This window comes from Erythrolamprus reginae, chromosome 7 (genome assembly GCF_031021105.1).
Source record: "Erythrolamprus reginae isolate rEryReg1 chromosome 7, rEryReg1.hap1, whole genome shotgun sequence".
Lineage (NCBI taxonomy): Eukaryota > Metazoa > Chordata > Lepidosauria > Squamata > Dipsadidae > Erythrolamprus > Erythrolamprus reginae.
This window is the reverse complement of record NC_091956.1, coordinates 18,496,180-18,568,268: the sequence shown is the minus strand read 5'-3', so window position 1 is coordinate 18,568,268 and position 72,089 is coordinate 18,496,180.

The window sequence follows — 72,089 nt, the reverse complement described above, 5'->3', positions numbered from 1 at the left end:
TGATCATAGTCATCATAATACATTCATTGTGAAACAACACAACACAATACATAACACATTCCTAAGACATAACACTTAGCAATAGTCATATGATACTAAATAACATAAATCAATGAACATAAATCATACTAGGAAACTAAATAAAACAATATAAACCCTAAAGATACAAGCAACAAAGTTATAGCCATAAATAGAAAAGGAGACAGGAAGTTATAGGAAGGATGAGAATAATAATAGTAATTTAGCCTTAGTAAATCATTTGACAGTGTTGTGGGAATTAGTTGGCTAGCAGAGTGATGGCATTTGGGGAAAAAAAGTCCTTGTGTCTAGTTGTGTGCTATAAAAACTGTCCTTGTGTCTCCTGCCGCACGAATCCCAGTGACCGGTTAGGTCCCACAGAGTCGGCCTTCTTCGGGTCCCGTCGACTAAACAATGTCGTCTGGCAGGACCCAGGGGAAGAGCCTTCTCTGTGGGGGCCCCGACCCTCTGGAACCAGCTGCCCCCTGAGATTAGGATTGCCCCCGCCCTCCCTGCCTTTCGTAAACTCCTTAAGACCCACCTTTGCCATCAGGCATGGGGGAACTAAAACATCTCCCCCTTGCCCATGTTGTTTTGCTTGACTGTGTGCCTGTTTTTTATATATATTGGGATTGTTTTATGAAATTACTAATTTTAAATTGTAATTAGATTGGTTGGCATTGGATTTGTTATTATGTACTGTTTTTTATTATTGTTGTGAGCCGCCCCGAGTTTGCGGAGAGGGGCGGCATATAAATCCAATAAATCTAATCTAATCTAATCTAGTTGTGTGCTATAGTGTCATTTTGAGGGTAGAAGTTGAAACAATTTATGTCCAGGATGTGATGTGTCTGTAGATTATTTGCAATGAGTGTCAGATAAATGATATCTGCCTAAACTTTGCATTATTCTATAATGTTGGCTTTTAAAAAATATATTTCATTCAAAGCAAACTGCAACGCACTGTCAAATTGGTGGGTTGACTTGCTCTATATTTGAGATCCTAGCTTACATAAAAGAATGTCAGAATGCTTGGGGCAAAGCTAGACTTTGCTTGTGACTGTTTTCTAGTGGCCAAAATGGATGAATATTATGTTTTGCAATAGCAGGGAAAATTGCATGTAACCACTGGTATGAATGAGTAATTAAAGCCATTATCCGTGGCTTCTTTTAGTGATAATCATGCCATCCAGACGTTGGCAAATTGGAATGTCAGTGGAAAAGGATATAAATTAATAAAAAGGGATGAGGATTGGGGGGGGGGGGGAGATGTCTTACTGAAACCAAGAGACAAAGGAAAGATTTAATAAATAGGAATGAAGAAAATCTGATATTGTAGAGTGGAGTTAATAACTACATGCATGGCAGTGAATATGTAGATTTAATTCTGAATGACAACTTTAAATGCATGTCAGAAACTATCAACTCATATAATTTAGGTTGTTATGATTGTTTGTTAAAGTAGGTTTCCATCAGCTGTTGACACTTAACGGTTGATGTTCCAGTAAATAGGGGGAAAAAAGGAGTGAATTTGGAGAAAAAAATGTGTAACGGTCAAAATGAATAGCTGAAAAGGATACATATATAGGGACTAATGGGCTGCTGCCCCCACAGAAGGGGAGGGACCAAGTGGGGGTAATACATTTATGAACTATTTATTGAATACATAATAGTTTTTTTATTGTCCCTCCATCTCTAGTACTTTAGTATGAGCCTTAATTACTTTTAAAATAGGAAATAATTAAATGGTATGTTTTTACCCATAAACTCTTTAATCTTTTTAATCATTATCTAGAACTGAACTTTTATAGCAATTAAAGAAAATTGAGCTACTTGCCTAACCTGTTATCATACCGAACCTTGTGGGTTTGATACAAAACCTTCAAATGTTACTGTGCTCCTCAACAAATAATGCTGTCTATCATTTGTCCTTTTTGTGACTTAATCAACTGAAACATAGAAACAGAAACATAGAAACATAGAAGTCTGACGGCAGAAAAAGACCTCATGGTCCATCTAGTCTGCCCTTATACTATTTTCTGTATTTTATCTTAGGATGGATATATGTTTATCCCAGGCATGTTTAAATTCAGTTACTGTTGATTTATCTACCACGTCTGCTGGAAGTTTGTTCCGAGGATCTACTACTCTTTCAGTAAAATAATATTTTCTCATGTTGCTTTTGATCTTTCCCCCAACTAACTTCAGATTGTGTCCCCTTGTTCTTGTGTTCACTTTCCTATTAAAAATACTTCCCTCCTGGACCTTATTTAACCCTTTAATATATTTAAATGTTTCGATCATGTCCCCCCTTTTCCTTCTGTCCTCCAGACTATACAGATTGAGTTCATTAAGTCTTTCCTGATACGTTTTATGCTTAAGACCTTCCACCATTCTTGTAGCCCTTCTTTGGACCCCTTCAATTTTGTCAATATCTTTTTGTAGGTGAGGTCTCCAGAACTGAACACAGTACTCCAAATGTGGTCTCACCAGCATTCTATATAGCGGGATCATAATCTCCCTCTTCCTGCTTGTTATACCTCTAGCTATGCAGCCAAGCATCCTACTTGCTTTCCCTACCACCTGACTGCACTGTTCACCCATTTTGAGACTGTCAGAAATCACTACCCCTAAATTCTTTTCTTCTGAAGTTTTTGCTAACACAGAACTGCCAATACAATACTCAGATTGAGGATTCCTTTTCCTCAAGTGCATTATTTTACATTTGGAAACATTAAACTGCAGTTTCCATTGCTTTGACCATTTATCTAGTAAAGCTAAATCATTTACCATATTACAGACGCCTCCAGGAATATCAAAAAAAGAGTCCACGCATCTATTTGAAAACTCATCTTGGTCAGTAAGGCACTAATACCCAGTCACATGACAGTTAAGCGACCCCCCCGGTCACATGGCCAGCAAGCCACTCCTACCCAGTCACATGACTATCAAGCCACACCCACAAAATAAGCCACACCCACAGTGTGGCAGTAAAAATTTGGGCAGCCCATCATTGATATATAGGTATGCAATCCTTCCAAAAAATTATAGTTCTGTGCAATGAATCCCCATTCATTCCCTCTTCATTTATTACTTTTTCCTCATCTATTTGTTGATTTTTCACAGTTGCTTTTCCCAAATTAAAGGAAGAAAGGTGGGGAAGAACAAAATCCAGTTTCTTCTCTGCTCCAAATAGGAAACACAAGAGGTTATGACCGTAGCTTTAAAATTTAATTAGAACTGTTGCTCAAATCCAGCCAAGTTTATATAGAGGCAAATCCCATTGATTTTAGTTGGGCTTATGTCAAAATTAGCCTGCTTAAGAAAGGAACATAATATAGCCTTGGTGACTAAAACGAACGGTTCAATTTGTCTGTCATGTTGCTCTCAAAGGTGGATAGCTAAATGCTTGTGAGGAAAAAAAATCTAAATATCATAGGAATTTACTCCCATATAAGAGGAAGAGGAGGAGGAAAAATTCACCCACAAATAAATTGACATCATAAGAATCCCTTGTAGGAACATATAATTTTTTTATCTAGCCCAACATTCCATGCTGAGTTCAGAAAAAGATAAGATTTTTAACAAATGCTTCCCCAAATTCTTCTCCATGGGTATTCAGTATTCTTTTTGCTTCAGATTCTAGATGTAATAGAAAAATGACATGATCAATAGGCCATGATAGCCACATTTTTAATAATTTAATTCTATGGATAGGGCAGAGTCTCGTTGTGATTCTTGTACATTTTCTGCTATTCAGTCTCAATTTCCCCCCTCTCTCTGCCTCTCCCTCCCTCCCTCTCTCTTTCTCTCAATAGAATAGAATAGAATTATATTATTATTATTATTATTATTATTATTATTATTATTATTATTATTATTATTATTATTATTATTATTATTTAGATTTGTATGCCTCCTCTCTCCGAGGACTCACAACAGTAATAAAAAACAGTATAACAATGGAACAAATCTAATAATAAAAATTACATAACCCCCTCCCCAACAATTAAAAACCATATAAAACCGCCGGCGACCTTACCAGCCGGCGCGGAGTTGCGGCGTGGTCGGGGGAAGGAGGCCGCCATGTTGGAGGTGGAGCCGGCGGCCCCACGTCATCCCCGGGGGCCGCAGTGACGTCATTGGTGTGCGCTGGGCACACATTGGCTGGGCGAGAGTGAGGCAGCCCTATAAAAGGGGCTGCCTCGTGGCGCAATTTCTCTCGCCCGGCATTGTGAGACACCCGCCCACCCTCCCTCTGTTACAGGGTGCATATGATGGGTCGCCCTTGGTGGGGCCGAGTAGGAATTTTTTGCAGCCACAGTAAATTGGCCGAGCTGTGGTTGTTTTTTCGCCTGCTCCACTCTGTGCGTGGGAGTGTGGTTAGGGGGTGGACTCACTGACTAGTGCCCCCCCCTCAAGGTCACTGGGGGGGGGACGGCCGATAGGGGGCGGAAATGGGCATAAGCAGCAACTGTGTGATCTCCTTAGGGGCACCTCTACTGAGGTGTGGGGGGGATCTCCTTCTCGGATTACAGGGCTCGACCGGCCTGGGTTCGGTGAGGGGGGTCGCTCCTGTGGCTCGCTGCATGGAGATTATCAGAGACCAGTGGCGAGCCATCCCACACGCCGTGGGGGCGTGGCAAGAGGCAGGGGGCAGGTGTAATTTTACCATGACCCTGCACCCAGGCATGGAGCTTTCGCCCCAGAAGTTGCTCAGTTGAGTTTGGTTGGAAAGTTAACTCCGCCCCCATTTGATTTATGCACCACTGCAGGTCACGTGGGCTTATTTGGTTAAATAGTTAATTCAAGTTGGTTTTAATAAAAGTGACCCTATTTATACCCATTCCTTGTGTCCGACTGTTACTCCGACTGCGCCGCAACACATACATACCAAACATAAAATATAAGAAAGCCTGGGGGAGATGTCTTAGTTCTCCCATAGAATAGAATAGAATAGAATAGAATAGAATAGAATCCTTCATTAGCCAAATGTGATTGAAGACACAAGGAATTTGTCTTTGGTGCATATGTTCTCAGTGTACATAAGAGAAAAGATACATTTGCCAAGAATCATGAGGCACAACCAGTGGTGGGCTCCTATGGGTACGGTCATTTGACCCCATGGACAAAATTTTGATTCCACCCCCTTTTTTCCCCTCTTCTGGGCTCTGTGTAAATGGGGTTGAATGTGTATAATTTTAGAAGAGCTGTGCGTGCGTATGTGTACATACACTTTATATAGTAGATAATCCCGATGGGGGAGAATGCAGTGGTGTAGCAAAAATGGAGCTCCACCCTAGAACACTCAATTTGTCCTGAAAGATGTTGAGACAAAATGCATCAGCCATGCCCACGGTGTGGTAGTAAAAATTTTGGTAGCCCATCACTGGGCACAACACTTAATGATTGTCCATGGGGTCAAATAAGGGAGAGAGAGAGAGAGAGAGAGAGAGGGAGGGAGGGAGGGAGAGAGAGAGAGAGAGAGATATCTTTCTGAACTATTTAGCCTAAAATAGGTCTAGTGCATGGGTGGCGAATCTATGGCAAAAGTATCACAAGTGGCATGCGGAGCCATATCTGAAGGCACGCAAGGCATTGCCTTATGTCAGTTCCAGTGCATATTTATGTGGTGGCCAGCTGATATTCGGCTTTCTTTTCGGCCATTTTTCACCTTCCCCAGGGTCCAGGAAAGCCTCCTGAAGCCTGGGGACAATGAAAAATGGCACAACAGTAAGACTATATTTGAAGGTTGATGAAAAACAGATGAAAAATGGGCCAGTTTTTGCAAAAAAAACCCAGGCACACAATGGGTTTTGGAGGCCTACCACATGCTCCTGGAGGCTGGGGAGGACAACCTTTTTTTTCCTTACTTACATCTTCGAGATGTTGGTGCATCTTATACACCTCTGCATCTTATACTCTGAAAAATACAGTACAGTGGTACCTCTGCCTAAGAACACCTCTACTTACGAACTTTTCTAGATAAGAACCGAGTGTTCAAGATTTTTTTGCTTCTTCTCAAGAACCATTTTCCACTTACAAACCTGAGCCTCCGAAACTGTAACCGAAAAAGGTGGGGAGATGCCTCTGTGGTGCCTCTAGGAATCTCCTGGGAGGAAACAGGGCTGGAAAAGGTGTGGAGAAGCCTCCATGGGGCCTTTCTAGGAATCTCCTGGGAGGAAACAGGGCCTCCACCTTCCCTGTGGTTTCCCCAATCACACACATTATTTGCTTTTACATTGATTCCTGTGGGAAAAAATTGCTTCTTCTTACAAACTTTTCTACTTTCAAAACCTGGTCACGGAATGAATCAAGTTCGTAAGTAGAGATACCCCTGTAGTTCCTTCTAGCAAGTAGAGGTTAAACCCTGCAGCAGGTGATGGATGACAGTTGCCTCCGAATCCTGTCAAAAGTGAAGAAAATATTTGCTTTCTGAATTGCTAATCTGGAAGAAGAGAACTCATTTCCTTAATCATTAAAAAGGTGATTTAAGGTTAACTTTCTGGTGTGCTGATTTTGTTGCAATGCATTAAATTTAATTATTGGCTTTGCAACTCAGTAAGTAAAGCATCCGTCTGTAAACAGTTTTGTTGCTTAGAATAGTAATTATAAAAAAAGAACATCAAAGTTCATTAACCCAGGAAGGCAGCTGGGCATCAGCTTTTACAATGAAAACAAAAGTGTGGGGGGGAATAAAGCATTTACAAGAGTAGCTTGCAGTTGACAAAGAAAGTCCTGGAAAGCTCAACAAGCTTCTTGATTTTTTTTGTATTTCCAGGATGGATTCACTGGCTTTCCAGTAGATCAGGATGAGTAGCAGAGAACGCTATAAACATCTTCAATCATGCTGATGCACTCGTGAGGTCATTCTGAGACTCCAATAAAAAACATAGCTTTGTTCTGCTGCAGTTATGGACTAGAGAAAATGTAGCACACATGCAGTTTGTTCAAATCTATATTTAATTTATTAACCAGTACTAATAAACTAGCTTAGTAATGTTCACACAGAAATAACAAAAAAGCAACAACAACAACAACAGCTGTTAATTAGATGGCATTAACAACTGGCATAACCGGTCAATGACTACTTCACCTTCAACCACAACAACACAAGAGCATGCAACAGATTCAAACTTAATATTAACTGCTCCAAACTTGACTGTAAAAAATATGACTTTAACAATCGAGTCGTCGAAGCGTGGAACTCATTACCGGACTCTATAGTGTCTATTCCCAACCCCCAACATTTCTCCCTTAGACTCTCCATGATTGACCTCTCCAGGTTCCTAAGAGGCCAGTAAGGGGCGTACATAAGTGCACTGATGTGCCTAACGTCCCCTGTCCAATTACCTTTCCTTTTCTCATATATCCTATATATTCTCTCCCTCTCATCCACTCCTCTTCTTTTTTACTTACTATCCCTATCTATACTACTTAATGTCTATTTCATTCCATATGTATTGTATATTGGACAAAGAATAAATAAATAAATAAAATAAATAAGTCCATAAAGTCAGAAAGCAAAGATAAGTATAGTAGTACCTCTACTTACGAACCTTTCTAGATAAGAACTGGATGTTAAAGATTTTTTTGCCTCAAGAACCATTTTCTGCTTACAAACCCAAGCCTCCAAAACTGCAACCGGAAGAGGTAGGGCGAAGCCTCCATGGGGCCTCTCTAGGAATTTCCTGGGAGGAAATAGGGCTGGAAAGGTTAGGGAGAAGCCTCCATGGGGCCTCACTAGGAATCTCCTGGGAGGAAACAGGGCTCCACCCTCCCTGCGGTTTCCCCAATTGCATGCATTATTTGGTTTTACATTGATTACTATGGGGAAAATTGTTTCTTCTTACAAACTGTTTTACTTAAGAACCTGGTCACGGAACAAATTAAGTTCTTAAGTACAGGTACCACTGTAATTAGTTCTGGGTATCGCAGGAAGTTTATGGAGGTTGGCAAGATGCCTGGAATCAGTCCATAGAAGCCAAAACAGATAAGTCGAGCAGAGGTTTTCAAAACAAGAGGCACAGGAACAAACAATCTATCAAATGAGTTGTTTCCTGCAGGGGTTTTTTCTGTCTTTGCCATTCCTTAAGTAGGCTTGGGGAGTGGCCAATTATCCCCAACCCTACTCCCGAGGAGACCTTCTCCTGAGTAACCATTCTTGCCTTTTTGCAGTTCTGCATACTCATGCATTAAGAAGAGGCTCCTCCTCTTCTTCCTCAACACTACTGTGAGGTGCTGGAAGTTCCAAAGGTGAACCTCTTCCTCTGGCACCGAGTACTCACCAGCCTCCTCATTGTCCGACTCAGTTGCACAGGCTAATCGCGCATCATCTCATCAGCCTCATCTCAGATGGGATCTGCTACCAGCTGCTTGGGCTGCTGGCGGGTCACAACAGGCTTATCTGCTAAAACAGGGGTGTCAAATTCACAACAACCTGTTGTCATCATGTTATGTATTGTGACTGTCCCCTCTTTTGCAAAACCAGGCATGGATGTGCCCAGTGATGGACTGCCAAAATTTTTATTGCCACACTGTGGGCATGGCTTATTTTGTGGGTGTGGCTTCATGGTCATGTGACTGGGTAGGAGTGGCTTGCCGGCCATGTGACCAGGTGGGAGTGGCTTGACAATCATGTGACTGGGGATGGATTAAAGGTCATGTGACTGGGTGGGAGTGGCTTGCCGGCCATGTGACCAGGTGGGAGTGGCTTGACAATCATGTGACTGGGGATGGATTAAAGGTCATGTGACTGGGTGGGAGTGGCTTGCCAACCAAGATAAGTTTTCAAAGAGGTGCTTGGACTCTTTTTCAGTCGATTGAGTCATGTTATTTGAATAGCCACAAAAAGGACAAAGGATAGACAGCATTATTTGCTGAAGAGCACAGTAACATTTAAAAATTTTGTACTGAACCCACAAGGTTCCGTTTGATAACAGATTAGCTCAATTTTCTTTAATTGCTATAAAAGTTCAGTTCTAGATAATGATTAAAAATAAGAGATAATTAAATAGTATGCGTTTACCCATAAACGCTTTAATCATTTTAATCATTATCTAGAACTGAACTTTTATAGCAATTAAAGAATTTTTTTTAGTTTTATTGTCCTTCCTACTCTAGTACCTTAGTATGACCCTTAATTACTTTAAAAATAAGAGATAATTAAATAGTATGCTTTTACCCATAAACGTTTTAATCATTTGAAAGTAAGGATCATACTAAGGTACTAGAGTTGGAAGGACAATAAAAACTATTAAGTATTCAATAAATAGTGCATAAATCTACTACCCCCACTGCATCCCCCCCATGGGGGCAGCAGCCCATTATTGGGTGTGAGGCATCTAGTCCATGGGCCACAAACTTTATATCCCTGTGCTAAAAGAAATTTTGAGAATGGCTCTTCTTATGCACCATAGCTGGGAACAGAGAATGTTTCCTATAAAGACCCCATTGGAATGAGACATGAATATCACCAGAGGGATCTAGGAGAATTCACTCCAAATGACTTGTCCTGGCTAAGTCACTGTGGGATGATTCAACGTAAGATAAATCAATGTAGGATCATTCAAGAGAGGGACTAGTGAATTGCATCAAGTGTTTAGCATTGAACTCCTGATGTTTCAAAGTCCTCAAGGATGGAATGAGACACAATTCTACTTCTCTGTCTCTTGAGTTATCCCACTGTTGAATTGTCCCATGGCCAGTTATCCTATGGAGAGTTAGCTATGGAGAGTTTTCTTGTGGTGAGTTGGCCATGGCTAGTTAGATGGGGCATGTTGTCCCACTCCATTGACATAGTCTTGAGGTTCCCTCACTTATTTATAAAGGATGTGTATACACATGTGAATGGGTGTAGCTATATGTCTACATCTCTACATAAATATATGCATGGATATATTTTTCCTACCCTTCTAGTGCATACAGCCTATTACATGATTATTTTATAATATCTTTAAAAAGAAAGGACCATTTTGATCTTTCTCACGATCAAGATGGTCTGCGGAAATAATTTTAAGTGTCAGGATGAAGATAGCCACTACAAATCCTTGGTCATCCTTCAAGATGACAGCATCAAGCACGCCAATGTCAAGAAGAAGGTCAAATGGCAATGCATCATGAGAGTGAAGAAGATCTTGACGTCCAAACTCGGTGGAGGAAATGCCATCACCATATTCGGTGATTGATGTGGATCTGAGAGTCTGGACTGTAGCTGAATGATTGGAAGGCGCTAGCAATCCGTCTCTTTTTCTGTTTCTGTTTCTTTATAACCATGATGGTGAACCTCCAGCACACATGCCTGAAGTGGCACATGGAGCCATGTCACCTGGTACATGTGGCATCGCCTGGTCCTTTTCCTGTGTGCACAACAATGAGCTGGCCTTCCTGTATACGGCAGTGCCAGAAACTGGAAGAGCTGGTCTTCTTTTTTATGGTGAGAGCATGTGTGCTGGCTAGCTGATCATCACATATACATGAGCACCAGTAACTGGAAGACTAGCTGGTTGGTGCGCATGTGTGCAGCAGGCAGGGGTTCTACTTACCAACTGCTACTGCTGCACTCTCTGGGTGTGTCTGGCGGGCACACACACATCCCTTGGCATTAGATTTGGCTTGTGTGCAGGCGTATCAAGTGAAATCTTGCACAAGGATGTGTGAGATTTCACTAATTTTCGGTGATTTCTTTGCTTCCATGCATGCGCAGAAGCAAAACGATGCTGAAAATTGCCGAAATCTCACGTGCGAGAGCATCCTCGCACGAGATTTCATTTGCTGTGTGTTCTGCCTGACTGGCTCAGCAATGTGTAAATGTCCAATGAAAAGAAATCAAACACACACGTGCTTTGCTAAGCAGCAAACTTATATTAGATAAACAAAAATAGCTGACTCAAAAAACAGTACTTAATGTCCGAAAAACAATGCAAGGCTTTCTTCAGCTGCATACAAAAAAAACCACAGGGAAAAACAAACAAAGACAACCTGGAATGAACAAAGACGTTTCAGGAGTCCTTTTGAATGTTTGGAAGCGACCAGCAAGTCCCAGAGTTTTCACCTCCCACTTGTCTGACAATGCTGGGTTGAAAACTCCCATGGCACAGAAACTTCGAAGCAGGAACCACAAAACAACACAGATAAACAGCCACAGTTTGCCTTGGCCCCTGTTCTGTTTTTTATCCCTTTAGCCCTCATTAAGGGAACCACACCCAGCCCAGGTGCTCCTGTCATTACTTATAATACCTCTTAAAGCGATCCCTTCTTTGCATAGCTCTTCGGTTACGTAAATCAATATATTGCTCTGCCAACGAACTGAGTGAGGACAAACTGTCCGAGGGACTGCAGGCCAAATCCCCTGGGCTGTCTGATGTATCCTCCTGGCTTTCTGCCACATCTTCCTGGCTGTCTGCTACATCTTCCTGGCTGTCTGCCACATCTTCCTGGCTGTCTGCTACATCTTCCTGGCTCTCTGCCACATCTTCCTGGCTGTCTGCTACATCTTCCTGGCTGTCTGCCACATCTTCCTGGCTGTCTGCCACATCTTCCTGGCTCTCTGCCACATCTTCCTGGCTCTCTGCCACATCTTCCTGGCTGTCTGCCACATCTTCCTGGCTGGCAGCCAGGCTTTCACATTCACTTTGTACCGCGTCTCTCCCATCTGTGGGAGCAACGGCTGGCCCAGGCCCAAACACAACACTGTGGATGCACAGAAACCAAATTTCATGCAAGTATGCACGTGCATGCATCAGGGGCACAGAGATTCATGAACACCTACATTTCCGCTACCAGACCCCCAATCCTAGCCGTACTGGCTGCAACCCATTATTGGTGTGCACTGGAAGGTCATTTTCTGGTGAGCACATGCTCCCTGGGCAGTTCCTCTTCCAGGTTTCGGCCCAGATGAGCATGCACACTTCCTTTTTGGCACTCAGTGCTGAAACGGTTCGCCATTACTGCTCTATAATCTCTGTGCCAGTCTCCATATCCTTATCTGTATGCATGTCTGTATCCATGTTTATATCCATCTCCATCTATAGCAGGGGTGTCAAACTCAAGCACCCTGGGCAAATTCTGGCCTGTGGGGTGCTTAAATCTGGCATTGCAGAGCCGGCTTGGAAATAGCAAAGGACCACTCTGCAGTGCCTCTGGCAGCCAAAACAAGGTGTGGGGGAGCTGCACATGCTCCCCCCACCCAAATGGTCTATTTTTGGCCTGGATGGCCTCCTACAGCACTTTGCCAGCCAAAATGGGCAGCAGAGACCATACTCAATCCCCACATCCTGTTTTGGCTGGCAAAATGCAGCAGAAGGTGCCCAGGTCAAAATGGGCTGCAGAGTGCAGCCCCTGCACTCTGTTATTGTCAGCAGGGTGCCACAGGAGGCTGTCTAAGTCAATAACAGGCCCCTACACCTTGTTTTGGCTGCCAGAGGCACCTCATTATTTATTTGTTTGTTTGTTTGTTTGTTTGTTTGTTTGTTTGTTTGTTTGTTTGTTTATTCGTTTATTCATTTATTCATTTATTCATTTATTCATTTATTCATTTATTCATTTATTCATTCATTCATTCATTCATTCATTCATTTATTGGATTTCTATGCTGCCCCTCTCTGTAGACTCGGGGCGGCTAACAACAACAATAAAAAAAGCATGTAAAACAACTAAAAAACCCTTATTGTAAAACTAATCATACATAAAAGCAAACATACCATGCATAAATTGTAAAGGCCTAGGCGGAAAGAGTATCTCAGTTCCCCCATGCCTGACGGCAGAGGTGGGTTTTAAGAAGCTTACAAAAGGTGAGGAGGGTGGGGGCAATTCTAATCTCCGGGGGGAGTTGGTTCCAGAGGGCCAGGGCCGCCACAGAGAAGGCTCTTCCCCTGGGCCCCGCCAAATGACATTGTTCAGTTGATGGGACCCAGAGAAGGCCCACTCTGTGGGACCTAACTGGTTGCTGGGATTATAGCAACAGGATGCTGTTTCAGGGAGCACAGAGTCTGTTCCGTCACCCCCAGCCCCTTCCCAGCCAGCCCACAGAGGAGCACTACTATGGTGACTCAGCTCTCCAATAAATCCAGTTTAACACTCCTGATCTAGATCCTTCTTTCTTTAGCTGCACAATGATGTAATTTCTTTTACTTGTAAGCAGGGGTAGGCTGCTGTCCAGATTGGGGAATGCAGTGGGGTAGCAAAAATGGAGCTCCACCCCAGGGCCCCCAATTTGCACTGAAAGAAAATGCAGGGTATCTACAGAGGAATCACTGAGTCTGTCATCTGCACCTCTATAACTGTCTGGTTTGGTGCTGCAACCCAACAGGACCGACACAGACTTCAGAGGATAATCAGAACTGCAGAAAAAACAATTTCTGCCAACCTGCCTTCCATTGGGGACCTGTATACTGCACGAGTCAAAAAGAGGGCGGGGAAAATATTTACTGACCCCTCGCATCCTGGACACAAATTGTTTCAACTCCTACCCTCAAAACGTCGCTACAGAGCACTGCACACCAAGACAACTAGACACAAGAACAGTTTTTTTCCGAACGCCATCACTCTACTAAACAAATAATTCCCTCAACACTGTAAGACTTTCTACTAAATCTGCACTTCTAATCTACTAGTTTTTCTCATCATTCCTATCACCCATTTCCTCCCGTGTTGACTGTATGACTGTAACTTGTTGTTTTATCCTAAGATTTTTATTAATATTGCTTCTTCATTGCTTATTTGACCCCTATGACAATCATTAACTGTTGTACCACATGATTCTTGACAGATGTATATTTTATTTTATGTACGCTGAGAGCATATGCACCAAGACAAATTCCTTGTGTGTTCAATCACATTTGGCCAATAAAAATTCTATTCTATTCTGTTCTATAAGCCACGCCCACAGTGTGGTAGTAAAATTTTTGGTAGCCCTTCACTTCTTAAGTGTATACGGAGAGGGGCGGCATACAAATCTAATAAATAATAATAATAATAATAATAATAATAATAATAATAATAATAATTATAAGGCCCCTTTTCTTACTCCCCCCACCCCGAGATATGACAAAGATGGAGCCAGAGCATTACATCAGGAATAAGGTGCTTACCGAAAGCTAATCGCCTTCTTTGGCTTGCCATTTTGCAGGTGTCTAGTGCAATTCTTGTCAAAGCACTCGGGGAAATGTGCTTACCTGAGTAGAGATCCAATCGGGCGCTCTTTCCAACGAAATTGCTTTTCCTCCCTTCCTTTTTCACCTGGGGAAAGGCTGGTGTAGGACACAGCTTATTCTTACAGGCACCAAGCGATTTCTGGACAATAACTGTAATTAGCATTGCCTTTCCTTTGACCTGATTAAACTGGGACAATGGTGGCACCACTCTTTCATTTCCTTAGACAGGTGAGCTAGCACAATATCTGTTGGCAGCAGAGTTAATTATAATGTACCTCAATGCATTTCCTTCTAGAGGAGCTATTTAAAGGAATTAAAGGCAAAAAAATAAACTAAAATAGGACTGCAGTGAAAGCTGTCGGGGTCATTCTCAACCTTGTTAACAAGCATATCTGCCATCTCAAAAATGTGTTAACATATCCCGATTCCTCTCTCTCCCCCCCTTCTCTGCCACTTTCTCCTCCCTTACTCAGATCCTAGGAGACATACATATCACACTGGCCAATACTTGCAAACATCCGTACAGCTGTTTTACAACACATCTTCTCTTGATGAATGTGAAAAAAAGATCCAGAAACTGATGGCAATGCTCATCAGAGATGTGCTAAATTAATGGGGTTGGGATGCACAAATCATTGAAACGGCAAACAACGCCTTTTGATCTATTTCCTCCCCTCCTTCTCCCTCTCCCCTCCAACCTTTTGAATCAAAAAAACTGACACCAAAGTTCCAAAATTAATCCTGAACTAGATGGGTGTTTGCGACTATAAAACAGCCACGTTTAGGTAATTAATGTCAATGAAAAATCTCTATGTATGCATTACATCTTATCTTTTTTTGGATAGTCTTATTTTATAACAAAACAAAAACAAAATGAGAGTTGTTTTAAAATTAACAACATCCAAGGGTGTTCGGGTTTCTTCCCATGTAGGATTCAGAAATTTCTGCCGACGTTTAGATGAGGTCCCATTCATCAACTTCAGGCTGGTGTTTCTGTCCTTGTTCTAGGGCGAACACAGTGAGACCTGAGCTGCCTTCCCTCTATAAATACTGGTGTATTAATAATAACAATAATCAAAACTTTGATTTTAAGTTTTACCAATTAGATAACCACACTCAATGTGGAGTGCCCCCCCTCTGGCCCATGTTTGTTTGTTTGTTTGTTTGTTTGTTTGTTTGTTTGTTTGTTTGTTTGTTTGTTTGTTTGTTTGTTTGTTTGTTTGTTTGTTTGTTTGTTTATTTATTTATTTATTTATTTATTTATTTATTTATTTATTTATTTATTTATTTATTTATTTACTTACTTACTTACTTACTTACTTACTTACTTACTTACTTACTTACTTACTTACTTATTTATTTATTTATTTATTTATTTATTGGATTTGTATGCCGCCCCTCTCCAGAGACTCGGGGCGGCTAACAGTAACAATAAAACAGTGTACAATAGTAATTTGGTATTGATGATTAAAAATCTATTAAGGGTTTTAAGTTGTTTATGAAAGGCAAGGAGGGCGGGGGCAGTTCTAATCTCTGGGGGGAGTTGGTTCCAGAGGGCCGGGGCCACCACAGAGAAGGCTCTTCCCCTGGGTCCCACCAGGCGACATTGCTTAGTTGACGGGACCTGGAGAAGATCCACTCTGTGGGACCTAACTGGTCGCTGGGATTCGTGCAGCAGAAGGCAGTCCCTGAGATAATCTGGTTCGGTGCCATGAAGGGCTTTATAGGTCATAACCAACACTTTGAATTGTGACCGGAAACTGATCGGCAACCAATGCAGACTGCGGAGTGTTGGTGTAACATGGGCATATTTGGGAAAGCCCATCATTGCTCTCACAGCTGCATTCTGCACGATCTGAAGTTTCCGAACATTTTTCAAAGGTAGCCCCATACAAAGAGCGTTACAGTAGTCAAGCCTCGAGGTGATGAGGGCATGAGTGACCGTGAGCAGTGACTCCCGGTCCAAGTAGGGTCGCAACTGGTGCACAAGGCGAACCTGGGCAAACGCCCGCCCCCCCCGCCACAGCTGAAAGATGTTTCTCTAATGTGAGCTGTGGATCGAGGAGGACGCCCAAGTTGCGAACCTTCTCTGAGGGGGCCAGTGATTCTCCCCCCAGGGTAATGGACGGACAGATGGAGTTGTCCTTGGGAGGTAAGATCCACAGCCACTCCATCTTGTCTTGGTTGAGCTTGAGCTTGTTGACACTCATCCAGGCCCTAACATCCTCCAGGCACCGGCCCATCACTTCCACTGCTTCGTTGGCTTCAAAGAGGCTTGCCAGGCCCAAAACGGTGTTCTGTATTCTATATTTGCCCAAAAGGAAGGTAAAGTTGAGGTTAAGGTGACCCTAAAGAAAGTTATATTCTAACAAATCACTCCTGCTAAATTATTGAAGCCAGGCATGGAGGTAGGGGTGGAGGAATGCTTTAGTTTTCATTTCAGGTAATTGGATAAAGGGTTATTTTTCATTTTGCTCACATGTGCTGATGAATAATAAAAGAAGGCTAAAGAATAATAATTGTATAAATGGTATGCTTTTTCCCCCTTCCCTAACTTGAGAATCCAATGAGAAGCATAGCTGAGTAAATGTTGAATTCATCCCTTATTAGAAAGGGATTTTTGGTCTGGGTTTTTTTGGTGGATTTGTCATTAACCCAGAGGAGACTTTGAAAGATACTGTAGTAGGAAAAAGAAAGGAATTTGACCTAAGATAGAAAATCAAGTGGATGGCTCTTGGCCAGCTATTACTGTCCATTTCAGCTTAATTAAAAATAAACTCGTATATACAGTGCAAGTATTAAAAACAACTGTAAACTTACCAATAGTAGAAACAGAGAAACATAGAAGACTGACGGCAGAAAAAGACCTCATGGTCCATCTAGTCTGCCCTTATACTATTTCCTGTATTTTATCTTACAATGGATATATGTTTATCCCAGGCAAGTTTAAATTCAGTTACTGTGGATTTACCAACCACGTCTGCTGGAAATTTGTTCCAAGGATCTACTACTCTTTCAATAAAATAATATTTTCTCACGTTGCTTTTGATCTTTCCCCCAACTAACTTCAGATTGTGTCCCCTTGTACTTGGGTTCACTTTCCTATTAAAAACACTTCCCTCCTGAACCTTATTTAACCCTTTAACATATTTAAATGTTTCGATCATGTCCCCCCTTTTCCTTCTGTCCTCCAGACTATACAGATTGAGTTCATGAAGTCTTTCCTGATACGTTTTATGCTTAAGACCTTCCACCATTCTTGTAGCCTGTCTTTGGACCCGTTCCAAAGTAGAGTTTGAAGGGACCTTGGAGGTCTTCTAATCCAACCCCCTGCTCATGCAGGAGACCCTATAACATTTCAGACAAATTAGCTGCCCAGTCTCTTCTTAACCCTAACCTCCATTATTTAATAAATAAAGGGAACACTTCAAAAACACGGTATAATTCCAAGTAAATCAAACTTCTGTGAAATCAAACTGTCCACTTAGGAAGCAACACTGATTGGCAATCAATTTCATTTTGTTGTCAGCACATTCACATTTGTACAGAACAAAGTATTCAATGAGAATATTTCATTCATTCAGATCTAGGATGTGTTATTTGAGAGTTCCCTTTATTTTTTTGAGCAGTAAATATTTTAGCCTCTAGTCCCCTAATCGTCTTTGTTGCTCTTCTCTGCACCCTTTCTAGAGCCTCCACATCTTTTGTACACCATGGCAACCAAAACTGGATGCAGTATTCCATGTGTGACCTTACCAAGGCTTTATAAAGTGGTATTAACACTTCACATGATCTTGATTCTATCCAGTGATGGGCTGCCAACATTTTCACTGCCACACTGTGGGCATAGTTTTTTTGTGGGACTGTTTTGGTGGTCATTTGACCGGATAGGAATTGCTTGCCGGCCATGTGACCAGGTGGGAGTGACTTGACAATCATGTGATTGGGGTGGCTTAAAGAACATGTGCTGTCCCCAGAGACAGAGATAGTTGGACTGTATTTAGGCATGTTTCTTTAAAATATTGCATTAGGGGAAATGTAGTGAATATGTAGTGAAATTGTACTCTGGGTAATGTAGTTTTACATGTAACCACATCTGTGTATTCCTATTGGCTCTGTGTATTCCTATTGGATGAGGGGTAATTGGAGAGAGTATATCAGCGGGTCTTTTGTCTTTTGTATTCACTCAATAAGCCAGCCAGCATGTAGATGCTACACCCAGAGCCGGGGTCAATTCAACCTCTTTTTACCTGCACAATGGGAAACATTATACTGCAGAAGAATTGCATCATAACTGTGAGTTATTGTGAGAACGCCTGCAATAAAATGATCTGTGATATCTTGTGCTGAATTATCTGACTGGGAAAAGTTGATCTTGTACCAGAACAGGACATGTGACTGGGTTGGAGTGGCTTACTGACCAAAACAAGTTTTCAAATAGGTGCTTGGACTCTTTTTCAATTGATTAAATCACATTATTCAAATAGCCGCAAAAGGGACAAATGATAGACAACGTTATTTGTTGAGGAGCATTTTAAAGTTTTCTACTGAACCCACGAGGTTCAGTATGATAACAGATTAGCTCAATTTTCTTTAATTGCTATAAAAGTTCAGTTCTAGATAATGATTAAAATGATTAAAGCGTTTATGGGTAAAAACATACTATTTAATTATTTCCTATTTTAAAAGTAATTAAGGATCATGCTAAGGTACTAGAGAAGGGAGGACAATAAAAAAACTATTAAGTATTCAATAAATAGTGCATAAACTTACTACCCCCACTTCCCTCCCCCCCCCGCCCATGGGGACAGCAGAGTTGGGTGGGTGGGTGGGTGGGTGGGTGGGTGGGTGGATGGATGGATGGATGGATGGATACATAGATCGATAGATAGATAGATAGATAGATAGATAGATAGATAGATAGATAGATAGATAGATAGATAGATAGATAGATAGATAGATAGATAGATAGATAGATAGATAGAGATGGAATTCAAATTATGGTTGAACAAAGAATAGGACAATAATACATGGTGTTCCTTTGGCTGTTTAATGAATTCATAAGAAATGAAAAAAAATTGTGGTCATTTGGGGGGGAATGTGGACAGCGTGTGCCTTTAATGCAAGCAGTGCAATTTTTGTTGGCTGAGGAATTTAATGAGTTGCGGGGAATGTCACATATATTGTGCAATAAGGAGTATGCATCTGAAAAAGAATGGATCAATGGTCAAGATAATTGCGTCTGATAGAGGAAATGAGCTGAGTGATTCCAACTTATATATAAATGGTGAAAAATAGGACTGAGTGGAGGAATGTGTGCATTTTGGTTCAATGTTTGCTAAAGGCAGGAAGATGGATAGGAAGCGCTTAAGGTTTACAAATATTGGTAGAAAGGTAGGAGTATGTGATCTGTGCAAAGGAGTCAGTACTTTGCAAGAAACAAAAATAGTTCTAGGCATCTGCATAATTTGCTATGAATGCTGCATTATCAGAAGACGCTTTAAAGAAAGTGAAATGCAATTTGAAAGTGATATTTTAAAAAATATATAGAAGGGATGACATGCCTTTTTATCAGATAAATCATGCCAGCTCAGGAATTCTCGGTGTTGAAGTCCACATGTCATAGAATAGAATAGAATAGAATAGAATAGAATAGAATAGAATTTTTATTGGCCAAGTGTGATTGGACACACAAGGAATTTGTCTTGGTGCATATGCTCTCAGCGTACATAAAATAAAATATATATTTGTCAAGAATCATGTGGTACAACACTTAATGATTGTCATAGGTGTCAAATAAGCAATGGAGAAGCAATATTAATAAAAATCTTAGGATATAAGCAACAAGTTACAGTCATACAGTCAACATGGGAGGAAATGGGTGAAAGGAATGATGAGAAAAACTAGTAGAATAGAAATGCAGATTTAGTAGAAAGTCTGACAGTGTTGAGGGAATTGTTTAGTAGAGTGATGGCGTTTGGAAAAAAAACTGTTCTTGTGTCTAGTTGTCTTGGTGTGCAGTGCTCTGTAGCAATGTTTTGAGGGTAGAAGTTGAAACAATTTGTGTCCAGGATGTGAGGGGTCAGTAAATATTTTCCCCGCCCTCTTTTTCACTCATGCAGTATACAGGTCCTCAATGGAAGGCAGGTTGGCAGCAATTGTTTTTTCTGCAGTTCTGATTATCCTCTGAAGTTTGTGTCGGTCCTGTTGGGTTGCAGCACCAAACCAGACAGTTATAGAGGTGCAGATGACAGACTCAATGATCATTGGTCTATACCAGCCAACTTTGCCTGGTATAGACCAATGCATATCTTTCTCTCTCTCTCTCTCTCTCCACACTCTCTTTCCACCAACATGGCTATTCAAGCAGACCACTTGGCATATTTTTCCAATATTTTGTTATTTCTGTATCTGGTTATCTGTTCTGAATAATTCTTCAAAATAATTACTTGCTAGGCTGCCTTTTTTACTTTTGGTTTGGTAACCTTGAAAATGTTGTTGCTTAGGTCTTCTCAATTGCTGGCAAATAGATGGGGAAGAAATGGAGGTAGTGACAGATTTTATTTTCCTGGGCTGCAAGATCACCGCAGATAAGGATTGCAGCCAAGAAATTAAAAGATGTTTGCTCCTGGGGAGGAAAGCTATAACAAATCGAGACAGCATACTAAAAAGCAAAGACATCACCCTGCCAACAAAAGTGTGTATAGTCAAGGCTGTGGTTTTCCCAGTTGCAATGGATGGATGTGAAAGTTGGACCATAAGAAAGGCTGAGGGCCAAAGATTTGAGGCCTTTGAACTATGGTGCTGAAGAAATAGCGCCGGCGGACTTACCCGCCGGCAGCGTTTGCGGGAGGGCCGGGAAGACACCGGAACCCTGGCGGCCGCCATCTTGGTGCTCGGGCGAAGTCTCGCAAGGCGAGACTTCGCCCGAGAGTCAGGCCAACAGGCCTGACTGCTGATTGGTCCGGGCGGGGCTTGCCGGCCCTATTTAAGGGCGTGTAGGCCCGGGCTCAGCCTTTTTGCCCGGACCATTTGCCCCGAGCAGACACCCACCCGCCCTCCCTATTTTGCAGTGTGCTATTGTGGGTCGCCCCTAGGGGGGCCGAATGGGAATTTTTTGCGGCTTTGCCTTTTGCAGGGCCGTTTTTTCGCCCATTCCACACTGCGGAGATGGATGTGCGGTTAGGGGGTGCTTGCACCTGTTTAGGTTAATTGGCTTACCTTTGGTCATTTGGGTAGGCAGGTTAGGGGCGGAAAACTGGGTGGTGGTTTAGCAACTGCGCATTCTCCCTTGGGCATCTTTGGGGATGATTGACAGGTTCTCTCCAAGCTTGTGGTGGAAGCGACCTGAGCAGTTGGGGGGAACCTGTCTATGGGTCCCGCACCTTTAAGTCCCCTGTTAGGGGTTAGCCGGATGGACCCCCCTCATGCAAGTGCATGGCATGGTCTCAGGTGAGGGAGGGGTCCCTCACCTGGACTAGCATCGAGCTACGCCCATAAGTTGCCCAGGAAGTTTATCTGATGTCATTTTCCGCCCCGGAAGCATTTGTTTGACCCTGCAGGTCCATTGTTGGGTCATAGTTAAGCATGTTAATTTATGTTAATTTATGCTAATTTAATTAAATAAATTATGCTAATTTATTATTAATAAAATGACCCAGTTTTAAATCCAGCTCTTGTGTCCGTGTCGTTACTCCGTCTCTCCTGCAAACTCCTTTGAGTCCCTTGGACTGCAAGGCGATCAAACTGGTCAATCCTAGAGGAGATCAACCCTGACTGCTCTTTAGAAGGCCAGATCCCTGAAGATGGAACTCAAATACTTTAGCCACCTAATGAGAAAGAAGGACTCACTGGAGAAGAACTTAATGCTGGGAATGATTGAGGGCAAAAGAAAAAAAAGAGATGGTAGAGAATGAAGTGGCTAGATGAAGTCACTGAAGCAGTCGGCGTGAGCTTAAATGGACTCCAGAAGATGGTAGAGGGCAGGAAGGCCAGGAGGAACATTGTCCATGGGGTCATGATCCATTGGGCATGACTTTGCAACTAACAACAATTCAAATGAAATAAACACAGTAATGAAGCTTTTGCTCATTACAAACAAAGCTTCAAATCTCCTGCCCCAAAGTTCTTTGTGCATCCCAAATTTCAAATGGTTATGGCTTGATTTACAAATGTTTTATCCATCCACCTTTTAAATTTGGTGTGGTGGGATCTGCCATCATCTGTGAACTGCTTTCGGGGGGAAAAAACACACGCCTGCTTTGGAGAAAAACCCCCCCCCCCCCACGCCTATTCAATTAAAATTCAGTGGGTCCAAATGTAGCATAGCTAGATAATTGACCAGGATCAGTTACATCAGGAGTGTCAAACTCCTGTCATTATGGCAGTGTCATGTGACTATCGTAGCTTGTTTTCCCATTTGCTAAACTGAGCATGGCTGTTGTGGTTAGCTCTGGCCCAGCTCCTGCCCCAAGGACTGTGGATGTGGGGGAGACATCCACATGCTGCAGGCCTGTTTTGCCCCCGGTGGAATCTGATGATGAAGGCTCCTCTGACCAAGAAGACATGAGTGACAGGGAGGAGGAGAGTGGGGCAGACAACTCAGAAGGAGATCAATTATCTAGCTCCTCCTTGGATTCAGAACAAGAGTTAATGATACAGCCACGCATGCAGAGAGCGATGCATAGGCAACAACAACTGAGATTATTATCAAAGAAAATGAGGCCACCTGTGTTTGGGTGGGGCTGTGGTAATTAGTGAGGCTGCTATAAATAGCAGCTTGTGGGTTTGGCCATTGTGGAGGATTATCTGATCGTTGTGTTTCGTGACTGCTTTACTGACTTTGACTTTTGTTTGCTGATTTTTCCCCGCTTTGAAACTAAACCAGGGCAAAGTGTGTTTCACTTTGTGATAGAAGAAGGACTGTGAATTGCCTCACAGCTGCAAGCTAAGTATCACAGAACTGATAAGGGACTTGTACAAATTACCAGTTTGTTTGGAGACAAGTGCTCTTTGCTATACCAAAAGAGGGCTTGGTTTAAGTGGATTTTCATTATAAAGAACATTGTTTTGACTTTTCAAACGTGTGTGTGTCTGAAATTTGTACCTGTGAATTTGTGGGAGGAGTCTACCAGAGATCCCGACAGAACAATGGCCAGCATGTGTTGCATCCAGCTGGTAGGCCACTAGTTTGACAGCCCTGAGTTTGAGAAAATATGGTATTTCTTTGGTTTAATAACTAATATGCTTATATGAAGAACTTGTATGCATATTGGTACTCTAGTATTTGAAAGGCTTCCTTCATACCTGCCTGGAAGAGTGTCTATTGTCCAGGATAACCAACATAAGTAAAATAAGAGATATCTTTTATTTTTTTTGGTGTGTGTTAAAAGTTTTTCTTTTATTATTCTCCACTCATACAAACATGAAACACATATAATTACACCTGCTAGATTAATAGATGCACAACTGTGGGAAACTGATAAAACACCAACAACATTAAATTTAATTAATAAAGTACAAAAAGTGGCTGAAATGAGCAAATTAAGTTTAGAACTCCATGACAAAGACAATACTGAATATTATAAAATATGGGACAAGTGGTATGAATGGTTGAAGCAAAAGAAATATCTAAAAACATAAAGTTCATGCGTGTGTATTTGTGTGTTCATGTGTGTGTACATGTTTTTTTTGCTGAATTTGAAAATTAAGGGAGACTAGGATAGATCTATTTCGGCCTTATTTTGGCCTCATCAGCTAGCCATACCCACTGGGACTTGAACCTGCAACCTTTGCCTTGTAAGGCAGAGAATTATCCTCTAGGCTACAGTAACCAATCCCTTCAGCTCTGCACCAGGGAAGGGTTTGTGTCGAATCACCCTGGTGTATTGAAGGAACATCACAGCTCCTTATTTGCCTCTCGGCCCAACCTAGGGCCATTTCCAAGGCAGTTAATTTTATTGATAGCCGACAGTTCTATCTGTATGTGTAATGTATATATATATTACAATCCTATCAGTAAGAATGGATTAGAAAAATAATTGATTGCTGTTAAATTCACGTTCTACTCGTACAAAATGGAAAAATAGTTACAAGGATGATAATATTTCTCTTTAATTAATAACAAAAAGTAAAGGGAAGATACATAATGCCACTTAAAGGCTGTGTAATAATGACAGTCAACAGTTTAGTAGACTGTTTCTCTCTCCTCTTTTTCTTTCTCTTCTTGTTCCCCCTTTCTTTTCTCCTTCTTCCACTCTTTTTTCTTTCATCTCTCTTTGTGTTCAATTCCTTCCTTCATCTTTCCTTTTCCTCTCTGTTTTACTTGTGTTTGTGTTTGACTATATTGCTTGTTTGTTTTTTATATGTAAATAACTAATAAAGCTATTTTTTTAAAAAAATGAACAAACATGCAATATCATATACCTTCAATCTTCAATGCAGTTCAATAATTCATATTTGTTTACATTTGGTATTCAACATCCATTAAGAAAAGGTATTTTCTTAAGGACAACTCTCAGATTCTGAAACACACACACACACACACACACACACACACACACACACACACTATAAATTACTTATTCTTTCTTTGTTTGTTTTTGGTTTTTATTTTACATTGCTGTGTACATTAATCTTCAATTCATCTATAAAGATTTCATATTTAGTCATTCAAACATTGACAGTTCAAATTCACATTTTATCTATTTTTTCTAACTTCCAGCCATTCAGATAATTTACTCCATAATAAGTAGTATTTGGTTCTTTCTTTTTTCTTTATTTTCTTCATTAATATGTCCATTTTGGCACAATCCAATATTTTTCTAATTATGTCCTCATCTTTCGGTATTTCCTCATTTTTTCCAGAACTGTGCATATATTATTATTGTTGCTGTAATGATATGTATAATCAAATAGTGAAAATCCTTTTATATTTTTTTATCAGTTATGCTCAGTAAGAGTAATTCAGGTTTCCTACCTATATATTCTTTTATTATCTCTTTTAGCCATGATCTAATTTTGTTCCAGTACTTTTTTGCCTTGAAACAGGTCCACCATGGATGGTAATAAGTTCCATTTTCCTTCTTACATTTCCAGCATATTGGAAATTAATTTGAGAACATTTTAGCAATTCTTACAGGTGGTGGATGTCGCCTATAGTACATCTTGTATTGGTTTTCCTTGAATGCCACTGACATTGTTAATTTCCAATTAATTGACCAGATTTTTCCCAATTTCTCCAAATCTATAGTGTGTCCAATGTTTTTGCCCAACTAATCATCATGTCCTTAACTATGAATTTTAATTTTGAATTTTTTCTTCAAAATTAAATGACTTCAGTTACAAAAGTTCAAGCAGTCTATACTGGATCCTCATTTCTTCATGCCTGCTGAGACATTGCAATTAAACTGTGAGATATTTCACCACAACTATCAGGTGTCTTCCTTTCGTTGTGGAATATACAATTCCACCTTTCCCCAGAAATGTTTATTAGCAAGTTGTTCACATTAGGTTGCTGGGGTTTTTAATTGTTGCTGTTGTTGTTTGTTTGTTTGTTTGCTGTTACGTTTTATTTTTAAAAAACATGAGGCGATAGTTTGTTCCCCTCAGGGGAAAATATGCTTTTGTTGAATATGATCTTTCTGAGGAAAAGAATCTGGTTTTCTTCATTTTTATTGTGTAGCTGTTAATCCATTTCAAAAAGTATTATGCTAATTATAACAGTTCGTTGCTCGCTCGGCATTTGAATTGCTCATTTCTAAAGGGTTTTTTTTCTCTCCCCTTCTCTAAATTGTAATCTGTTAATTACTTGTTTAATGGAGTGTGTAATTACCTACTTTAAGTTAGGAAACTGTTTCCATTTCAAAGTGAGAAACCCATTCCTGAAATGAAAGCATGTAAATGCAGTTCCTTCCAGATATAGTCTAAAACGCTTTCATTCTATAATGGCTTCAGTCGCTTAGAAAATAAATTGGCGCCTACCATCTCTATTACATAGAGCAGGACTGTTTATTAGAAAATGTGGAAAGGGTTTTATGTCAAGAGAAGACGCCTTCTCAACTCAATAACCTTAATTTAGCTAGAAAACCAAATTTGGCGCATACTTTAATCTTCCTTTCACTGGAAAATTTTCTATGGAATACTTCATTTCAACAAGTACAAAGCCATGTGTATGTCTGCTTGTGTGTGTGTGTAAACATATATATATATATATATATATATATATATATATATATATATATATATATATATATATATATATTTGTTTTCGTATATATATACACACACTCACAATCACACACATGCATAGAGGACTAGAACTTATAGTCTCCTGGTTCCTAGTTCAGCCCCATATTTACATGTATGCATGCATGTATTATGTTTGTAAATTTGGTGTAATGGTTAAGGTGCTAGATTAGAAACCAGGTGACTGTGAGTCCTAGTCCTGTCTTAGTCCTGTTTTATCAAAGGTAGCTGGTGATCTTCCCTCCCCCCTCTCTCCCCACTTTATCCTTCTCTCCCCTCCCTCTCTCCTTCTCTCCCCCATTTCTCCCTCCCTCTCTTTGTCCTTCTCCCTCTCTCTCTTCCTCCCACTCTCCCTCCTCTCTTTCTCTCTCCCTCTCTTTCTCTCCCCCTTCTCTCTCTCCCCCTTCTCTCTCTCCCTCTTTCCCTCTTTCTCCCTATACCCCCTCTCTCTTCCTCCCACTTTCCCTCCTCCCTTTCTCTCTCCCTCTCTTTCTCTCTCCCTTCTCTCGCTCCCTCCTTCCCTCTTTCTCCCTATACCCCTCTCTCTCTTCCTCCCACTTTCCCTTCTCCCTTTCTCTCTCCCTCTCTTCCTCTCTTTCTCTCTCCCTTCTCTCTCTCCCTCCTTCCCTCTTTCTCCCTATACCCCTCTCTCTCTTCCTCCCACTGTCCCTCCTCCCTTTCTCTCTCCCTCTCTCCCTCTCTTTCTCTCTCCCTTCTCTCTCTCCCTCCTTCTGTCTTTCTCCCTATACCCCCCCTCTCTTTTTCCCACTTTCCCTCCTCCCTCTCCCTCTCTCCATCTTTTTCTCTCTCTCTCTCCACCTAACATATCTTACCTGGAATGTTTTGGAGAAAATAGAAGGACATAATAATATTATGTTTGTTTGTTTAATTCAACTTCTATACCGTCCAATCCCAAAGGTTTGCCATTGAATTACTTATGCAGTATTAAAAATGGAATAAATATCTCTTAATAAAGACATATATTAAGTGTAATCCATTGCACTTAATGGGCTGGAAGCACAGTTCCTCCTACTTCCCATCCTATGTAAGCTGGATGGCAACCATCATTGCATAAGGCATACCAATTCATCCAAAAACCATTTTCACAGGAGCACTCTGAATTCCTGTTTTGGATGTTAAAACCAAATTATGAAATTTCAAGTCCCTATAAGAATAAAAAAGCCATCAATTTCAGCTGTGTGATCCTGTGAACATAGGATTGTCCTGAAGAGAGAAACCACACACACAAGAAATTGGCATTGGTTTAACAGAATAATATTATCGATCTGTATTAGAAAACTTAACAGGTTACAATCAATCAATCATTTATTTATTTATTTGTTTGTTTGTTTGTTTGTTTGTTTATTTATATTTATTTATTTATTTGATTTGATTTGATTTGATTTGATTTGATTTGATTTGTATGCTGCCCCTTTCCGTGGACTCGGGGCAGCTCACAACACAATAAAACAAATCATAACAAATCTAATAATGTACAATTTAAAATTTAAAATAGTTTTTAAAAAAACCATTTTTAAGCAGACATACCTACAAACATACCATACATAAATTATATAGGCCCGGGGGAGATGTTTCAATTCCCGCATGCCTGACAACAAAGGTGGGTTTTGAGAAGTTTACGAAAGGCAAGGAGGGTAGGGGCAGTTCTAATCTCTGGGGGGAGCTGGTTCCAGAGAGTCGGGGCCACCACAGAGAAGGCTCTTCCCCTGGGGCCCGCCAAGTTCTAAACTTCCCGTTTAGTTGACGGGACCCGGAGAAGGCCGACTCTGTGGGACCTAATCGGTCGCTGGGATTCGTGCAGCAGAAGGGCTGCCAATGAAGGGCTACCAAATCTTTTACTACCGTACTGTGGGCATGGCTTATGCATTTTCTTTCAACTTCTTTCAGTGCAAATTAGGTGATCTGGTGTGGAGCTCCATTTTCGCTACCCCACTGTGTTTCCCCCTGTCCTGGCAGCAGCCCACCCCTGGTTACAATACAGTCAAATTCAACCTTCTGCTCAGTGCAGGAATACAAATTTAAACAACTTTGAATGATGGTTAGTTTACCCATGTTGGAACATCTCTAGGTTAGGGAAGCTTAGCATTTCTTGTGTCAGAAAGGGTGGATTGTTTTTCCTCTCTAAAATTCAATTATTTGAACTGATTGACAGCAGGACCCCAGAATTTCAGGTAAGGATTTTATAAACTCTGAGCTTTTTTTGCCACGAAAAATATATCCGGCATTATAGAGTTACAACCTTTTACCTCCAACAGCTCAGCTAGTGAATAATACATTGAAAATGAGGCCTGTTGATGTGATCTGGCTCCCTCATTAAATCTCATGTACTTAGAAAATATGAATCTAGTCTGATTCTGGAGGTTCCAGAGTTCACCATAATTCTGTTCTTAGAAGGAAGACATTTTAAAGTTTTGTTCCAGTTAAATATTAGAGGTTGTGTCTTCTTTGGAAGTATATCTAGAAGATTATCATCTGGTGAATAATTAGTTCATTCGTATACAGGATAAGGGAATATTTTACTAGTTTACAGCAGACACTACCTGTGCAGAATATTGATGAGTGGTTTGTATTTACTTATTGCAGTTTTATGCTGACAAATCAAGAAGGTATTATGGGTGGCAAAACCTATCCAGTGGGATTAAATGTCCCAATAGTGTTACAATTAAAACATCCACAGCAAATACATTAAGATGTAATTAAGTATTATATGATCTTGATGACCAGGAATGAGTAATCTCTGGGTTGTCTCATTTGCCTCATGAAGCGTTGTACCTCATGATTCTTGACAAATGTATATTTTCTTTTATGTACACTGAGAGCCTACGCAACTGTTCTGTCGGGCTCTCTGATAGGAGCCTCCTGAAAATTCAAGGATACAAATTTCAGACACACACACGTTTGAAAATTCAAAACATTGTTCTTTATCACAAAAGTCAAAGTAAACTAAGCACTCTTTTTGTATTGCAAAGAGCACTCTTTCCAAAACAACCAGATAGTCTGTACAATTTCCCTTAAGCAGTCATTAAGTACTTCACACCCCTTCTTCTTCCAATGAAGGGAGACACACACACACACTGCTCTGCTTTGGTTTCAAAGGCGTGAAAAAGCAACAAAGTCCAGTACACAAGATTCCTGACGAAACTGCAACAGATATTCTTCCACAATGGTCAAACCCGGCTGCTGCTATTTATAGCAGCAGCCCTAATTACTGGAGCCCCACCCAAACACAGGTGACCTTCCTTATTTCCTGTAATATGTTCTTACTTGGTCTCTTCTATGCATAATTCTGCGCTTGCATGGGTCCAACATGTCATCATCTGAAGCTATAGAAGATAAGGAAGATTGACTGCCTTGGCTGTGTGCCAAGTCCTCCTCTGCCGAGTCACTCCCACCTTCTTCTTTGTCCGAGGAAACTAAACTCTGAACTGATTCTGTTGGCAATAACACAGGCCTGTGACATGTTGAATTTTCCCCTGCATCCACCTACACATTCCCTGGGGCAGGAGCTGGGCCAGAGCCAACCACAACACGCACCAATGGCAAATTCCTTGTATGTCCAATCACACTTGGCCAATGAAGAATTCTATTCTATTCTATTGTGTATCACTTGCTGTTTCCAGTTTGTGTCCTACTGTAAAATCTCCATTACCTCCCCACTCCAGGGGAATGATACTGCAAAATCCCCATTCCCTCTCCACTTCTGGGGGAAAGATATTGCAAAATCTCCATTCCCACCCCACTCTGGGGGCAGACAGAGGTAATATTTGTCAGTTCTCCAACCTACACAAAATTTCCACTCCCAGTTCTCCAGTCTACTCAAAATTTCTGCTACCGGTTCTCCAGTAACTGTCAGAGCCTACTGGATTTCACCCCTGCTCCAAGGTCTCTTCCAGTCTATGATTCTTCTATTTTAAAGTCTCTTCCATAGATATGGTTATGACCTATAAAGCCCTTCATGGCATCGGACCAGAATATCTCCGGGACCGCCTTCTGCCGCACGAATCCCAGCGACCGATTAGGTCCCACAGAGTGGGCCTTCTCTGGGTCCTGTCCACTAAACAATGTCGTCTGGCGGGTCCCAGGGGAAGAGCCTTCTCTGTGGTGGCCCCAACTCTCTGGAACCAGCTCCTCCCCAGAGATTAGAACTGCTCCCACCCTCCTTGCCTTCCGTAAACTCCTTAAAACTCACCTCTGCCATCAGGCATGGGGGAATTGAGGCATTCCCCCCTCCCCCGGGCCTATACAATTTATGTATGGTATGTCTGTATGTATGTCTGGTTTAATAATGGTTTTTTTTAAAATTTATTAGATTTGTTGTGAATTGTTCTATTGTATGTTGTGAGCCACCCCGAGTCTATGGAGAGGGGCGGCATACAAATCTAATAAATAAATAAATAAATAAATAAATAAATAAATAAATAAATAAATGAATGAATGAATGAATGAATAAATAAATAAATAAATAAATAAATAAATAAATAAATAAATAAATATGTTATTTCCTGTTTGTCCTCTTGACCTATATTAATCAGGTCTGATTCTGCTTCTATTCTCAAGACCAGCCAAGTTTGGTTAATGTGCACTTTTGTTTCTACAACTTATTTCTGATATGCTAATATTCGTTAATTCATTCCAATTCTCTATCAGAAATAATTGGCCGTTCTCCCTAGTCAGATTTGCTATGACTGAGGGTGTATGTCAATATTGATCACTGTTCCAGTTGCATCTATCAACTTGCTAGGAACTGTTCATTTGCCTGGGCCCTTCTGTATCTTTTGTATTCCATTCTGAGGATTATTATTTTTTTCCATTCCCACTTTGCAACATAATCATAATTAATCCTCTGCTAATGCCAATATAAGAATTCTTTGGCAAGGAAAAAAAAATGTGTGCTATGAAATAAAATGTGTCAGAGATGAACATAATTTTAAAACAACCACACATTGCCTGGATAATAGAAATGGATTTACTGAGGTCTAATATGTAACCTGCCTTTGAAAACATTCCAGGAAATTCATTAGATGTCAAGCAAAATTGGCTAACCCCCCCCCCCCCCCCCGGTAAACTATAGTCTACCATAGTGTTGAGCATTAAGATATTCAATAGTACCAGCACTTCTCCTAAAATTAATTGTCTGTACTGGCTTAATGGGGCAGAGGAAAAGTTCGTTTGGATGACATACAACATTAACATTGCACTATATTATATCACTGGGGGTTTTTTTTTATAAAAAAGGTATACTAAAGGGAATATATAAAGATATTGCTCAGAAGGGACAGAATGAGAGTTTGGACAAAGTAGCAAGACATTGGAAGTTAAACAACTGTGTAATCTAATCATCTAGGACAGGGGTGTCAAACTCGATTTCATTGAGGACTGCATCAGGGTTGTGTTTGACCTCGGAGGGCCAGGGTAGCTGTAGCCAGCGGCCGATAAGGTCCCACAGAGTTGGCCTTCTCCGGGTCCCGGCGACCAAACAATGTCTTTTGGCGGGTCCCAGGAGAAGAGCCTTCTCTGTGGCGGTCCCGGCCCTCTGGAATCAACTCCCCCTGGAGATTAGAATGGCCCTCACCCTCCTTGTCTTTTGCAAGTTACTCAAGACCCACCTATATTACCAGGCATGGGGGAATTAAGACATCTTCCCCAGGCTTTCTTATATTTTATGTTTGGTATTTATGTGCTGTATGGTTTTTAAATTGTTGGGTTTTTTTAATATAATTTTATTATTAGATTTGTTCCATTGTTATACTGTTTTTATTACTGTTGTGAGCCGCCCCGAGTCTTCGGAGACGGGCGGCATACAAATCTAATAAATTGAATTGAATTGATATCACTCATGTCAGGGGTACTTGTACTGGCCTGAGCAATCTTCCAGCGAAAATGGGCTCCCGAGCTCTGTTTAGAGCTGCGATGGCCTCTTGCAACCCACTTCAGCTTTTTATTTTATTTTATTTTTTCATGATTTATACTTATTTTATTTTTTTATTTTTTTTATTTATTCAATTTTTATGCCACCCTTCTCTTTAGACTCAGAGCGGCTTATAACATGTTAGAAATAGCACTTGTTAACAGAGCCAGCATATTGCCCTTCACTATCCGGGTCCTCATTTTACCCACCTCGGAAGGATGGAAGGCTGAGTCAACCTTGAGCCGGTGATGAGATTTGAACCGCTGACTTACAGATCTAGCAGTCAGCTGTAGTGGCCTGCAGTACTGCACTCTACCTGCTGCACCACCTTTGCCCCATCCCATCCAATCCCATTCAATTCCCCATAATACATTAAAAAAAAACACATAACATATGAACCGTTGATAGCACGTCCCCATTATTATTCATTGAGAAGTAAATTCCACCCTATTCAATGGAGTCTCCCTCTAATATATCAACAAGATAGTTTTATAATTTTTATTTTTTTTAAATTTATTTATTTTGTCCAATACACAATGAGGGTTTTAGTGGGTATATATCTATATGCACATAGTAAAATACATGATGAAGGTTATAGAGGAGATACTCATAGTAAAATATATCTAAGAAATAATAGAAAAGAAGGTATAGTAATAGAACATATCAATGAAAGAATAGAAGAAGAGATATAGGAATAGAAGAAAGGTATAGGAGATATAGGAGAGCAATAGGACAAGGGACAGAAGGCACTCTAGTGCACTTGTACTCGCCCCTTACTGACCTCTTAGGAATCTGGATAGGTCAACCGTAGATAATCTAAGGGTAAAGTGTTGGGGGTTTGGGGATGACACTATGGAGTCCGGTAATGAGTTACACGCTTCAACAACTCGGTTACTGAAGTCATATTTTTTACAGTCAAGTTTGGAGCGGTTAATACTAAGTTTAAATCTGTTGTGTGCTCTTGTGTTGTTGTGGTTGAAGCTGAAGTAGTTGCCGACAGGCAGGACATTGCAGCATATTATCTTGTGGGCAATACTTAGATCGTGTTTAAGGCATCTTAGTTCTAAACTTTCTAGGCCCAGGATTGAAAGTCTAGTCTCGTAGGGTATTCTATTTTGCTATAGGAGGCCTTCTTGGGTAAATGAGGAAAACACTCTATCGTAACTCAGTCAAGCTACATTAGAATTCAGATCCTTTACACATGAGAGCAGATGGGATGTAATCAATATTAAAAACATGCTTGGACAGGCTGGGGGAAGCAAAAGGGAAAAAATCAATGTATAAGGTGGATGGACAGTAGGAACAAGATTGCAGAATGCTCTTGAAATATCTATAGATTCTCACCATGGGCTCATTGGTAGAGAAGACATACAGTTCTCAAAGGTCCAAGCTGATTCAAAAGCCCCCTAACTGACTAACTTCATGGGATGGTACCTATTGTTTCCACAGAATGAAGAGTTAGTTTTTTTAATCCTGTTCAGTAATGCAAGGAAAATGGGGACACGATTACTCAAGATGCGTACACAGAATTTCAATAAGACAGGAGGAATAAAAAAAGTATAATTAACTGAATTCTCTCTTGCCCTCTATTTGGTACGGGGAAAAAGAAAAGAAAATAGTCAATGAATTATTCACTATTGTTTTCACATCTTTCTTTTTATGTCTTAAACATTACATGGCATTCACTTCATTTCTGTAATTGGACACATGGTAGTGTACGGTGGATTGTATTTAATTCGGAGGATGTTTTCTTTGTTAACAACTTCATACTGACACACACAGGGTAAAGAACTAATTGGGGGCGACAAAATTATAAAAAAAAAAACCTGAGAGTTCAGTAGGAGCATATAAAAAATTTGTTTAGCAATTGGGATGTCCTTATGTAGCAGTTAATTAAATATTCTTGAGTTGTCTGATAACTTGCAAATATGTAATCAATGAATTTGATTTAACATTTTTAAATTTTAAATTTAAATATGCACCAAAGATAAATTCCTTCTGTGTCTAATCACACGTGGTCAATAAAGAATCCTACCCTACCCTACCCTACCCTACCCTACCCTACCCTACCCTACCCTACCCTACTCTACCCCATCCCATCCTGTTCAATTCTAAATGAATTTGTCATATTTACAGTTATGGGAGATCCAAAGATAATTCATTATCTCATTTTTGTTTCTTTTCAGAATTTTGTAGCACAAAATATAGGACCCAAGCCATGTAAATAAATGGAAATCAGCACACACAAAAACAAAAACAAAAAACCCAACCCCCCCAATAATGTATTTTCTTAGGGGAGGGGACATAGTTACAAGAAGTATGTTATATGAATATGAAGTTTCTACGTACTGTTTCTATATAAAGTTTGCTGTCAGGCACAAAAAAATAAGGACCAATCGTAAAGTTGCAGCATAGATGGTGTATTCAAGTCTATACACAAGAATATGATCAACTGTAGTTCAACACTAAATTGGTGCTAGAAAATGTCAATAGAATTTGGGGGTGGGTGGGTAGGGATTGGACCTGGAGCTCTTATGGGAACGTAGCAATTCTAAATTGATGGCAAGCTGAATTCCACCCCTCCAGTTCTGCCTGCTTTTCTCCTGCAATTGCATTCAAATTTAACTTGTGCCTGGTGAAACCAAAATTAACAGAGTTACCCTTCCAAAGTATACGTTTCCAGTTATTGAAACTAAAGCAGCAATTGATTCAAAATGCATTTTTTCTAAAGTCATGAGAAAGGATTAATTTATAAAGTGGGAGGCCTCGTACTGTATAATTGCTTTGGCCTCTTTGAAAGCCTCCTGAATACTAGTGTCACAAGTCAGCCAATACCTCTGGATGCCATGAAAAATTGCTCATGCCATCAACTCAGTGAAGAAGCTACTGTATGTTGGAAAAACTGGTATGATCTTGTAGTTAGGATGTAGAGATGGAAAACTGAACTACCCTCATCACAAAGTTAACTGGATGATACTTTGCTAGCCATTATGATTGACAGCTTCATGGCTATGTGGCTTAGGACCAGGCTATCTATGGGACCATCTCCGGCCATATACCTCCCAGAGACCAGTTAGATCACACAGGGTATAGTAATAATAATAATAATTTATTAGATTTGTATGCTGCCCCCTCTCCAAAGACTTGGGGCGGCTCACAACAGTAATAAAAACAGTATAACAATGGAACAAATCTAATAATAAAAATTATATAAAAAACCCCAACTGTTAAAAACCATACAACACATACATACCAAACATAAAATATAAGAAAGCCTGGGGGAGATGTCTTAGTTCCCCCATGCCTGGCAATATAGGTGGGTCTTGAGTAACTTGCGAAAGACAAGGAGGGTGGTGGCTGTTCTAATCTGCGGGGGAGTTGATTCCAGAGGGCTGGGGCCGCCACAGAGAAGGCTCTTCTCCTGGGGCCCGCCATACGACATTGTTTGGTCGCCGGGACCCGGAGAAGGCCAACTCTGTGGGACCTTATCGGCCGCTGGGATTCGTGCGTTTCCTCTTTATTCCAATTTTGGGCAATGCATATCCTTGCTGTCACACCAAAATGCATATCCTTGCTGTCACGTACTGTGCAATTGGCCTGATGCATTGAATTTACTTAAGGCATTTATTATTTATCTATTTAAATGTTTAAGCAGATACATGCATGCATTTATACATACATACATACATATTCTGTCATCCAGAGCCATTCTTCTAGACAAAAAATATTTGAGTAACCTCATGTTAGTAACTGAGGCATAAAACAATACCTTTCCTCCGCCTCAACAATGGTGAAATTAGGTAGCTATTTTGAGCATTCAACATTCCCTCTGCTTGCCAAAGACAAAAAGAAGCAAATAGATTGGTAACCTTCCAGCTATTCCAGATGTCACAGCCGAGGAGCCGTGTCCATAGCTATCCACCGAGAAATAAGACAGCTTTTGCTGACAGTTTAGGAAGCGCTTTGAATGAACTCAGCGCCTTCCATGCCAAGGTTTTCGTTAAAGGCTTGAAATACAAAACATTTGGCCACTGGATTATATTTTCCACAATGGCAGTAGGAGGAATGCTTGGTCCAAGTTATCAAAGGAAAGATCTTTAAATATATTTCAGGAAGTTCAAGGGCATAGTGTAGGACAATTATTTATTTATTTATTTATTTATTTATTTATTTATTTATTTATTTATTTATTCATTCATTCATTCATTCACTCATCCATTCATCCATTCATCCATCCATCCATCCATCCATCCATCCATCCATCCATCCATCCATCCATCCATCTATCTATCTATTTTGTCTAATACACAATGAGGGTTTCTAGTGGGTATATATCTATATACCCATAGTAAAATACATGATGAAGGTTATAGAGGAGATACTCATATTAAAATATATCTAAGAAATAATAGAAAAGAAGATATAGTAATAGAACATATCAATGAAAAAATAGAAGAGGAGATATAGGAATAGAAGAAAAGTATAGGAGATATAGGAGAGCAATAGGATAGAGGATGGAAGGCACTCTAGTGCACTTATACTTGCCCCTTATTGACCTCTTAGGAATCTGAATAGGTCAACTGTAAATAATCTAAGGGTAAAGTATTGGGGGATGACACTATGGAATCCGGTAATGAGTTCCACGCTTCGACAACTCGGTTACTGAAGTCATATTTTTTACAGTCAAGTTTGGAGCGGTTAATATTAAGTTTAAATCTGTCGTGTGCTCTTGTGTTGTTGTGGTTGAAGCTGAAGTAGTCGCTGACAGGCAGGACATTGCAGCATATGATCTTGTAGGCTATACTTAGATCTTGTTTAAGGCATCTTAGTTTTAAACTTTCTAGGCCCAGGATTGAAAGTCTAGTCTCGTAGGGTATTCTGTTTCGAGTGGAGGAGTGAAGGGCTCTACTGGTGAAGTATCTTTGGACATTTTCAAGGGTGTTGATGCCTGAGATGCGATATGAGATGACTAAAATGAGTCTAAGGGTGGGGTCAAATCAGGGGTGGGCTGCTAGTCAGAATGCTAAATTGGGGCTGGCGCAATTTTATTTATTTATTTGTTTGTTTGTTTGTTTGTTTGTTTGTTTATTCGATTTTTATGCCGCCCTTCTCCTTAGACTCAGGGTGGCTTACAACATGTTAGCAATAGCACTTTTTAACAGAGCCAGCATATTGCCCCCACAATCCGTGTCCTCATTTTACCCACCTCGGAAGGATGGAAGGCTGAGTCAACCTTGAGCCGGTGATGAGATTTGAACCACTGACCTACAAATCTAGTCAGCTTCAGTGGCCTGAGTACAGCACTATACCTGCTGCGCCACCCCGGCTCTTTTTTGCTTCTGCACCTGTGTAGATAGCAAAATTGTGCACGGAGCCATAGGTGCTCCCATTTTTCAGCATGCGCGGAAGCAAAAAAAACCTTGACAAAACATGGGCGCACCTGTGGCTCCCTGCATGACTTTTCTACCTACTACTCAAGAGATGTATGTGAATAGCTTATTAAGTGAAGTTAAAACAACAGTACAGTGGTTCCTCTGCTTGAGAACTTAATTTGTTTCATGACCACTTTCTTAAGTAGAGAAGTTTGTAAGTAGAAGCAATTTTTCCCATAGGAATCAATGTAAAAGCAAATAATGCATGCAAACCCATTAGGAAAGAAATAAAAGCTCGGAATTTGGGTGGGAGGAGGAGGAGGAAGAAGAGGAGGAGGACAGTCACTGCCCAGAGTGAAGGGAGCGTTTCTTTTCTCTGGGTGCTGGCAGAGGTTTATTTCCTCTCCAAGCGCCTAGAGAAAGGAAAATGCTTTGTTCACTCTGGACTGCCAAAGCCTCCTTAAGCACCACCAAAAGGCTCCTCTGGCAGTCCGGAAAAGCCCAAGGTGGCTGGGATTAAAGGAGGAATGGCAGGAAACTGATCAGGCCTTCATGAGATACCCTTTCCCCCTAGGCCTTTACAATTTTATGCATGGTATGTCTGTATGTATGGGTTTTTTTAATTATAATGGGTTTTAATTGTTTTTAGTATTGGATTATTGTTATACGCTGTCTTATTATTGCTGTTAACTGCCCCGAGTCTCAGGAGAGGGGCGGCATACAAATCCAATAAATGAATGAATGAATGAATGAACGAACGAACGAACGAACGAACGAACGAACGAACGAACGAACGAACGAACGAACAAACAAACAAACAAACAAACAAACAAACAAACAAACAAATTTCCTGGGAAATTTTTCTGGGCTCGGGTTCTTTGGCAGAAAATGGTTCTTAAGTAGAGGCAAAAAAATCTTGAACACCCGGTTCTTATCTAGAAAAGTTCTTAAGTAGAGGTACCACTGTATCTAATGCCACTTCGTCATCAAAAAGGAACAAACTCAAGGAGAAGTTCTAGATATGGAAAAAGTGGAGCTATGGGTTCTATTCGCTCCAAAAGGCAAAGTGGTGCTTGCTCTCAGCCTGGAGATATTAGCAACCATCATTGAAGAGACTGACAGAGAGATAAAAGGTGATCACAATCACATTTTATTATTTTATTCTGCTATTTTCTTTTCTAAGCATTAACCCAGATAACATTGGAGGGAAAAAAGAAAGAAAACAAATGTCCTTGCTTCCAGGAAGATAAAGGCAGAGAGAGAGATAAACCTAGTTTTTCTTGTATGTTAGATCCCACTCCCCGGTTTCCCCCCCCCAAAAAAAAAATCTTTCTTAAAAGTACTTTCTGACAGGAGACATAACAGAGAAAATGGCCATCAGCAATGACTGCCAGACGAAGAATGTGGAGCTGCTTTGAGGTGTCCTCTGGAGATATGAATTTGAGTGAACAAATCCTTTTACATTGGCCTTTTTAAAAAAAGACAGTGTTTACACTTCTTGTCACTCAATAGGCCTCAGTTAACTCCTCTGCTGTTTTCCTAATACTGCTGCACAGCAAAGAACATTGGTTTGAAATCTCTCTGCAGCCATATACTCCTTAGGTGGCCTTAAACTCAGAATGACCTCTGTTCTCCCCCGCCCCTGTCCGTGTCATTTTATTCTCCAATAATATTGATCTCTGCTTTACAGAATTTATTTGAAGTTTGGTAACGCATGGACCTGGATCAATACAAAGCACAGCACTTCCGATCATTGTGTTCCGCTTCCTGAAAGTAGCTATGCTATTAGATTAGATTAGATTTATTGGATTTATATGCCGCCCCTCTCCGCAGACTCGGGGCGGCTCACAACAATGGCAAAAATAGTACATAGTGACAAATCTAATAATGACCAATCTAATTACAGTTTTAGGTTAAAAAAAAATTCATAAAAGCAGCCCCAATATATATAAAAAACAAGCACACAATCAATCAAACACCAAAACAACATGGGCAAGGGGGAGATGTTTCAATTCCCCCATGCCTGACGGCAGACGTGGGTTTTAAGGAGTTTACGAAAGGCAAGGAGGGTGGGGGCAATCCTAATCTCAGGGGGGAGCTGGTTCCAGAGGGTCGGAGCCACCACAGAGAAGGCTCTTCCCATGGGTCCCACCAGATGACATTGTTTAGTCGACGGGACCCGATGAAGGCCAACTATGTGGGACCTAACCGGTCACTGGGATTCGTGCGGCACAAGGCGGTCCTGAAGATATTCTGGTCCGGTGCCATGAAGGGCTTTATAGGTCATAACCAACACTTTGAATTGTGACCGGAAACTGATTGGCCACCAATGCAGACTGCGGAGTGTTGGAGTAATATGGTCATACTTAGAGAAGCCCATAATTCCTCTTGCAGCTGCATTCTGCACGATCTGAAGTTTCCGAACACTTTTCAAAGGAAGCCCCATGTAGAGAGTGTTACAGTAGTCGAGCCTCGAGGTGATGAGGGCATGAGTGACTGTGAGTAATGACTCCCGGTCCAAATAGGGCCACCACTGGCGCACCAGGCGAACCTGGGCAAACGCCCCCCTCGCCACAGCTGAAAGATATTTCTCTAATGTGAGCTGTGGATCGAGGAGGATGCCCAAGTTGCAGACCCTCTCTGAGGGGGTCAATACTTTCCCCCCCCCAAGGTAATGGACGGACAGATGGAGTTGTCCTTGGGAGGTAGAACCCACAGCCATTCTGCCTTATCCGGGTTGAGTTTGAGTCTGTTGACAACCATCCAAGCCCCAACAACCTCCAGGCACCAGTACATCACTTCCACTACTTCGTTGACTGGACATGCTAGGGCAACATTTCAACAACAGCCCTCAATCTCATTAAGCATGACCCTGGGGCAGCAAACAACAAAACCTATGATTGAAAACAAGCACAAACCATCCTTACATTTCTTAAGAACGATTACCATATTTTCCGAAGTATAAGACGCACCTCTTTATCCCCAAAAAAAGGGTGAAAACCTGGGTGCCTCTTAGACACTGAATGTAGCCCCACCCAGCCACCCTCAACCTTTGGCCTCTGCCTCCCAGCAATTTACTTCCTTGCAGCAAACAGAGCAGAGCTTGATTAGCACAAAGCAAATCATTATCAGCTTCCTCGCCCTCAGCTGATTTGAGGCTTCAGGCCGGCGGGCCACATGCTAAACTAAAAGTTAAACTAGCTGCAAGGAGGCAAATTGCTGGGAGGTGGACTGCTGGCAATGTTGGACTGCTGAAATTGGATGCAAGGACGTAGGTCAATAACTATAAATGTCTATCTATCTATCTATCTATCTATCTATCTATCTATCTATCTATCTATCTATCTATCTAATTTGTATGCCGCCCCTCTTCGTAAACTCGGGGAGGCTAACAACAGTGGTTAAAACAACATGCAACAATCCAATAGTAAAGCAGCTAAAAACCCTTATTTTAAAACCAATCATACATACAAACGTACCATACATAAATAGTAGAAGCCTAGGGGGAAAGAGTATCTCAGTTCCCCCATGCTGTGCCGACAGAGGTGGGTTTTAAGAAGCTTACGAAAGGCAAGAAGGGTGGGGGCTATTCTAATCTCTGGGGGGAGTTGGTTCCAGAGGGCCGGGGCCACCACAGAGAAGGCTCTTCCCCTGGGTCCCGCCAAACGACATTGTTTAGTTGACGGGATCCGGAGAAGGCCCACTCTGTGGGACCTATGGAATGTTCGAATTATTAGACTTATTTCTTAAAAGACTGCTTTATTATTGTTCTAGACAAATTAACAAAACGTAGAAGCTTTTTAAAATAAATGCTTGACCTGAAGAGGCCCAGTGCTATTGTATCTTCTTTTAAATAGCAGAGAATAATGTACACTTCCAGAAAGCAACATCAGTTTTAAAGATCTGTAAAAGTATAATCTGAAATGTAACAGTGTCCTGCTTTAGTATTAAGATAAGGCAGCTGAGTTAAACCCTGACTTAGTCATGTTTGGAATAGATCTATTTAAATAATTGGGAAGAGTTAGTGTGACTACATTTAACAAAGCTTTCTGGCATTAATATACTGCCATAATGTACATTTCTCCAACTCGTTGCTATTTTGGGGGGTCAGGCACACATATACAGAGATACACAGCAAATAGTATATATCTTCTGTACTGTTTGCTGCTTGGCAAATTGCTGGGAGGCAGAGGCAGATTTTTTTCCCTTGTTTTCCTCCCCCAAATCTAAAATGTGTCTTATACCCCGGTGCATCTTATACTCAAAAAAATATGGCAGTCATAAATACAAACCAATGTTTCTTTTTGAAACCACTTAAAATGGTCTTTTTAAAATCAAAGTAAGGGGCCATGGTAGTGCAGTGTTTACAACGCACTGTTGTACATGTCAAGGTTGAAACATTGGCAACTACATGCCTCTTCATTTCAACTTGCCATTAAAGTAAGGTGGGAGAAGATGCAGATTATAAATGTGTTCAGAGGTAAGTTTCACATAGTGGAACAACGAGTTCGCCCAGCACTGGAGATGTGAGTGTACATGTGCACATGCTTACTTTGCTTTCACACACACCATCTACACACAAAACATGGCAATTCACTCATGTGCATCAGCCATGCATGTGTGTGACACATCAAACACAACAACAACTTGAAGATTGCTACTACTGGTTTGCCCTAACTGGATGTCAGTTAACCATGACCTGTATGACTCACAATCTCTATGGTTAGAACTTAACTTCTCCAGAGTCAGGATATCTGACAAATGTTTCTTCTTCCTTTCCATTATCTCTGCCTCTGTTTGCCTTACCATATCTGATAATCCTATTATTTCCGCATCTTGCAATTGTACCTTAACTACCTGTCTTCGCCTGTTTTATTTTTTAATCCCTTTATGGTTTTTCCCAAGTCTCTTGCAACCACCGTGTCAAGCCAGTTAGAAATATGGGGTGTAACTAATGTCAATGACAGAGTGATGTGATTAGGTCATAATCAAAGCCACAATCAAAATTTCTACTGTTCCTTAAGCATATTGTTGTAGGAACTAAAAGCATGTAGTTCTATACAGTGGGATCACAATCTCCCTCTTCAGGCTTGTTATACTTCTTGGCTGCATAGCTAGAGGTATAACAAGCAGGACGAGGGAGATTGTGATCCCGCTGTATAGAGTGCAGGTGTGACCACATTTGGAGTACTGTGTTTAGTTCTGGAGACCTCACCTACAAAAATATATTGATAAAATTGAACAAATCCAAAGACGGGCTACAAAAATGGTTTTTCTTTTGTTTTTGTTTTTTAAAGTTGTTATTTACAAATATACAATAAATACATAAAAGACATATAATGACAGTTGACAGTTAAAACATGACACATTACAAAGGCAGTAGTCGTGTATTTGAACGATAAGCTACAAAAATGGTTGAAGGTCTTAAGCATAAAACTTATCAGGAAAGACTTCATGAACTCAATCTGTATAGTCTGGAGGACAGAAGGGAAGGGGGGGACATGATCAAAACATTTAAATATGTTAAAGGGTTAAATAAGGTTCAGGAGGGAAATGTTTTTAATAGGAAAGTGAAGACAAGAACAAGGGGGCACAATCTGAGGTTAGTTGGGGGAAAGATGAGAAGCAATGTGAGAAAATATTATTTTACTGAAATGGTAGTAGATGCTTGGAAGAAACCTCCAGCAGGCGTGGTTGGTAAATCCACAGTAACTGAATTTAAACATGCCTGGGATAAACATATATCCATCCTAATGTAAAATACAGGAAATAGTATAAGGGCAGACTAGATGGACCAGGAGGTCTTTTTCTGCCATCAGACTTCTATGTTTCGATGTTTCAATGCAGGGCCATGATGGTGAACCTATGGCATGCGTGCCACAGGTGTCACGTGGAGTCATATCTGCTGGCATGGACACCATTACCCTAGCTCAGCTCCTATAAGTATGTGTGCAAAAGCCAGCTGATTTTTTGGCTTGCATGGAGGGTCTGGGAGGGCATTTTCGTCCTCCCAAGACACCAGGTTAGCCTCTAGAGCTTGGGAAGGGCCAAAAATCGGCATATCAGGCCCAAAGGAAGTCAGGAAGTGGGCCTCTGGGAGGAACAGACGGCTGTTTTCATCTTTCCCAGGCTCCAGGAAATTATGGGTGTGGGTGTGTGCATCTCTGCTATCACAGACACACCTGCAAGGAAAAATGGTTCACCATCACTGATATAGGGACTCCTGCTTGAGTAGGGAGTTGGACTAGATTGTGACCGTCTTCTGCTGCATGAATCCCAGCAACCGATTAGGTTTCGTCGAGAAAACAATGTCATCTGGTGGGACTCAGGGGAAGAGCCTTCTCTGTGGCAGCCCCGACCCTCTGGAATCAATCTCCCTGGAGATTAGGACTGCCCCCACCCTCCTTGCCTTTCATAAACTCTTGAAAGCCCACCTATGGCATCAGGCATGGGGAAATTGATATACCCCTCGGCTGTTCCAATTTATGTTTGATTTGTTTGGATTGCATGATTGTTTCTTTATAAGTGTTTTAAATATTGTTTTTTAATATTGGATTTGTATTTTGTATTATTTGTTGTGAGCCGCTCCGAGTCCTCAGAGAGGGGCGGCATACAAGTCTAATATATTATTAAATTATTATTATAGATGACCTACAAGGTCCCTTCCAACTCTAGGAATCTATCTATCATATGGCATTTGGTACAATTCACATTTCATCTTCTTCCCAGTTTAAGTTCCAATGTTTAGTGGATTGGTGGAATGAAGGAAAAATACATTTTGCTTGGAACTTTTCTTTAAATGCTTGATGTCTGAGTTTCCTTGAGTGGAAATTCTTCCCCTCTTTCAAAAACTCACATTTGATGGTGTTCTGTCGGGCTCTCTGGTAGACTCCTCCCGAAAATTCACAGGTACAAATTTCAGACACACACACGTTTGAAAATTCAAAACAATTGTTTTTTTAATGAAAATTCGCTTAAACTAAGCCCTCTTTTTGTACAGCAAAGAGCACTCGTCTCCAAACAAACTGGTAATTTGTACAAGTCCCTTATAAGTTCTGTGATACTTAGCTTGCAGCTGTGAGGTAATTCACAGTCCTTCTTCTTTCACAAAGTGAAACACACTTTGCTCTGGTTTAGTTTCAAAGCGGGGGAAAAATCAGCACACAAAAGGTCAAAGTCAGCAAAGCAGGCACGAAACACAACGATCAGATAATCCTCCACAATGGCCAAACCCATAGGCTGCTATTTATAGCAGCCTCACTAATTACCACAGCCCCACCCAACCACAGGTGGCCTCATTTTCTTTGATAATAATCTCTCAGTTGTTGTTTCCTATGCATCACTCTCCGCATGCGTGGCTGTATCATTAACTCTTGTTCTAAATCCAAGGAGGAGCTAGATAATTGATCTCCTTCTGAGCTGTCTGCCACACTCTCCTCCTCCCTATCACTCCTGTCTTTTTGGTCAGAGGAGCCTTCACCAGCAGATTCCACCGGGAGCAAAACAGGCCTGCAGCATGTGGATGTCTCCCCCACATCCACAGTCCTTGGGGCAGGAGCTGGGCCAGAACTAACCACAACAGATGGTTTTTCATGGCTCCAGAACAAAAATGCTCTCGTTTACATATGCTGTACATATTAACGAAAGTACGAACAAGACGGCATTGGATAGAGAAAAACGTACCATGCTAATCAGTCAAATGTATTAATAATAACTCCATCTGCTGTATTTTATGTTTTTCAAATAGTGTACCCTGACCAAAGTCACTGTATATGAGATGAGTGGCGCTATCAAATAGATTAACAAATAATTAATAAAAGTGTAGTGTATTATTTGTGATCGAGCAGTAAGTTGGACTTAAGTTGCCCAGGTTCGCCTGGTGCACCAGTTGTGGCCACCAAAATATCACCCATGTGAACATCCTCATGCGAGTTTTTAGCGATTTCCCCCAATTTCTTTGCTTCTGCGCATGCACGGAAGGAAAATCTCACACAGGGGTGTGCCCAGGTTCGCCTGGTGCACCAGTTGCGGCCCTATTTGGACCGGGACTCACTACTCACAGTCACTCATGCCCTCATCACCTCGAGGTTCGACTACTGTAATGCTCTCTACACGGGGCTACCTTTGAAAAGTGTTCTGAAACTTCAGATCGTGCAGAATGCAGCTGCGAGAGCAATCATGGGCTTCCCCAGGTATGCCCATGCTACACCAACACTCCGCAGTCTGCATTGGTTGCCGATCAATTTCCGGTCACAATTCAAAGTGTTGGTTATGACCTATAAAGCCCTTCATGGCATCGGACCAGAATATCTCCGGGACCGCCTTCTGCCGCACGAATCCCAGTGACCGGTTAGGTCCCACAGAATTGGCCTTCTCCGGGTCTGGCGGGTCCCAAGGGAAGAGCCTTCTCAATGTCGTCTGGTGGGTCCCAAGAGAAGAGCCTTCTCTGTGGCGGCCCCGGCTCTCTGGAACCAGCTGCCCCCAGAGATTAGAACTGCCCCCACCGTCCTTGCCTTCCGTAAACTCCTTAAAACTCACCTTTGCCACCAGGCATGGGGGAATTGAGATATCTCCCCCGGGCCTATACCATTTATGTATGGTATGTTTGTATGTATGTCTGCTTAATAATGGGGTTTTTTAAATGTTTTTAAATTATTAGATTTGTTATGAATTGTTCTACTGTTGTTGTGAGCCGCCCCAAATCTAATAAATAAATAAACAAACAAACAAACAAACAAACAAACAAACAAACAAACACCTCCAATGTTATTCCATGTTCTATGCTCCGTCTTAGTGTTGCGATAATGAAAAGGAAAGACGTTTGTGAACAAACTTCCTTAAGGAACACAGGTGTGCGCCTTTGTAAACATTGGAAATCTTCTCTGAAGAAGAAGATGCCAAATATCATTGTTAGATGAAAAGACTTAAAATGCCATTGTCTTTGGGAGAAACCTAGCCAAACCAGTGGAACATTTCTGTCTGGCAACACAACATGGCATAATCTCAAGCAATTGTCAACTCCAGTAGGAACACTGGCATGAATTGTCATGGGTTCATATAGCCCACAGCTTATACAAATAACTTTGACAGAATGGAGGGGGAGAAAAACTCACTGAAGCATTAGATTTTATATGTATTTCTGAATCAGCCAAACCTGAAAAAGAAGTGACAACAATATAACAGTGTGGTCTGCCAATCAACCTACAAGGTGTTGTGGTTAGCTCTGGCCCAGCTCCTGCCCCAAGGACTGTGGATGTGGGGGAGACATCCACATGCTGCAGGCCTGTTTTGCCCCCGGTGGAATCTGCTGATGAAGGCTCCTCTGACCAAGAAGACATGAGTGACAGGGAGGAGGAGAGTGTGGCAGACAGCTCAGAAGGAGATCAATTATCTAGCTCCTCCTTGGATTCAGAACAAGAGTTAATGATACAGCCACGCATGCAGAGAGCGATGCATAGGCAACAACAACTGAAAGATTATTATCAAAGAAAATGAGGCCACCTGTGGTTGGGTGGGGCTGTGGTAATTAGTGAGGCTGCCTGTGGGTTTGGCCATTGTGGAGGATTATCTGATCGTTGTGTTTCGTGCCTGCTTTACTGACTTTGACCTTTTGTGTGCTGATTTTTCCCCGCTTTGAAACTAAACCAGAGCAAAATGTGTTTCACTTTGTGAAAGAAGAAGGACTGTGAATTGCCTTACAGCTGCAAGCTAAGTATCACAGAACTGATAAGGGACTTGTACAAATTACCAGTTTGTTTGGAGACCAGTGCTCTTTGCTATACCAAAAGAGGGCTTAGTTTAAGTGAATTTTCATTATAAAGAACATTGTTTTGAATTTTCAAACGTGTGTGTGTCTGAAATTTGTACCTGTGAATTTTTGGGAGGAGTCTACCAGAGAGCCCGACAGAACACAAGGGAGAAAAATAACACTCTGCACCTATCAAATATAAATGAAAACAGACTGCATACCTTGAATACCCTGTTTTCCCCAAAATAAGTCACCCCTAAAAGTAAGACATAGGAGAGATTTTGTAGAATTGCCTAATATAAGGCATCCCCCGAAAGTAAGACGTATGAGACGTTTCGTTTCTCAGCATTCCCAAACAGAACATATAGAATACAATAGAATAGAATAGAATAGAATAGAATAGAATTTTATTGGCCAAGTGTGATTGGACACACAAGGAATTTGTCTTGGTGCATATGCTCTCAACGTACATAAAAGAAAAAGATACATTTGTCAAGAATAACACTGCTGTCCATAAATTGCATCCCAAAATGCTGCATCAATCAGATTTAAAACACACCCAACATGCATCCAACATGCAGCTTCATGTTTGGATGCATTTTTTCTGCAGCAGGATACAGGATACAATTCATTGGAAAAAAAAGACATCCCCTGAAAATACGACATAGCACATCTTTGGGAGCAAAAATTAATATAAGACGCTGTCTTATTTTCGGGGAAACGCGGTAGTACCATCACAGATAGGCACCGCACCAAGAATTTAAAAGATAGTTGCTCATGGTGAGGAAAGTTATGTCAAATCTAGACAGCATAGTAAATAACAGAAACATCCCCCTGCAACAAAAGTGTGCATAGTCAAGGCTAAGGTTTTCCAAGTTGCAATGTATAGCAGCTAAAGTTGGACCATAAGAAAGGCGGAGCTCAAAGGAATTGAGACCTTTGAACTATGGTGCTCGGGAAGACTCCTGCGAGTCCCTTGGACTGCAAGGTGATCCAGTCGGTCAGTCCTAGAGGTGATCAAACCTGACTGCTCTTTAGAAAGCCGGATCCCGAAAATGAAACTCAAATACTTTGGCCACCTAATGTGGAGGAAGGACTCACTGGAGAAGAGCCTAATGATGGGAGCGATTGAGGGCAGAAGAAGAAGGGGACGGCAGAGAACGAGGTGGCTAGATGGAGTCACTGAAGCAGTCAGCGTGAGCTTAAATGGACTCCAGAGGATGGTAGAGCACAGTAAGGCCTGGAGGAACATTGTCCATGGGGTTGCAAGAGGTCGGACACCACTTCGCAACAACAAAATACCATACCTGGAATACTGCAACAAATTTTGGTCATCATACTACAAAAAATACAATGCTCAAAAAAATAAAGGGAACATTTAAAAAACAGAATATAACTCCAAGTAAATCAAACGTCTGTGAAATCAAACTGTCCACTTAGGAAGCAACACTGGTTGACAGTCAATTTCACATGCTATGAAATAGTTGTGCAAATAAAATATTCAATGGGAATATTTCATTCATTCATATCTAGGATGTGTTATTTGAGTGTTCCTTTTATTTTTATTTTTGAGCAGTATAGGTTAAGACCTTGGAAAAAGTACAGAGAAGAGTAACTGATATGATTAAAGGCCTGGAGACTAAAACATATGTAGAACGGGTACATGATTCTGGTTTGATTAGTCTAAAGAAAAGAAGAATTTTGGGTGACATGATAGCAGTATTCCAATGTTTGAAGGGCTGCCACAAAGAAGAGTGGGTCAAATTATTCTACAATGTACCAGAGGGCAGGACAAGAAACAATGGATGGATATTAATCAAGGAGAGAAGCAAGGAGTTGGAATTAAGGAGAAACTTCCTAACAGTGAGAAAAATTAACCAGTGGAACAGCTTGTCTACGGAAATTGTGGGCTCCCCACAGTAATGGGCAGCCAAAATTTTTACTGCCATACTGTGGGGGTGTGGCTTATTTTGTGGGTGTGGCTTCATGGTCACGTGACTGGATAGGAGTGGCTTGCCGGCCATGTGACCAGGTGGGAGTGGCTTGAACAATCATCATCGTTCAAGTGAACTGTTAAGTCCTCGACTTACAACCTTACCAGTGTCGCTCGCTGGGGTGACAGTTTGCTTCGCGTTTCCCACGTTCTCCTTCCTGGATTGCCTCCCTGTCCCAGGCTGGGTAGCTAGGCAAACAGGGGCTGCCATAACATAAATGCTGCCAGCGCTGCTTCCACCCATGCCTTCTGCTTGAAGCTCAGGCATGAGGTGGTCGCGTGAGGCTGAAGGGGAGATGGGCAGGAGAGAGGGAAGCTTGTCCAAGGCCAGGAAGGAGGAAAGAGGAAAAAAGCAAGAAGCGAAGCCACAGCAGCAGCAGTAGGGAAGAAAGGAGAGCGAAGCCGAGAACAGTAATCCAGGAAGTGACAGCTGTTGATCAACTGGAGCTGCGCACGTATCTTCATTTCCGCCGGTGGAACTGTGTTCCACCCTGTCCTGCCTGCTGCCCACCCCTGGCCCTCCATCACTGGAGGTTTTTAAGAAGAAACTAAACAGCCAATTATCTGAAGTAAGTATAAGTTCTTCTGTTTGATCAGGGGCTGGACTAGAAGACCTCTAAGGTCCCTTCCAGCTCTATTCTATTCTAGTCTTCTTGTCAATTATCTAGACAGCAGTTGTTAAAAAGGAATCTGAAGGAAAGACAAACTACAAAGAAGATTATCCTCCTTAGATGTTCTCCTGGACCACAAGGGCAATTTCAAATAAAGGTATAGCAGAGAGATTTTATTTATGGGAAGTTATCCTTGCCAATAAGGTTTAAGGCCAACAAGTGGATGTATCCAGCATTAAATTAGGACTGCTTCTTTTACAAAAATAACTGTGTCAGTATATCATGGCTCATGAATTGGGATAGATATGGTAAAAGGTCAGCCAATGGGGACTGTTTGGTGACCCAGATGGCTCGGATCTTGGGCATGGCTTAGATTCACTGATCTGTATATATATTAGCCTCTGTATCTCTCAATTCCGTAATGACTTGCTTTTGGGAATATTACTTCTGTGCTTCTGGATTCTGAATTGTGGTTCTGGCTTCTGCTGTATAGTATTGTATGTAAAGAAGTTTCTTATCTAAATGAATTCTGCTGAGTTATTTACATGTGTGCTGGTTGGATTGCTAAAAACTCTGACAAACTGTTGATTTTTTAAAAAAAATACTTTATTTTTTGGGAGTATAAGACGCACCGGAGTATAAGACGCACCCTGGTTTTGGGGGAGGAAAATAGGGAAAAGAATCTGCTTACCAGGTGTTCATCTGGCTAGTGTTGTTAGCCAGCCCATTATTTTATCCCCTGGTTAGGATTTTTTTAAAGAAACTTTATTAGGAGAGTGTAACCATGAAAGAGCTTGCAAGCCCGTAAGTGCTGGGAACATCATTAGCACCTGGAAAGAAACATTTGGAACAAGTAGAGCAATGGAAGAAACCCTGCAAATCTTAGGAAAACATTCTTTGCAGAGAGTAACAATGAAAGAGCTTGCAAGCGGGTAAGAGCTGGGAATATTGTTAACACCTGGTTAGGGCTGGAAAGAAACAATTGTAGCAAGTTAGACCAATGGGGAAAAAATCCTGCAAAGACTTAGGACTTGGAAAACATTCTTCACAGAGAGTAACAATGAAAGAGCTTGCAAGCTGGTAAGAGCTGGGAACATCATTGGCACTTGGTTAGGGCTCGAAAGAAACTTATTTGGAACAAGTTGGAGCAATGAAAAAAAACCTGCAAAGACTTAGGGCTTGAAAAACTTTATTCACAGAGAGTAACAATGAAAGAGCTTGCAAGCTGGTAAGAGCTGGGAACATCATTGGCACCTGGTTAGGGCTGGAAAGAAACTTATTTGGAACAAGTTGGAGCAATGAAAAAAAACCTGCAAAGACTTAGGGCTTGAAAAACTTTATTCACAGGGAGAAACAATGGAAGAGCCTGCAAGGTAAGATCTGAAAAGATCATTAGCAGCTAGTTAGGGTTTGGGTGGGGAGCTACACCTCTATAACTGTCTGGTTTGGTGCTGCAACCCAACAGGACCGACACAGACTTCAGAGGACAATCAGAACTGCAGAAAAAGCCAACCTGCCTTCCATTGAGGACCTGTATACTGCACGAGTCAAAAAGAGGGCAGGGAAAATATTTACTGACCCCTCACATTCAGGACATAAACTGTTTCAACTCCTACCCTCAAAACGTCGCTACAGAGCACTGCACACAAAGACAACTAGACACAAGAACAGTTTTTTTCCGAACGCCATCACTCTACTAAACAAATAATTCCCTCAACACTGTCAGACGTTCTACTAAATCTGCACTTCTATTCTACTAGTTTTTCTCATCATTCCTATCAATCATTTCCTCCCATGTTGACTGTATGACTGTAACTTGTTGCTTATATCCTAAGATTTTTATTAATATTGCTTCTTCATTGCTTATTTGACCCCTATGACAATAATTAAGTGTTGTACCACATGATTCTTGACAAATGTATATTTTATTTTATGTACGCTGAGAGCATATGCACCAAGACAAATTCCTTGTGTGTCCAATCACACTTGGCCAATAAAATTATATTCTATTCTATTCTATTCTATTCTACATTCAGAGTATAAGACGCACCCAAATTATCAGCCTCTTTTAGGGAGGAAAAAGGTGTGTCTTTATTTTTTTTTAAATGTCTTTATTGAGTTTTACAGAAATAAAAATAGAAAATATAAGGTGGAAAAATTCAACAGAATTTTGTTATAAGTCAGTACATTTGGGACATATATCATAAACATCAGATAATATTGGAAATATTAAGAATATATGAAAAAGAAACAGAGGAAAGGGGAGAGATAAAAAAGAGAAAAGTAGAGACGAAGAATAGTGTTGAGAAAAGATGAAGTAAAGAGTGGGTATAGGTAAGAGGTAGAGCGGAACCAGCAATTTGGCTGGTATAATGTAGTAATCCAGCATAGATTTCAAAAATGTCGTTTTAAGTACAGTGTTCCCTCGATTTTCGGGGGTTCAAACTTCGCAAAAAGTCTATACCACGGTTTTTCAAAAATATTAATTAAAAAATACTTTGCGGGTTTTTTCCCTATACCGCGGTTTTTCCCACTCGATGACGTCATATGTCATCGCCAAACTTTTGTCCGCCTTTAATAAATATTTTTTTAAATAAACTTTAATAAATAAACATGGTGAGTAATAATCTAAATGGTTGCTAAGGGAATGGGAAATTGTAATTTAGGGGTTTAAAGTGTAATTGTAATTTAGGGGTTTAAAGTGTTAAGGGAAGGCTTGTGATACTGTTCATAGCCAAAAATAGTGTATTTACTTCCGCATCTCTACTTCGCGGAAATTCAACTTTCGCGGGCAGTCTCGGAACGCATCCCCTGCAAAAATTGAGGGAACACTGTATTATTTCCTATCTTATTGCTTTGGCAGTTTATACTAGATTTTTGTGGGAGTAAATAAATATGATATTCCAATGTTGCATATAGAGTACTTCCTTTGTATTATGATAAATTAATGAACGATAAATTCAAAATTATATCTTATTAACATAACACAAAAGACAAAGGTGTGTCTTATGCTCCAAAAAATACAACATACTACATTAACAAATGTTAGCGACTCACAAAAACAATTTTGGAAGGTAGCTTTGATTTGTAGATGTTATCATCTATTTTTATTGCTTTGGGGCTGGTGGTATTTTTTTGTTTTAAAAAAATAGTTTATCCCTGGTTTTAATTTGAACTGCTTATTTTGTATTGTTACATAATTGTAATTGAGTTGTGGGAGGTTCATTGTGATGATTGAAATTTGCCAAGAATCTCTCAACCGCAGTGGGAGAACAAGAAAAATCAATGTATGAATCAACAGAATAAATAAATAAATATATTTCCCTGAAGCAAATTGATCTATGACATACATAGATAGAGAATGCATACCAATTGACCCTCCACAAAGCTTCAGTTTGAGATGCAGTTTGAAGGCAAATCGATCGGACCTCCAAAGTGAACGGGGGCCAGACTAAATCTGGTGTAAATAGATTCAAATACCTCTGAATTAACTCATTGATTCACAAGCTCTGAATGGACTCCATGAGTCAAATCGCATCGGTGATTGAGACGAGATTAAACCAATCTGCACATCCCTAGGATATATTAAAGTGATTTGTGAAAGGAAGGTTGCTTTGAAGGAAGAGAGATGGAATAATTTTCATGGAATTAAAAAAAAAAACCCACCAAAAAGCAAAGCTCAGCAAGACCACTTCATCAATAGAAGTGCTTTTTTTGGTCACATTGCATTCTTCAAATCCTAATTCCTACATGCACACAAGAGAGGAGAGGAGGAGAAGAGAAGGATAGGAGAGGAGGAGGAGAGGTGAATGGAGAAGAGGTGAATGGAGAAGAAGAGAGCAGAAGAGAGAGGAGGGGATGGGAGGAAAGGAGGAAAGGAGGAGGGAGGGGCGAAGAGAGAGGAGAAGAGAATTGAATTTTTAATTGAATTGAATTTAATTTTTTGCTTCTGAGCATGCACAGAAGCCGATTTTCCGGCACTGTGCATGCGGTCACCATCTTGTTTTCAGCCTCCCCCCCCCCATATTTTTGGCATGGTACATGCGTACTCCCATGAGGTGCACCCATGAGATGTGGGAGGAGGTGAACCAGCAGCGAGGTAAGTTAGAACCCACCACTTATTTTAGTAAGCCAAAAGAACCTTCAAGTCAGTGCCACAAAAACAGATGATGGTGGTATTTTTATTTTATTTTATTTTACTTTACTTTACTTTACTTTACTTTACTTTACTTTACTTTACTTTACTTTACTTTACTTTACTTTACTTTACTTTACTTTACTTTACTTTACTTTACTTTACTTTACTTTACTTTACTTTACTTTACTTTACTTTACTTTACTTTACTTTACTTTATTTCATTTCATTTCATTTCATTTTATTATTTTACTTCTATGCTGCCCAATCTCGAAGGACTCAGGGCGACTTACAACCATTAAAAAAATTACAAATTAGTAAAAAGAAGTAAAAAATCTAAACCTTAAAACCCTAATAAGACTTATATAAAATAAACACAACATTCATACATACCAATCCTTCACATTCATATATGTGACCATGCTAGTTGTTAATTCAGGGCCCCCAGGCCTGCTGGCATAGCCAGGTCTTCGTGGCCTTACGAAAAGCCAGCAGGGTGGGAGCGGTGCAGATGTTGTGGGGAGTTGATTCCATAGAGATGGGGCAACCACAGAGAAGGCCCTCCCCTGTGGTCCCACCAACCTGCATTGTTTAGCTGATGGGACATGAAGGACGCCAACTCTGTGTGCTCTTATTGGTCTCTGGGGGGTGTGCAGCAAGAGATGGTCCCATAAGTAGTCTGGTCTTGAGCCATGTAGGGCTTTATAGGTAATAACCAACACCTTGAATTGTGCCCGGAGACTAATAGGAAGCCAGTGCAGCTCGCAGAGTATAGGTGTTATAATGGGTATACCAAGGTCTTCGGAGAGGGTCGGCATACAAATATTATTATTATTATTATTATTATTATTATTATTATTATTATTATTATTATTATTATTATTATTATTATTATGTCAGTACAACACAGCAAACAAGATCACTATGCTGGATTTCGTATTTCATCACCAGTCGGGCGCTTCCCAAGCACCTAGGACTGCGTGATGTAGCGGTGAATTATGTTTGCCGATCCCAGTAAAGCGGCATTTTGCAATTGACAGATGGAGATTTTGTCAATTCCAATGGTTTTCAAATGTCCGCTGAGATCCTTTGGCACTGCGCCCAGTGTGCCAAGTACCACTGGGACCACTTTCACGGGCTTATGCCAGAGTCATTGCAGCTCAATAATTAGATCTTCCTATTTCACTAATTTCTCTAGCTGCTTCTCCTCAATTCTGCTGTCGCCTGGGATTGCGATGTCGATGATCCATACTTTCTTTTTCTCCACAATCAGGATGTCTGGTGTGTTATGTTTCAGAATTCGGTCAGTCTGAAGTCGGAAGCCCCACAGTAGTTTTGCTTGCTCATTTTTGACCACTTTTTCGGGCTTATGATCCCACCGGTTCTTTGCCACTGGTAAATGGTAGTTCCAGCACAAGTTCCAGTGGATCATCTGTGCCACAGCTGTTGTTGTTGTTGTTGTTGTTGTTGTTGTTGTTATTATTATTATTATTATTATTATTATTATTATTATTATTATTATTATTATTATGGACAATTTGGAGTCTCCGAACACTCTTCAAGGGTAGCCCCATGTAGAGCTATTCTGGATTTATACTGCAAGTTGTAATGATGCCCAGTATTGTGTTAATCAGAACAGCTGCAGCCTTTCTCCTAACGAATATTTGATTTTTTTTTCAAGTAAAGAAATTTATGTAGACCGTTTACACATACATGCATGCAAACATACAATAAAGTATATACAGCTGCAAGTGATTTGCAAAGGAGTTGCAATTGTCTACGAACATCAATAGCTACAAAGTCTTTTCTCTTTTAAATTAGGTTACTCAAAAAGGAAAAGAGATGTAATTGTTTTTTGTTTGTTTGTCTGAAAGACTTGGTTTGGGCACTGTTCCATATTTTGGGCTTCACAGATGCTTGGACAGCCACGTTTCTCAGTTTGTAGTAGAGAAGCAGCTGTAGGAGATACTATTTCGAATGTGGCTTTATTTAGGAGACTTGTGGAATCCAAGAAAAGCAGGACGGGTCTAGCAGATCTAAAATTTGCCCATCTCATCTAGATTCTACTTTCTTTAGCTCGTGTTTAGCATCAGTGAATTTCGTGTACCCTTTGATTGCCTCTATCTATCTATCTATCTATCTATCTATCTATCTATCTATCTATTGGATTTGTATGCCGCCCCTCTCCGAGGATTCGGGCCAGCTCACAATGTCAAAAACAATATACCATATACAGTGGTACCACTACCTAAGTACGCCTCTACTTATGAACTTTTCTAGATAAGAACTGGATGTTCAAGATTTTTTGCCTCTTCTCAAGAACCATTTTCCACTTACAAACCCGAGCTTCCGAAACTGTAACCGGAAAAGGCAGGGAGAAGCCTCCGTGGGGCCTCTCTAGGAATCTCCTGGGAGGAAACAGGGTCTCCACCCTCCCAGTGGTTTCCCCAATCACACACATTATTTGCTTTTACATTGATTCCTATGGGAAAAATTGCTTCTTCTTACAAACTTTTCTACTTAGAACCTGGTCATAGAACAAATTAAGTTCGTAAGTAGAGTTACCGCTGTACATATCTAAAAATCCAATTAATATACTAAAAAACTTTAAAAACTCTAATAAGATTTAAAATCATTCATTACCATTCACACAGCATAACGTACTACACTCGTTGGCCAGGGGACTAGGGTCTAATGGCCCCAAGCCTAGCGTTATAAATAGGTCTTTAAGCTTTTACGGAAGGCAAGGAGGGTGGGGGCAGTACGGATCTCTGGGGGGAGCTAATTCCAGAGGGTCAGGGCCCCCACAGAGAAGGCTCTTCCCTTATATCCCGCCAAGCGACATTGTCTGGCTGAGTGGACTTGGAGAAGGCCAATTCTGGGACCTAACCGGTCGCTGGGACTCATGCGGCAGAAGGCGGTCCCAGAGGTAATCTGGTCCGATGCCATGTAGGGCTTTATTTTACTTGTATGCAGCCACATTATGATCAAAACTAAGATATTGTGGTGGCTCTGACCCTCTGGAATTAGCTCCCCCCCGAGACCCATCTCTTTTTTGTTGTTTTAAATCCCACACGGGTTTTAACGTTGGGGTGGGGTCAAAAGAGGAAGGAACAGTCTTCCTCACACCCTTTATGTATTAACTATTTTGCAGTATGGAGACTTTTAGCAATCCTTCATTCAAATAGGCCAGTGATGGTGATGATTATTTTGCAGTATGGAGACCAATGTATGCCATTGGTTTGCCATCATGGGTATAGGCTACCAAAATTCTGCTTGCGCAGAAGCAAAAATATTGGTGATAATCGCCAAAATCTCATGAGTGCAAGCATCTTCATGCCAAATTTTGCTTGCTGCACATGTGCCAAGCCCAATCTCACACCACTGGGCTCATCCATACATGGGGGCACACATGTGCCTGCAACAGCCTCAGAGGGTGCACTGGTAGCGCCGAAGACTACTGTCTTCTTCACTGACTTAAACCATCATAAATATAAGACAGTTGCCAAATGTCTGAATTTCGATCATGTGACCAATGGTCGTAAACGTGAAAAATAGTCATAAATTACCTTTTTTCCCCCGGTGCTATTGTGACTTTGAGCCCTCATTAAATGAACTGCTGTAAGTCCAGGGAATTCAACTTACAAGGGAATCTCTAATGTCATACCAGCTTTTAGAAATATAGAAGATGGATGGCAGAAAAAGACCTCACAGTCCATCTAGTCTGCCCTTGTACTATTTCCTGTATTTTATTTTGTTGTGGTTGGCTCTGGGCCAGCTCCTGCAACGGGTTGGCTTAGGAGAGTCCTCAGATTCCCAGAGACTTGTCTTACTGCCATCAGCTTCGGACATTGAGGATTCCTTGCCAAGGTCAGATGCTGGGGAAGAAGAAGAATCAGATAGAGGGATGGATGCAGCAAGCCCATTAGTTAATGACCCCACTAGTGGGTCATCGGACTAGGAGGAGGATGATCGGTGGATAGATGCCAAAATGCGCAGGCTCATGGCTAAAAGGGACCAACTGCGCAGGTATCATCGGAGATAAGGGAGAACACCTGTGGCTATGGCAATTAGACTAATGGGGCTGCTGATAAATTTCCGGCATTGCAGAGAGCGCATGTGGGAGTTTATCCATTTGGAGAAGGATACGTCGTGTTTGCTTTGTTCCTGGACTTTCACAGACTTTTGGGGATTTCACAGCTAAGTAAATCTTGTGGATTCACTCAAAGAGGTTTGGCTGTGATGCTCTTACAGCTGCTCTTATCTGCTTGTTTTTGTCTCTCACAGCTTTCAAGGACTTTTATCTGAGCTAATTTGCTCAGTTTAAAGTGAGTGCCCAGCTTTATTTTGGATAAACTGCATTTCTGTTTACTTTATAACAGCGTGTGTGTTTGAATTTACATTTCTGACTTAATTGGGGCTCGTAACACGAAGCCCGGCATAACATATCTTAGGATAGATATATGTTTATCCCAGGCATCTATTACTCTTTCAGTAAAATCATATTTTCTCACGTTGCTTCTGATCTTTCCCCCAACTAACCTCAGATTGTGCCCCCTTGTTCTTGTGTTCCCTTTCCTATTAAAAACCCTTCCCTCCTGAACCTCATTTAACCCTTTAACATATTTAAATGTTTCAATCATGTGTCGTCCCCCCCCCACCTTTCCCTTCTGTCCTCCAGACTATACAGATGAATTCATTAAGTCTTTCCTGGAGTTTTCATCCTGGAACTCCAGAGTTCAAGCGAACAAATCATGGGACCTTAAATCGAAATCGCCAAATCAAAAACTCTCAGCAGACAAAAGAAAGGGCAAATTTCCATATTTTTGACACCAAAGAGCAGATCTATTGCATGCTATTAACCAATAGAGTAATTCGGTGCTTTCGATTTTACGTGCCATTGGGTTCCATTTATCACCTCGTTAGTTTAGTTCATTTCATTTTGTATGTATGAGTTTTGTCTAGTTCCCTCTAAACACACACATAGACACGCGAACACACATCTCATGGGCTATGTAAAATAATGAAAACAATAAATGAGAGGGGGGAAAAAACCCAACCTTCTTAATCATGAAGTTTCCATTCCCAAACTTTTCAGAAAGCCTGTTCTGGAATAGAAGAGGCGGCAAAATTGAAAGATGGCCTGTCAGCGAAGCTAATCAGACTGACAGATTGCTCTGAGCTAAAATATGAAAGGTGATTCTGCAGCAATATTTTGGGAATAAGAAAAGGGTGTCCTTAAAGATTAGAAAAACCTTCCATATCCTTCCCGCTTAGGCCTGCGCTTTTCCCACTGTAATAAGGAAGGGTTATCTTTTAAGTAAAATTATCTAACTTTGGCCGATACAAGAAAAAAAAAATGACCTAATCTCTAAATAAATTTTGCTCTAGAAAGCCAATTTTCTCTCCCTTTGTTGCACTCCTCATATTTTTAACATCTGAATAATTTTTTTGAATTATTTCATCGGCCGAGATTTGAACTACTTTGCTGTTTGAAAATGGTAGATTTTAATCTGCAGTGTGATCCAATGCACTTTTCCTTAGAAGTACTATAAATAATAAGATGAGATAAGAAATTGAAAAAAAAGCCTCTATTCTTGTGGTATATTTGAAATTTGGTTCTTAATATCCTCAAAGCATCTTAACCATTATCTGAATCTCTCTCTCTCTCTCTCTCTCTTCTCTCTCTCTCTCTCTCATCTCCCTCTTTTCACTTCATCCTGGATAAACACATGTCTATTTTTCTGTTCACATCATTTAATAAATCAACATTTAGACTTCTGGTCTATTCTGCTGGTTGCTGGTAAGTTTTGCAGTTTTCAATGAAACGTTTTCAATAATGGGTGGGAGGAGAGGAGAGGAGATGGGATGGGATGAGATGAGATGGAATGGGATGGGATGGGAGAGAAGGGAAAAGAGGAAAAGAGAGGAGAGGGAAAAGAATGGAAGGGAAGGGAAGGGAGAGAAGGGAAGGGAAGAATGGGGAAGAGAAGAGAAGAGAAAAGAAGAGAAGAGAAGAGAAGGAGGTCTTCAAAATCCAAAAATCCCCACTGTCAGAAAATGTCTTCTTAATTTTAGGTTGCTTCTTTCCTTGATTAGTTTCCATCCATTACTTCTTGTTCTGCCTTCAGGTGTTTTGGAGAATAGGTTGACCACCTGTTCTTTGTTGAAACCATTCAAATATCAGAAGACTGCTATAATGTCACCCCAGTCCTTTGCTTCATTAGACTATATATACCCAATACTTGCACCATTCATCATATGAAGATTAGCCTCCAGTCGCCTACCGGTAATTGTTTTGGTCCCTCTTCTCTGCACCCTTTCTAAAGTCTCAACAACTTTTTTGTATTGTGGTGAGCAAAATTGGATGGAATATTCCATTCATTGTACTAACAGTGGAGGATTCTTCAGGTCAGATTCTTCGATAGCGTTTATGATAGAGTGCCAGGTATATATTTCATTTTGAGTGCCAGGTATATATTTCAAGTTTTAAATGTGCCTTTTGAATTTGGGATACTTTTGAAATGGTCAGAACAAGGCTTCAAGAAGTCTGTGAAGTTCATTATTTTATCAGGAGTGGGATGTTTTAAACTCTAAAGTTTTACACATCAATACTAATAAAGTTCTCTTTTTCTCCCCCATAGGAACTCAGAAATGGCTGCTGGCAACAGCTGAAGGCAGATGCTACCAATTTGGCAGCTGAATGAAAGATAATTGATTGAATCAAAGGAATTTGTGCATAGCATGATGGGCTTTGCAAACAATGCTAAGCCGTATTCTGTGGCAAGGGAATTTGGGATGCTTTTTGGTAGTTTTGGGTATTTTGATATATTATGGATATAAGAAACTAACCATACATAGCTAGACCTCTCAAATTTGTTCATGTCCCCAAGAAGATACCCAGTTTATTTTTTTTTTTAAAGAATGAATAATATTCATGCATTAGATATTATGGATATGTAGACATTTGTATTTCTATTTTAGTCAAGACGTTTCTTAATACTTTATTTTTATTTCATTTATTTTATTTATTTATTTTGTCCAATACACAATACATATTGAAGAGAATAGACGTGTATTATGTATAAAGAGAAGATATAAAAATAGAGGGGAAGATATATGAGGGAAGAAAAGATATATGATATATGAGATAAGGAGAGAGAATTGGACAGGGGACGAAAGGCAGGCTAGTGCACTTATGTACGCCCCTTACTGACCTCTTAGGAACCAGGAGAGGTCAATCGTGGATAGTCTAAGGGAGAAATGTTGGGGGTTAGGGGTTGACACTACTGAGTCCGGTAATGAGTTCCACGCTTCGACAACTCGATTGCTAAAGTCATATTTTTTACAGTCAAGCTTGGAGCGATTAATATTAAAATACGTGTGTTTTGGGAGTTATGTTCACCAATATTCAAGTTTTAGGTGCATATATTTTCCTGAGAGACATTCTACATGAAGGGGAAGAAACATAGAACATAGTATAATGAGTTTAGAGGAACCTCGGAGGTTTTTTTGTACAATGCAAACGACCATGTTCTATTTTAGATAAATGTTTATCATGTCTCTTTTTGAACCCACCATTTCTAAAGGCGAGCTATTCCGTTGGTTGATTGCTCTAACCATTAGGAATGTTCTCCTACATTTCAGTTGCTTCTCTCCTTGATTAGTTTCAATCCATGTTTCTTGTCCTGCCTTTCGGGCTTTGGAAAATAGCTTAATACCTTTGTATTTGTAGGAGCATCTCAAATATTGAAGCACTGGTATCATGTCTACCCTAGACTTTCTTTTTATTACATTAGACATACTCCATTCTTTTTTTAAAAAAATATTGTTAAAAAGAAAAAAAATGTACATGGTGGAACCTGTCTTGGCGATATCTCTACCATATGAAGTATAACACAAGTCTCATCTGTATATAATATACATTGCTAACAAATTATATTCACATATTTAACCTCTTATATACACTTACATTTATATACTATATTGCATATATTGCCTCTTGTTTCCATTTATACATCCTTGTTTTTACTCGTTCCAATTTCTATTCCTTAAGTCTAACCATTGGTAAAATCTCATAGTATTCTATCTCTTAGGTCCCTTAGCTTTAGCATACAATGCGGAAATTTTATGATAGCAATTGCATGACATTTGATGAAGTCATTAATAAATATGGTGGCTCTTTTATGAATTTAGAGACAATCAAGAATAATTTTGAGGCACCTTCTACTGCAGAATAAAAAATATTATTCTGAAGGAATATATAAGAAGAGATATAAATTGCAGTGTTCTGGTGTTCCTCTAGAGGCCGCTCTAGGAGTGGAATCGTTGGTCAATGGTGATTGGTTGCTCCATCGTCAGCCGCCTATTTAAAGGCGCTGATCTATCTCAGATGTTATTTGTGAGTTGTTCTCAATTGTGTTTAAGACTGAACCCAGTTACGAGTCAAGCCTCAGTTACTGCCATATGAGGACATAGCAGAAGTGTTTATAAATGTATTATTAATTTTATTTTTGAATTGGTCTAAAATTCTTTTAGGGACATGATTGGCCAACCAAGAAAATCCTTCATTCCAAAAGAAGATTTCAAAATTTAATTTAATTTATTCAATTTATATGCTGCCCAATCCTGTAGGGCAGCTTATAACGATATAAACAATACAATGATACAATAATAAAAAAAGAAGTTGAACAACAACAATAATTAAAACTCCCAAAACTGTAACAAACCCAAATTATAACCCCTCCACAAAACAATCTAACAAACATCCATACCAACAAACATATTCGGGCATGTCAGGTATTAAAATTCACGGCCCCCAGGCCTGTCGGCAAAGCCGGGTTTTAATAGCTTTTCAAAAAGCCAGTAAAGTGGGAGCAGTGCAAACATCGGGGGGAAGCTAGTTCCATAGAGCTGGGGCAGCAACAGAAAAGGCCCTTCCCCGTGGTCCCTCCAACCTACATTGTTTAATCGATGGGATCTGGAGGAGGCTGATTCTATGCAATCTAATAGGTCTCTGGGAGGTATGTGGCAGGAGACAGTCCCGTAAATAGTCAGGCCCTAAGCCATGTAGGGCTTTATAGGTGATAACCAACACCTTGAATTGTGACTGGAGATTAATCAGTAGCCAGTACAGCACACGGAGTGCTGGTGTTAACAGCTCACATGGCTGAATTTTTGACTATCTGCAGTCTCCGAACACTCTTCAAGGGTAGCCCCATGTAGAGTGCATTGCAATAATCGAGATGGAAGGTAATGAGGGCCTGATTGATTGTGTGCAAGGCCTTGTGGTCCAAATAGGGCCGCTACTGGTGCACCAGGCGAATCTGGGCAAAGGTCCCCCTGGCCACAGTGGAAAGATGGTGTTCAAGGTTTAACTGGGGGTCCAATAGGACACCCAACTTACGAACCCTATCTCAGGGGGTCAGAACCTTTCCCCCCCCCCAGAGCAATGGACAGACAGATGGAACCAGTGGTGGTCTAGGAACCGGAACGCCTAATTGGGCTCTCCTCCGCGGCTCTGGAAATCCTGTGAGTTTTAGCAGAGTTGTGAGCTGCCCCAAGTCTTTGGAGAAGGGTGGCATACAAGTCTAATAAATGATAATGATGATGATGATGATGATAATAACAAATAATAATAATAATAATAATAATAATAATAATAATAATAATTACAACAAATGCTGTCAAAGCCAGAATTGAAAAATCAACAGATGATCCAAAGTGCAGACTCTATAAAGAAACAGATGAAACAATCAATCACATACTCAGCTGCTGCAAAAAGATCGCACAGACTGACTACAAGCATAGACATGATGCTGTGGCACAGATGATCCACTGGAACTTGTGCCGGAACTACCATTTACCAATGGCAAAGAACTGGTGGGATCATAAGCCTGAAAAAGTGGTCGAAAATGAGCAAGCAAAACTACTGTGGGACTTCTGACTTCAGACTGACTGAATTCTGAAGCATAACACACCAGACATTGTGATCGTGGAGAAAAAGAAAGTATGGATCATTGACATTGCAATCCCAGGAGACAGCAGAATTGAGGAGAAGCAGCTAGAGAAATTAGTGAAATACGAAGATCTAAAAATCGAGCTGCAATGACTCTGGCATTAGCCAGTGAAAGTGGTCCCAGTGGTACTTGGCATGCTGGGCGCAGTACCAAAGGATCTCAGCAGACATTTGAAAACCATCGGAATTGACAAAATCTCCATCTGTCAATTGCAAAAGGCCACTTTACTGGGATTGGCAAACATAATTCGCCGCTACATCACGCAGTCCTAGGTGCTTGAGAAGCGCCCGACTGGTGATGAAATATGAAATCCAGCATAGTGATCTTGTTTGCTGTGTTGTGCTGACATAATAATAATAATAATAATAATAATAATAATAATAATAATAATAATAATAATAATAATAATAAGCTGCTGCACCCGTGCAAATAGCAAAATTGTGCATGCACAGAAGTAAAAAAATCTTGCTGGAACATGCATGCATGTGTCTCCATGCACAATTTTGCTATCTGCATGGGTGCAGCAGCATAACTCTGCTGAAACTCAGAGGACCTCCAGAGCTGCGGAGGCGAGCCCAATTAGGCATTCCGGCTCCTAGCCCACCCCTGGATGGAACAGTCCTTTGGAGGGAATGTCCAGAGCCACTTGGTCTTGTCTGGATTGAGTCTGAGCCTGATGACCCACATCCAGATCCTCACAGCTTCCAGGGGGGTAGAGGTGTATAGCTGGGTATCATCAGAGTACTGACAATGCCTCACCCCATGCCGTTGGATGATCACACCCAGCGGCTTCATGCAGATATTAAATTGTACGGGGAAATGTTTGCCTTTGGCTTCTTCTCTTCTTCTATTTCTTCCACCGTTATGTCTTTAGCAAGTAGGAAAGGAATCTGGAAGGCAATTTTTGAATGCAAATCTTTTTTTTAAAATCATAATTTCAATGAGCTCAAGAAATGCAACATGTGCTTCAGTGTTTTGAAAATGAATTACATCTTGTCTCATTGTGTCTATTTAGCAAGAGAATAATTGGACTGGGATGGCCTCATCAGTATTCACAAGTTGGTTCAGCTGATTTCAGTTCAATTCAGTTAGAGTCTCCTTCGTTCACATTTATGAATCCTGAAGCCCAACAGCTTGAATCTGCAATTAGTCCCTCTTGTGAAAGTTCTTTTTATTTATTTAAGAATTATTATTTTTAATTAAACTACCCTTTGTCTATGTTCCCAATGTGGTTTAAAATTTATTTAAACGATGAAATGTAATGCAATCCTAGGGACAAATAAAAAGCAATAAGCAGTCTTAGACTATCCAGAAACAAACACAAGCACAAAACTATGGGTGGAAGTGGGGGGGGGGAGAGAGAACCAAACTTAGAAGCCCCAGAAATGAGTCTGAAATCTCTCCCTCTGGGAGAGAGATGAGCGGTCTAAAAATCAATAAAATACAAATAAAATAGTTTGCTTGAGTAAAATAAAATAAAACAGGAAAGTTAGTGTTAATTGAGCTTTTCTAGGAAATAATTTCCAATAAGGCAGTTTAGGTGAAAAAGATATTTTTAATTTCCCACCTGCCTACCACTTCCATATCACCTGGAAGAATCAGAGAGGGGAGAATCAGCTATTGTATAATACTAGGGTTCAGTAAAACTTTATAGACAGAGACCAATGATTAAAGTAGGACGACCTTCTTCTTCTTCTTCTTCTTCTTCTTCTTCTTCTTCTTCTTCTTCTTCTTCTTCTCCTCCTCCTCCTCCTCCTCCTCCTCCCCTCCTCCTCCTCTTTTTCTCCTCGTCTTCCTCTTTCTTCCTCCATACAATCTTTCCTCTATCTCTCTTTCTGTCCAAACTCCCTTCTTCCTCCCTCCCTCTTACTTCATCCCATTGCTTTCTGTCTTCCTTCCTTCCTTCCTTCCTTCCTCCCTCCCTCCCTTCTTCATACTTATTTCTATGGCCACCCATCTCAATGGAGTGGCCCTGGGCAGCTTCCTGGTGACTCATGATGGCTAAATTGCAGATTAGAAGAACCTATGAATCTCATGTATCATGTGAAAGATATCTACCACATTGATTCAAAATGAAACATCTCAGGTTACAGCCATGACTTTTCATTCTCATTTCTGCAGAACAAAATGACTAACCGCAACAACTACAGCAGTGATTGTGAACCATTATTCTTCTTGTGTGCCAAAAATGGAAATGTGTGTATGTGCATGTGCACTAGTGCATATGTGTGCTGGCGCACAATCCTGAAGCCTCTGGAGTGCAAAAAAAATGGTCCAACAGGCAAAGTGGAAGTTCAGAAAAACAGACTTTTGGTTTGGCCATTGGGAAGGCTTCAGGGAAGCCACCTGAAGCCTGCAGAATGCAAAAAAACAGCCCAGTGGTAAGGTGACCAGACATCCCACTTTTTTTTATTTATTTATTTATTTATTTATTTATTTATTTATTTATTTATTTATTTATTCATTCATTCATTCATTCATTCACTCATTCATTCACTCACTCACTCGCCTGTCTGTCTGTCTGTCTGTCTGTCTGTCTGTCTGTCTATCTAACTATCTATCTATCTATCTATCTATCTACTTACTTACTTACCTAGCTACCTACCTACCTATCTACTTATTCATTCATTCATTCATTCATTCATTCATTCATTCACTTACTTACTTATTTACTTATTTATTTACTTACTTACTTACTTACTTACTTACTTACTTACTTACTTATTTACTTACTTACCTACCTACCTATCTATCTATCTATCTATCTATCTATCTATCTATCTATTTACTTATTCATTCATTCATTCATTCACTTACTTACTTACTTACTTACCTACCTACCTACATACCTACCTACCTACCGATCTATCTATCTATTTATTTATTTACTTATTTAGTTACTTATTTAGTTACTTACTTACTTACTTACCTACCTACCTACCTACCTACCCATTCATTCATTCATTCATTCATTCATTCATTTATTTATTTATTTATTTATTTATTTATTTATTTATTTATTTATTTATTTATTTATTTATTTATTTATTTATTTATTTATTGTTAGAGTTGAAAGGGACCATGACAGCCATCGAGTTCAACCCCTTGCCCAAGCAGGAACCCTATAGTACACCAGTCAAGTGGCAGTTCAATCTTCTCTTAAAAATGTCCAGAGAGTTGGAGTTCACAATTATTTTGTTGGGACAGTTCTGCTTTTGAACAATTTGTCTCATGTCCCACGGTGTTTTTAAAAAGTCCTGATTTTTTAAAAACATGATGTCTCGTCACCTTACTTTGGACCCTTTAGCAACGAGGCACACGGGGGCAAATGAGTTAAAAGGAGGTGTCGAGAAGTGAAATGTAAAAGGCGGCCTGGATGAAACTGCGGGGAAACCATGGGGCCAAGCAAAAGCCGGGGCAGGAGAGAAGTGTGGGGGTGGGAAGGCACCCTCAGCTGGGTTGTAAAGGGGGCATGGTTTGTAGGTACAAATCTAATAAATAATAATAATAATAATAATAATAATAATAATAATAATAATAATAATAATTTGCATTCTGAGGAGGAGCCCCTCAGTGCTCCCCCCACCAAACGGGATAATGGATGGGTCCAGGAGAGGTCAGCTGGGAAGCCTACTTGCCGGTGATGTACATACTCTTGATCAGTTGGAGGATGATGAAGATATTGAGGAATCTGATACAGATAGTGTTTATGAAGTAGTGGGGGGCCCGGGGTTACAGGTAGTAGAACAGGTGGGCGGCAGCCACAGGATAGGGCTATGAGTTCAGGATCTAGTGAGGGAGAATTAGAGGCACGCTGGGTTAATCCTAAATTCAGAAGAATTCAGAAACGTAGAGAGCAAAGGTCTGGAAGAAGATATTACGGAGATGAAAGGGTTAAATAATTGAGTGAGGTAATTGGCATGTCATGGGACTAGTAAAGAAGAAGGATGGAGTTTCAACATTGCCGAACAAGAAGATGTTGATTTTTTATGCCGCTCTCCAAGTAAGCCAAGTATTCTGTGTGATTAACTGTCTGTCTGCTGTTTTTTAGTGAGCATGCTTTTACGAAATAAATCTTGTCTAGCAGAGCAGGAGAAGGAATGTAAGGAATGCAATTAAGAGAGATTACAGAGCCAGGAGAGATACGCCAGGATGAAATGTGTGTATAACCGGAAGAGAAGAGAATAAAATGGAGTTTCTTTGTTTATGAAATAATGTGTTTGATAAAAGTTATTTGCTGTGAGGTTTGGCAGTCTGAAGACTGCAGTTGAGTTCCGTTTGCATTCTCCCACTTCCCAAGTCCTCTACGAGAGTGCTGAAATGCCTGCTCGGGGTTGCAACAGAGATGCAAAGGGGTTGGGATTGAAATGTTTCCCTGGGGAGTCTAGGTTCGTTTGTTGGTTTGTTTAACAGAGTGCTTGGAAAGCATCCTCCATACATATGCAACCCTGCCGAGATTGGGAGCCAAGGGACTCCCATCGTCATTGATGTTCATGGCTCTGAGGGTAAGAGGCTTTAAAGGAGGGCCCGGTTGAAGCCTTCATGAGTTTTGGCTCACACCGGCATCTGTCCCCCCCCACCTGCAATGGTGTCCCTCTTTGCCGAGCTTACAATCTGTTCTGTCAAGCTCTCTGCTAGAATCCTCCCCAAAATGCACAGATACAATTTCAGACACACACACGTTTGAAAATTCAAAACAATGTTCTTTATACTGAAAATGCAAATAAACAGAGCACTCTTTTTGTACAGCCAAGAGCACTTGTCTTCAAACAAATTGGTAATTTGTGCAAGTCTCTTATCAGTTCTGTGATACTTAGCTTGCAGCTATGAGGCAATTCACAGTCCTTCTTCTTTCACAAAGTGAAACACCCTTTGCACTTGGTTAGTTTCAAAGTGGGGGAAAATCAGCACACAAAGATCAAAGTCAGCAAAGCAGTCATGAAACACAACGATCAGATAATCCTCCACAATGGCCAAACCCACAGGCTGCTCTTTATAGCAGCCTCACTAATTACCACAGCCTCACCCAACCACAGACGGCCTCATTTTCTTTGATAATAATCTCTCAGTTGTTGTTGCCTATGCATCGCTCTCTGAATGCGTGGCTGTATCATTAACTCTTGTTCTGAATCCAAGGAGGAGCTAGATAATTGATCTCCTTCTGAGCTGTCTGCCACACTCTCCTCCTCCCTGTCACTCATGTCTTCTTGGTCAGAGGAGCCTTCATTATCAGATTCCACCGGGGGCAAAACAGGCCTGCAGCATTTGGATGTCTGCCCCACATCCACAGTCCTTGGGGCAGGAGCTGGGCCAGAGCTAACCACAGCACAATCTGGTCACTTTACTCTTTAAGCCAGAAATTTAGAAAAACGGACTTAAGTTTGCCCGTTGGGCTGTTTTTCACACTCTGGAAGCTTCAGGTAAGCCTCCTGAAGCATCCGGAGTGTGAAAAACAACCTTCCTAAAGGCTGAAAAATCAGCTGGCAAGTGCCCGTATGTATACTGGAGTTGACACAGGGCAATGCCTTGCGTGCCCTGAGATATGGCTCCATGTGCCACCTGTGGCACACGTGCCATAGATTCGCCATCATGGCACTGCAGATGTCAGATTCGGATGTCCAAGTGCTGCCAGCAGGATTCCCTTGAGTACCACTTGTTGGGGGTCAAGGGAAAGGGAGGGTCTTGCCTTCTCTTTCTGCTCAAGATCCCCATGGACAATTGGTGGGCCACTGTGTGACACAGAATGCTGGACTCAATGGGCTTTGGCCTGATTCAGCATGGCTCTTCTTATGTTCTTATGCAGTAACCACCCTCAAACCCAGAAGAGTGGATAGTATTTATTTATTTATTTATTTATTTATTTATTTATTTATTTATTTATTTATTCATTCATTCATTCATTCATTCATTCATTCATTCATTCATTTATTTGTCAAACAATTATAGGGTGATAATTTGTACATATAAAACATTAGATAAGTAATGATAAACAGTAGACAATAGGACAGGGACGGTAGGCACAATGGTGCGCTTATGCACGCCCCTTACAGACCTCTTAGAAAGGAGGAGAGATCAATTGTAGATAGTCTAAGGTTAAAGGTTTTGCGGTTAGGAGTAGAAACCACTGAATCAGGTAGTGCATTCCAGGCGTTGATTACTCTGTTGCTGAAGTCGTATTTTTTGCAGTCAAGTTTGGAAACAATCATGTCTTATTGTTCATTTCCTATTCGTTTCAGGCCTGTCAGATTCTGATTCTCAAATTTCAGCAGCATATTTTTAGAGAAATCTCAAAGGGGGATCCAATTTTTCATTTTGTTCTCTCTTCATATAACGGGTCCAGAGGCATATTTGAAAGGGAAACTTTTTATATCTATCAAGAAAAAAAATAGTGGAATGCCATGAAATTGTAAACACTAATGTGCTTCCCACAGAGCCATGAAATTTGCCTCTTTTAAATTTGGAATGAATCCTACAAAAAAAAAAGTTTGCATCTGAAATGATAGCTTGAAAGACGGATATCTCCTGCCAAAGCAACATGGGGGAGCAGGAAGAGTAGGTCTCCTGAATGAACCTCCAAGAACGTTCAAGCTAATTGTGCAAGAAGGGGAGCGAGGCACACTTCAGTGGGTGCAAAACTCAGAGAGTGAACGCAGTCAAAACTCACATCTCTTTGATGAGACAGGTTGCCAGAGAGTTTGATGCTGCCAACTAAGGGTCTTTTATCATCGAAGCAATCCACAAACACCATAATAGCTCTCTCGCTGAGCTGAAAAGGCAGTGAGCCTTCCAGCTGAATGTTAATGACAACCCATTGACAGGATGATATATATTGCAGCAGAAGGCAGTGGGAGATGGACAGACAAGTTGAACTACTGCTGTTCCCTGTCTTAATATGCCTGTCCTAATCAACATTGTGGGATAGAGCCTATTTGACTTTTACCCTGATGGTTTAGAGGGAGGGAGAGAGGGTGGGAGAGAGAGAAAGAAAGAGAGAGGGGGGAGAGGGAGAGAGAGAGAAAGAAAGAAAGAAAGAGAGAGAGAGAGAGACACAGAGAGTGAGAGAGACAAAGAGACAAAGAAAGAGAGACAGAGAGACAAAGCAAGACAGAGAGAGAAAGAGAGAGACAGAGAGAGAGAAAGAAAGAGAGAGAGAGAGAGCGAGAAAGCAAGACAGAAAGAGAAAGAGAGAGAGAGAGAAAGAGAGAGAGACAAAGCAAGACAGAGAGAGAGAAAGAGACAGAAAGAGAGAGAGAGAAAGAAAGAGAAAGAGATGGAGAGACAGGGAAATAGTGGATAGAGAGACAAAGCAAGAAAGAGAGAGAAAGAGACAAAGAAAGAGGGAGGGAGGGAGAGAGAAGGAAAGGGAGAGATAGCGAGACTAAGTGAGATGGAGAAAGAGAGAGAGAGAAACAAAGCGAGACAGAGAAAGAGAGAGAAAGAGAGAGACAGACACTGAGAAAGAGAGAGACAGAGAGGGAGAGAGAGAAAGAGAGAAAGAAAGAGGCAGAGAATCAGAGAAGAGAAAGAGAGAGATAGAGAGACAAAGCGAGAGAGAGAGAGAAAGAGACAGAGACTCAGAGAAAGAGAGAGAGAGACACACACACACACAGAGAGAGAGAGTGCTTTGTTGTTATGTAACTATTGAATCTACAATTTTGATTGGAGCTATGATTCTACTTATTTTTTCAAGTTGTTCAGAGGATGAAGCGACGAGACGAGAAGCTACCCTTGAAAGTTTGTCTTGAACTGAACTGTCACATCCAGCGGCCTGTTTTCAGTGTAAGAACAAGACACTCAACCAACTTGTGGAAAGATGCTTAATCTTTTTGAAAGTGTTGCAGATTACAGTTGATTCTGCATCTGAC